Below are 71095 nucleotides of genomic sequence, written 5' to 3' on the forward strand. Positions count from 1 at the left end.
ACAAATTTGTAACCTCTTTCATATAGTTTTGATACTTACTTGGTGATGTTATAATACCCTAATAAGCTCTACTTTCTTCCTGTTGTAATAAAAAAAATTGTTATTCAAAATTGATTCCAGGTTAAGAAAAAAAAATCATTTACATGATAAATTTCATTAAACTAACGTCTCTTGCATTTAGTAAAAAAATTGATTTTCTTATATAGAGTTCCAAGTTCAAATGTTGTGAACCGAAAAAATAAACATGGGAAAACTTTCTCACCTTAAATGTTTCGTGCTTGGGTAAGATTAATTGAATCTTAAGTAGTTTTTGCTAATTGAAAGTTAAATCCTTAAAAAAATTATGAGTTTAAGATTTGAAACTATTATAATCCAACCAAACCTAGCACGAGATGAGATGAGTTAGTACTTGACATTCTTGTCCGTAAAATGATATTGAACGTAAACGGTCAAGTTTCATATGCCTAAAATGAATATAAATTTTGTATTACATCATCTATATTCATTCTATTGTTGCTTACGCTCCTGGTCATATGATATGATTCAAACAACTTGCTTAGTGCTTCTCCATAGGGATTGAGTGTCATGCGTTAGATTTCCTTAACTAAATGCATCATTTGAATCCAGCTGAATGATGATTCTATGAAAACCACTATTTCAAACAATAATTAGAGAGAACCAAATGGCAGATACTCCACATTTCATGTTTTTGTCTTGACATAAAATAATGCCATAACAACATCATTTTCGCATAAATTTATTATTTATTAATAGTATACAAAGATGTATGTGAGGTCACACCTTCGGCAGTAGAGAATTGAGATCGTAATTTAAAGATTTGTCGAACACGTTTAACACACCTACCACCCGCAACCCACCAACTTTGGACTTGTTTAGTAATGGGATTGATAACCTGCTTTATTTTTGTTGGAAAATATCAAGAATAAATTTCCCACTTTATATCATTAAGATGAATGATAAGAAAAATAAACTAAGAGAATAAGAGAAGAAGAATAATACCAAAAAAAATTTAATGTGAAAGGAAAAAATCACGAAATCAAGTCAAAAAAAATATCTTCACTATGAAATAGGATTACAATGATTTTAATCTCACTCAATATGATGATTTAAAATATTTCTCAAACACTCACCAAGTATAATGAAATATAACTCTCTTTTATTGAAGAGAATTACAAAAACTCTCTCACTCTTAAAAGCATCTCACTTGTTTGCTACAACTCATCACAAGTTTTCATTTATATAGTTAAGGGGTATAATTTCACCCGAAAGTAATAAATAGAAATAAATTAATTTTCATATTTTCAAGAATCCTTAAAAATGTTATCTCGATCTTTATAAAATGAATGTGATATCAGAGTTAAAGATGAACTTTCAAAACCTTGAAATTCCTATCTTTTATTTTTGATGCATTTAATGTTATCAAGATTTATTGAATGTGATACTTCATAATTATATAGAAGGATTTCCAGTAGTTTTATCCTTTCTACTGTATTATTTATTGAGGATTGGGGACTAAGCAAGATAGGACCTTTTTACTTTGTTGGTCTATTAATATCCAAGTTGTTCATGCTTATTTTCACACCTAACATTAGCTTATTCAAGATTCTTAATAAAATATTAGGGAAAATATCATGAAACTTTTATCAAAATTGTTTATTTGTCGTTGACGTTTTTGGAAACATCTCAATAGTGACTTGTTACTCAATCAATCTTTACTAGCACTCTCATACTTGGTTTTCGTTATTCCTGTTTTCAAACCACATACTTTGACTAATGGACTATGAATGAGGCTGCGTATAAAAATACAATTGGCGTATTCGAGATGCAAATTGTGTTATTGGCCTCTTGTCCTTTTCCAGATCAGTATTGAGAAGTTCAGGCAAGGCTTGTATTGAATCTGACTCTGACAGATACATAAAATTCACTATAAAGGATCCGTTCAGCAAACACCGCTATAATTAATGGCAATGCAATGCAAGACTAAACATCGAAGATGAGTGACACAATAAAAATAGTTGACCCAAAAAGAGCACCTATGTTCTAGTGAAGAATACGACTTTTTCTTGTTGCCACTCTTTACCAACAGCATTCAAGACGTACGTTAGGATATTCAAATCCAATGCGTCACTGAGGAACTTTTGCACTCATTTTTTCACGCAAAAACAGAGAATCATCCAGCACAGAGTCTTGCAAAAATTGATGTGAAACAAGAATGCTCTGAGCCTAAATTGGATCAATGTGCATGCTAAAATTTAGACCCATATAGTATGGGGAAGTTTTTATCCCTTAGTCGCTTTTGTCTTTTTCCTTTCCTTTTTCTAAGCAACAAACCATATTGTTTTATAATTTGGGCGAGGTCTAAATTCGTTTTATCATTGTAACAAAAACTAAAGAAATTAAAGCAAACGATTTCATAGGCTATTTGGGAGCTATGTTTTATGAGGTTAATAACAAAATAGGAATCTCTTGATTTTAAGAATGAACAATTTTTTTTTCACTATGAAAGGAGTCCTGAACATTATAATTGGATTGGGTGTTAAGGAGAGAAATAGAAAGGAGACATTTCACTCGATTGGTTCAAAAAGAAATAAGAACGAAATTGACAAATTCTGTGGGTTCATTTGGGAAATTCTTCTCCATTGTTCATGATTGGAAATGATTTTGTGTATCTTCTTTTTTTTTCTTAATTTCTTTTTAAAAAATCAAATAATTTTTTTAAAAATAATTTCTTTATTAAAATACTTTTACTTTATGATAAATACTATGAATTAAAAAGATAAATATATTCTCTTATTTTCTTATTTCTCTTCCAAGGATTGTCGAGATGGGAGAAGATTAACGTAAAGAATTTTTATTTTTTTATTAAAACAGCGAAAATATAGTGTATATATATAAAAGGCACAAATGGGTGCCCCCAATCAATTACAAAGTGGATAAAAGTCCAACAAAGATAGTATACCTCGGTTACACCATATTAACAAAGGAGAGTAAATATAGTTTAACCAAGGCCAAAAACATCACTCCTAGCCACACTCCAGTAAATATAGTTTAACGTGAAGAATTTGATTCAACTTGTGAGAGCTTCACCCCTTAAGTTAATTCACCATATAGCTCAAATCGGATTAGTTGGAGAACTTAATTACCCTGATTGCCCTTTCTTAAAAATATTGCAGAAGCACCAAATAATACCACAATGTGTCGATGTGTTTCCGAAACTAGATGATAGATGGGTAGGAATTTTTTTATTTTCTTTGATGTATTGAAAAGGCAGAAAGAAACACAAATTTTAGTATTTAATAAAGCAAAATGCACACATCCCCCAAACAAAACAAGCCTTATTCAACCCAAATTGGTTTCATATCACAGAAACCAACAGGATGCCGCCTTCCTCCTTACTGGTCCCACCCACTCGAACAAAAGTTCTACAGAAATAAAAATGGCTACAATTCTTCTACCACAAATCTGAAAAGTCTAACACCAAAAATCAAAAAAAGGAAAATTAAACAATCAAATCCGATTGATAAAACCGATTTTTGTCTTTCCCTCACTCACTTTTCAGTTGATCATCTCAATCACTTAGTACCTGTAGTGAGCAGGCTTGTATGGACCCTCAACAGGCACACTGATGTAATCAGCCTGGGACTTGCTAAGCTGGGTCAGCTTAGCTCCAAGTTTGCCCAGGTGAAGTGCAGCCACCTTCTCATCAAGGTGCTTGGGCAAAACGTAAACCTTCTTCTCGTACTTGCCGGTACTCTTCTCCTTCCACAACTCAAGCTGAGCAATGACCTGGTTGGTGAAGGAGCAGGACATCACAAAACTGGGGTGTCCAGTGGCGCATCCCAAGTTCATCAATCGACCCTCAGCCAAGACAATGATACCGGTGTTGGTCTCAGGGAAGACCCATCTGTCAGTTTGGGGCTTGATGGTGATGCGCTTCACGCCGGGGTAGTTCTCCAGCCCAAGCATGTCGATCTCATTGTCAAAGTGACCAATGTTGCAAACAATGGCATTGTTCTTCATTTTCCTCATGTGGTCAACCATGATGATGTCCTTGTTACCGGTGGTGGTGACAAAGATATCAGCCTCAGAAACAACATCCTCCAAGGTCAGAACCTGAAGGCCTTCCATGAGAGCCTGAAGGGCACAGATGGGATCAATCTCGGTCACGATGACACGAGCACCAGCCTGCTTCATTGCAGCAGCACAACCCTTGCCAACATCACCATATCCAGCCACAACAGCCACCTTTCCAGCAATCATAACATCGGTAGCCCTCATGAGACCATCAGGGAGAGAGTGACGGCACCCATACAAGTTGTCAAACTGTTACAAAACCACAGATTAAAAGGTTAAACAAACAAAACACAAGCAACAAAGCAAAATCCAATTATAATCAACTAGATCCATGACCAGCTAGTATAATGTCCTCAAAATCCAATCACCCACTTCTTACTTTCAATACCCTAATCAATAAACAACCCGTCACAAAAGACTCGGTTTGGATCAATGTTTGCAAAACCAATTTTGAATGAAAACGATTTCGAGTTAAAATTGATTTTGAAACAACATGATTTATGTTTGAACATTTTTTTATTTTAAAACCAAAAACAGTAGTAAAATTCAGTATAATTTATTTTATCCTATCCAAAAGTAGCTTCAAATCAAAATGTGCACTCAGAATCAATTCCTTATTTGTGTAATAAAACATGTGACCATTTACCTAAAGTCACGTTAGCAAGCAACTTACTAATGTTCTGACGTTTCAACACACAGATCCAAACACACTAAAATAGCACCCAATACCGATCCAGACTTCTTAGAGGACATTAGTCAAACAGTTGACAGGTTCAAAACCTCATTTCACCAATGGCACAAAACCCATCCAAAAACAACAGATCCGAACTCAATCCTACATTTTAACACAAAAAAGACACTAGATCTGGGGGAAAAAGAGACATTACCTTGCTCTTGGTGACAGAGTCATTGACATTAATAGCAGGGAAGAGAAGAGTCCCATTCGCCTGCATCTGATAGAGCCTCTTAACTCCAGTGGTGGTTTCCTCAGAAACCCCAACGAGACGCTCCTTCATCTTGCGGTACCTGGTGGGATCGGTCTTCAACCCATCTCTGATGATGGTAAGCACGATCTGAAACTCGGCGTTGTCGGTGGAGTTGGGGTCGGGGAGTTCGCCGGTCTTCTCATAGAGCTCCTCGGCCTTGACGCCTTCGTGGATGAGAAGGGTAGCGTCACCACCGTCGTCGACGATGAGGTCGGGTCCACCACCGGGGCCCCAGTCGAGGGCGCGCTCGGTGCACCACCAGTACTCCTGGAGGGTCTCACCCTTCCAGGCGAAGACGGCGGCACTGTCGCGGGCAATAGCGGCGGCGGCGTGGTCCTGGGTGGAGAAGATGTTGCAGGAGCACCAGCGGACCTCGGCGCCAAGGGCGGTGAGGGTCTCAATGAGAACGGCGGTCTGGATGGTCATGTGGAGGGAGCCGGTGATGCGGGCCCCCTTGAAGGGCTGGGAGGGGCCGAACTCGGTCCGACAGGCCATGAGGCCGGGCATCTCAACCTCGGCCAGCTCGATCTCGAGGCGGCCGAAGTCGGCCTGGGAAAGGTCCTTGACCTTGTACTCGCGACCACTCGTGGTTTTCTCCACCAACAAAGCCATGCTTTACGCGCTGAGAAATAACAGGACTAGAGAAAGAGAGTGGAGGGAGTGGTGAGGAAACAATCAGACTCTGTCTATAAATAAGGAAATGGGAGCGGGAGTTGGTGAGCTCAACTAGATCTGGGTCGACCCAGCCTTACCTCCTTCCAATTTTCACACGCATTTCATTTTTCATCCTGAATATTTCTTTTTCTTTTATATGTTTTTTAGTATTCTCCCAAAAAGATGCTAAATCATCATAAAATAAACGCCTAAATTAAATTATTATTAGGATAAATGATTCATTTTGTTTTGCAAGATGTGATGAGTTGTTAAATTAGTTCATAAAAAAATATAAAAAAAATATTTTATCGTTAAGTTATAATGTTAAAAATTAATTTAATAATAAATTATATTTTGTGAGAATCTATTTATTTGTCCTTATTATTATTTTAATTGATTGAGATTTATATATATATATATATATATATATATATATATATACTTACTTTTTGTGAGGTTAATTTTATTATGTTTTCACTCTTAAACATTGTCCTGAATATAAATTTTGCGTACGAGAAAAAACAACAATCAGCTTTACTGTACTATGAAAAATTATACTTCAAACAAGTCTCTCATAAGAATGTTTATGGTCTCATACAGATGAATATTTTCACTTCGAATACACGTAAAACTAATATGAATTCACACAAGTGATTAAAGATCTAAAACTAACTTTTGTCTTCTTTTTTTTATAGATGTGGGTTTCATTCTCTATCATGCCACTAAAACTATCATCTAATAGATTCTTTGACATCTAAGGACTAATTGAATAAATACAATTAAGTAAAATTGTCTATGATTTAGGCCTGTGGAATAATCCTTGAGTAAGCCTTTATTGACATCGCTAACAAGTAGCATGTCATTAAGGTTTCATTCGATGGTATTGATCAGGCCTCTATAAAATTTTGTACATTTTAATATGCATCAAATGAGCATACTGGTAAAGATTTCGGTGCTCAAGTTAATAGTTGGTAAAGTAAAAGCATTATATGTAAGATTTTCATGTACTTGGTAAAGCTAAGGGACTATCGGAGATTGTTGATAAGCATTTAAAAAACTCTCAACAATCTTCTATCTGCCTATAAAGTTTTCTCAAAAAGCATTTAAAAAATTTATAGGTTAATTAGAGATTTGTTAGGTAGGTTAACATACATGTAAAGATTTTTCTTTTTTTGGAAAATACATGTAAAGAGTTTTGTAAAAGTAGAACTTGTGAATACGTGATTTATAAGACAATTCATATTCCTCCCAATCAGGTAATTTTGTGCAAAAAGTCTTATTAAGTTGGTGTGTAACTGTATTTAAAATAAATTCTTCATTGATGGAGTGGGTGAAGTTCACGACATCGATCATAGACAGATTTTTTTTCTTCCATTCTAATGTTTACCGTGTGATTGTGGCCACAATCAATTTGTAAACCTGTGACAAACTTTGTCTCTTGGCCTACGACAGAAAAAAGGAAGAGCTGAATGCTGATGGTTGTTCCATAGCCACTAAAGTGAGCATTTGTAGTACCCATGTCTTTTGGCACTGTATGTGACTCAGCTAGTTGCGCTGGATGGGTTCCATTCCATTGATTTTTTTTTTTTTATGTTAAAATTTTCATTTAGTATTCTAAACTCACTTGACATTAATTTTGTCTTACAATTTTTTGTGATATCAACCAAGTTTCTCTAAATATTGTAAAACACAAAATATTTATATTCCAATCTTCAATGTTTTTATTTGACATTATAAATATTTAAAGGATAGAATCAATGTTAATCAAGTTAACATAAAAAATAAAAAATTACATAGCATTCAACATGTAGGTATCAAATCTATGTTATAAAATGTTTATTAGATAGAGAAAAATATTTGCTAAAATTTTGATAATTGTGCTATGTTTATATGTTGAATGATGGGTAAAATAAAATGACGCATAATTAAGTAACATAAGTAAAATAAAAATTAAGTTTAATTTTTATGAATTATCAATATAAAAAAATAAAATATATTCCTAACATTTCTCTTTCCTCTATTTTACATTCATTTTATTTTCTTAATTTTTTTCATTTTGATATCCTTTAATATAATAACTAATACTGTAAAAAAAATGTCATTTTTTATTCGTAAACAACCCGGTCAAAATATAGGTTTAACAATTAGTCAATTACTATATAAATAGGTTTTGTATTTGAATATGTTAGTAAAAAGTAGTTTTAATATATCTTATTCCAGTAAAATTATCAATTACTTTTAATAATAAAGTCATACAAATTTGTATAAAACTATTTTCCCCCTACGATAAAAGTTGTTTCGAAAAAAAAGTAAGTTGGAAAAATTTATTGAAGTGATGAAAACTATTTTTATGGTTATTTTTTATCACACAAATTAATTTTGGAATCTTATAATTAGAAATGGTTGAATTTATATATTGGTTAACTTTATTTTCTTATTTCGTCCACAGTAATGAATTGTTTCAAACAAAAAAAAAATCAATTAATATATATTTTATAATTTTACTATTGAAAAATACCTTTTTCAAACAAATCACTAATCACTTAAAATACAAAAATATATTTTGATGAGTGAAATATGACTGCAGAAGTCAAGTCCCAAAATTTTGATGAGTACTACTACAAGGGAGATGGGGTCATCATAGTTGCTTCTGATTTGCTATTTTCATTGGTGTATGACCTATTAACTATTAACTACGTTGTGGATTGCCAAATGAAAATATCAGTGAAGCAAAACCCTCCTCCTCCAGCGCTATGAATATGCGTGTGTCGGTGATTTACTTGTACATTTTTTGAAAATGAAAGAAAACACAAGCAAAGTGAATGTGCATGTGATCAAATAAAGGAAACAAACCAGCATACATAAATAATCAAGCTCTGGTCCCCAGTCATGGAGATTAATTTGATGAACCGACCAAAAATATTGGTACAGCATAATCACAATTATTGAGAAGATATTTTTATTTTATTTTTACCGAATCGTCGCACGACTCGGCGTGTTGCAACCGCATTAAATCTTTGTGTTGGTCTCACCCTGTCTTTTTGTGGATGATCGATCCTCTTGGATTGGTTTTTATAAAACTCAACTTCCCATCGGTGTTCTTTAGTAATTGGAGTATCTTTGGATGTTCGTTACATTTTATGATAAATTTAAATGATCCACAATCACTAACTCAATTTTGCAAAGCAGGATTCTGAATGTTTTTGTAAATCTCGTTTTGTCCTAAAAGTTCGTCTATAACAATAAAACAAACATGCACTTGGTTGTTTTTAAAATTGTCTCAAAACTCTGTTATAAAGAAATAAGACCTAAAGATATTTTTTACAAATTTTAATTCAAACATGCACTGATACATAGAGATATCCTTAGATTAATTTATTTTGTTGATAAAAAAAATGGATAAAAATTTCCATGCTTTAAATTTGTCATTGGTCCATCTGATCGACTCTATACATCAAACTTGAGTGTTATTTGCATACAAAAGGAAAACATCAGAGACATGACAGAGTAGGTTGCATTGGTGTTTAGTTGACCTGATTAAGAAGTTACACACAAAGTGCTCCTCTATCTCCTCTTCAAGGTCCTCCTACCTATAGTCTTCTTGTACCTCTTATTATATGGATTAATTAGTGTAGAATTATTTCAACTTAATTAATAATTTTGAATTTAAGTCATGAGAATGAGTATCAAAATTTTTTCACCTATAAAAATCGAATGTGCTTCAAATAAGATTGTCTCTAATAAATAATATGTGTTTAATCTATATTATTTTTATCTGAATTTATAAATAGAATTTCAGTATTTTTTAAAGATGAAATTATCATAATTAATTAAAAGATATTTATGTTAATTAAATTTCCCCAATCTTGAAAGATATTTTATATTACTTTTTTAAGGACATTTTGTATTAGCTTTGCGTTACCAGCTTGCTGCATAAGTACAGCTCAAGGCTTTGAAAAACCTATGTCGGTTGGTTCCTCTTTAAAGAAAAGAGAATAAAAATAACAAAGAAAAAAAAGTCGCCTTCCATTTCATTCGCATTCATAGTAAAAGAGTGAGCGATCCCGGGAAATGAATTAATATACGACTAAAAAGATTTGAGAATTATAATAATTAATAATTAATAATTCTTTTTCAAAAGTAAAGTACAGTACTGCAGGAAACATGAGCATGTTCATAGATTAAAATTTAAAAGAATATTATCAGTAACAAAAAAATAAAAATTAACCCATGCATCCAAGAAAGAAATACCCATGTGCTTCAGTTGTCCGCTGTCTGAGATGTGGTGACCTTTTTTCAAATGATCATAATAGTTACTTCATAATGACGACATGCATCAAACTATTTTTTCTTCAAAAAATATATTGGCACCTTTTCACTCGGATAATTGCATAAATTATTGTTTTAACTTTTATTTGGGTTTTCTATTTATAAAAAGGGAGATTTTTTTAAGAAAAAAAAAATCAAATCATAGGACTCAGATGACTCGCCCTTCTATTTTTTCATGCAAATGGCCGTTCCAACTATTATTACTAATATGTAATTATTGAAGCAAAACAATTCAATGACCAAATTAATGTTAAAAGTGAAAACAAATAGATCAACAACCTTCTCGCGTAGCTTGAGTAGATCTTAAAATTGGATATTTGCTCAATTAATACGCTTATAATATAGTAGTAGTAGCCTAGATCTAGATGCAGTTTGTCCCGCGTTGTAATTAAATAAAATATCACGGAATTATTATGAGAGCATTGGTGAGCATGACAATTTCACCGGAAAAAAAAAAGTGAGCATAATAAAGTCATAAATTAAAAACTACAGGTAGGTAATTGAGGACTTATAACTTGGAAGTTGGGACGTGCCAACCGCATATAACATACGCGATTGAAAGACTCTTTACAAATGGCTTTGGCAATGGCACCAATGCCCAATGGGAGATTTAAGTCAAGCCCAACATCAACCTCTGAAATTATGAATTATGAAATTAAAATGCTTCCTAGTAAGTGAACTAGTTGCATCTCATTTATATCATAAATTTCGAACTACGACTTTCTTGGCCATGTTAGTAAAGTTTGGGGGATTGTTCAAAATTGGTGGAGTGGTTCAGCTTAATCTCCAAATTATTTGTTCTAAGTTGTTTTGGTAGGCAGGTTTAATTTTTTCCTGATCCTGGGAAAAAAATTATTGATACCATATTAACATCTCTTGACGATGCTACGAGATTTCTCATGATTATAGAACTGAGTAGGGTGGCTTAAAAGGTTTTATTTTAAATATAATTTCACCACATTGAATTGGGTATTAGTAAACTGGTTACTGGTATGCCTGTAAAGTGGACAATGATAAATGTTTTTATAGAAGTTGGTATGGATTTTAAAATAGCTCATGTATAAAATGTGAAAAAGGAAACGTGAACTAAAATGCTAATAATAAAAGATAAAGACTAAATTAATTAAAGTTAAAGGATAAAATGCTTGTTACATCAAGTCATTTTAAAGGTGCACTATTAGAGGCTGCACAGTAAAAGTTAACACTGATATATTTTTAAAGATGTTCTTAGTTAAATAGCTTTTGACTTGATGGGGTGAAGACACAAGAGGTTGTTGTTGCGATGTGATTTTGGCTGAATATGCATGCCTGCTGAACATTGACTTCATTGTTAAATCAAAATTAATCCCATAGACCTATTGTATTATTTAAGGGGATCAATTTCATAAATCAAAATTTATTGGTTGGGGAAAAAAACAATGTTTAGTAGTTCCCAGTCATATTCAGAAACCTACAAATTAACTATCCCCCATGTTAATGAAGCAAGGTGTGGGGGAAGGAAAGAGTCAGCATCAGTGAAGTAGAGAGGGGGGTTGGTGATTTTGGTGGGAATAAATTGGCTATATTGCCCCCACCAACCTCGTTGCTACCAAATACCAACAACACTGACTCACTGAGAATTGGGAAAGAAACTTAAAACCAAGTCTTGCAGTGACGTACATGCAGTGTGTGCATCACACATTCAGGTTTCCAGTCAAATTGTAGAACAAATGAATTTCTTGCTTTAACTTAAGTTGAAGTTTAAGAAGTGAAGCTGATGCTTGTTTTTGAATGAAAAGCCTTTGATAGTTTGATGTAAGCATTTTCCAAATTTAACTCTTCCCATGCTTGACAGAGCCAATTAAGCTAACTGGTTTGATAACAAGTAAACTTCTAAATCTATGAGTATGAGTGCATGCAGCACACCTTTTAAACACAAGCCACTGTTTTGTCTTTTTTATCAACAGAAAGAGAATCCTACTAATAACACTAATCAAGATCGCTGCTCTTTTCTGTTTATTTTTCTTAATAAATTAACTTTTGTTTTGTACTCCTGTTAAACAACTGCTCTATTTGTTTCATGTGTTGCATTAAATAACATGGTTTTATTCACATCTACAAGCAAAATTTCCTAAAAACTGTGAATGATGTAGAAGCAAGTCATTTATGTTTTGAAATTCACGCATTGGAGTTTCTAACGCCCAACCAACCAAACGGTAATATGAATATCGTGTTTGGAACAAATTAGAATTTAGGACATAATTTTTCACATCAGAATAAATGTTAGGAATTTTTGCTTTTACGTTTTTCGCATTAAAATAATGTGATTTATCGGTTGTTCCTGAACAATAACCATCGATGTAATTATAAAATTCTAATTTGTCCTATCCTGGGGCGTCAACGTCCAGCCAAATGCGTAACATTTATTCTGATGTAAAAAATTATTATTATTATTATAGATAATAAAATCTTGTTCCTGAACAATAACCATCAATGTAATTATAAAATTGAATCTTAGACTCAAAACTAGTTATTAATCTGGAACAATGTTTACTCAAAACTAGTTATTAATAGTATTTTTAAGTTAATTTGAAATTTTTTTTTCGGCGTTAAACAAATACTAGATGTTTATACTACAAATATTGATTATTGATTATAAATTTATAAATGTTAAAAAAAAAAAAAAGAGAAAACAAAGAATTGAAGTTGTGGTTGGTAGTAAACCAGCACCAGGCGAACAAGTGGACACAATTTACCTACAAGTAACTAACCAACCGGAAGCACAGGCTACAACGGTCCTTTCACACCCGGTCTCAAAGCTTTTAAAAACGAACACATACGCACTCACATTTCCATTCCACCTCAACAAACACAACAACACTCTCTCTTCTCGCTCTTGGCTTTTCGCTCTTCACTCACTCTCATTCATTCATTTCCACCGTTCATGGATCCAGTAAGCGTGTGGGGTAACACGCCCTTGGCGACGGTGGATCCCGAGATCCATGACCTCATCGAGAAGGAGAAGCGCCGTCAATGCCGCGGAATCGAGCTCATCGCCTCCGAGAACTTCACCTCCTTCGCCGTCATCGAGGCCCTCGGCAGCGCTCTCACGAACAAATACTCCGAGGGCATGCCGGGCAACCGCTACTACGGCGGCAATGAATACATCGACCAGATCGAAAACCTCTGCCGCTCACGCGCCCTCCAAGCCTTCCACCTCGACGCCCAATCCTGGGGCGTCAACGTCCAGCCCTACTCCGGCTCCCCGGCCAACTTCGCCGCCTACACCGCCGTCCTCAACCCCCACGACCGCATCATGGGGCTAGATCTCCCCTCCGGCGGCCACCTCACCCACGGCTACTACACCTCCGGCGGAAAGAAGATCTCCGCCACCTCCATTTACTTCGAGAGTCTCCCTTACAAGGTAAACTCCACCACCGGCTACATCGACTACGACCGCTTGGAAGAAAAAGCCCTAGACTTCAGGCCAAAACTCATAATCTGCGGTGGCAGCGCGTACCCTCGCGATTGGGACTACAAACGTTTCAGGGAAGTCGCTGATAAGTGCGGAGCATTGCTTCTCTGCGACATGGCGCACACTAGCGGCCTTGTGGCCGCGCAGGAAGTGAACAGCCCCTTCGAGTATTGCGACATTGTGACCACCACGACTCACAAGAGCTTGCGGGGCCCACGTGCGGGGATGATCTTTTACCGGAAGGGCCCCAAGCCGCCGAAGAAGGGGCAGCCGGAGAACGCGGTTTATGATTTCGAGGACAAGATTAACTTCGCGGTGTTCCCTTCGCTGCAGGGTGGGCCCCACAACCACCAGATCGGTGCTCTCGCCGTGGCGCTGAAGCAGGCCGCGTCGCCCGGGTTTAAGGCCTACGCGAAGCAGGTTAAGGCGAACGCCGTTGCGCTTGGAAAATACTTGATGGGGAAAGGGTACAGCCTTGTCACTGGCGGAACGGAGAACCATCTTGTTTTGTGGGATCTGAGACCTCTTGGATTGACTGGTAATATATATAGGATTGGATCTCTACCTTCTGGTTTTGATTTGTTACAAATGTCTATAAATCTGACTTGTTCGTTGTGTGATTGTTTTGCAGGGAATAAGGTGGAGAAACTCTGTGATCTCTGTAACATTACTGTTAACAAGAACGCTGTTTTTGGTGATAGCAGTGCCTTGGCCCCTGGTGGAGTGCGAATTGGTAACGATCTTACTTCTCTTTTATATGCTACAATACAAATCTTGCTTTACTAACTCAATTGGAAACAAGATCTCATTTATAAGATTATAAAAATGATTTCCTTAGGCTAGGACTATATCCTCTCTCTCTCTCTCTCTTTTTCTTTTTTATCATCGCAGAACTTAGATGAATTTTCTTACGTAATTTTAGTACTGTTCTCTTATCAGAGTTCGAAAGTAAGTTATAAAATTTCTATTGAAGGCTTGCATATTTATATAAGTGAAATTTTAATTTTGGTTGGAGAACAATGTCCAAAACACCAAAGTGATTGCATCTAAGTTTTTTGGATTTTTTAATGTATTTGTATTTTGTACAAGGTATCTTAGTAAGTTGTTGTAGATTAGTATTGAAAGAGATTTCATTGAGGATGTGTTTTTTAGTGCTTTAACAAAGGAGGTATGTTAGTTCGGGCTAAAGCTTGCAGACTGCCTTTGTTAAAGAATTTCGAGTTGTTGTCGTGCAATATGATTGGCAAATCAATTATAAACTAATCTGTTATTTTGTTTTTCTGATACTTTTCCCTAGAAATGAATTATTTTGATGTATCAATTACCAAAATGGTTTTTTTGTGCCCCCGTTTCTGTATTTTTCTCTGATGTGTTAGATAAATGTGAGTGCCCCTGACTGGAGTTTCTGTGAACAGGTGCCCCTGCCATGACTTCTAGGGGTTTGGTTGAAAAAGACTTTGAGCAGATTGGTGAGTTCCTTCACCGTGCTGTGACTCTCACACTGGAGATCCAGAAGGAGCATGGCAAACTTCTCAAGGATTTCAACAAGGGTCTCGTCAACAACAAGGCTATTGAAGATCTCAAAGCTGATGTTGAGAAGTTCTCTGCCTTGTTTGACATGCCTGGCTTCCTGGTATCTGAAATGAAGTACAAGGATTAGGTTCAACCATACCACTTTCTACTAAATTGTGTCACTCAAGTTCGACACAAAGTGCAGAAATGGAGAAAAAGGAAATATGTGTCTTCCTTTCCTGGGAGTGATAGGGTTTATCGCCATGGTGTTTCAATTCAAAAGTTTGAAGTTTCTTTGTCTTTGATTTCATGTTTAATTTTGTTAGCCTGATTGATATCATATTTTTTTTCTTATTTAACAATTGAAATAATACGTGCTGCCTTTCTTTCTTTTTTTTTCCTCGCTAGCTAGTAGTATGTTTCATGATTTCATCTTCTAATATTGCTCAACAGAACATCTTAATTCTTAACAACCATGAGTTTTAGTGGAGTTAAGCAAAAGAAAAAGTTATTCTAATAAATCTATCGTCTTTCTTATGCCTCAATGTCCTATGCCTCTCCCCCCTATTTGAAAACCAAAATGCTCCATGTCTAATTGTGATAAGCTGACAATACCCGTCTGGCAAATTATGAAGTCAACATTTTTTTTTAGCTCAGCAATAACAAATAATATTAATTGCACAAGTGCTAAAATAACAATTGTTGGGCACCATAAAATCTGGTCCCTCAAAGAACAAGTGTTGCAGCAGTAAAACTGCATACACCCCACCCCACCTTTACACGAGAACCATAAGATAAAAATAAGGAAACACCAGGGCACGCATCTTTTCCTATACTCTCACCAAACTTCTTGCATAAGGGAAAAGATGCGTGACCTCTGCCCACATAAACGTAAATCCACCATAGATACAAACAAACTAAACCAAAACCTACATAACAAAACCACTGTTTGTTCACAGGTAAGAGAGGCATGTAGCTGGGTTCGTTTGCCACATCAGAAAAGACACAAATCTTTTTTTTACGCTTTGAGCCATGACCAAGTGAAGAAAAATTGGTTGGAGAACAACTGACTTTTGTAACTTTAACTCAAATTCCTCACGCTCCTCTTGGAAAGAGATTATGCATCAAGAGTTAATCGGTAGAAGCAAAAAATTAACAAGACATTCATTAATAATTATTCAGTGTGACTTTTCTACATCCAACATCTTTTTGAATTTTTTCCCAATCCCATATCTGCCTCTAGTTTCTTACTTTTGCTCACGTACTCAATGCCAATGGACTATTAAATGGATTCAATGTAAGAAAACCTGCTAAAAGCCATTAAAATGTACATAAGAATGAGCAGCTATTGCATTGTGGTTGTTGAACTAATTTACTTGATTTAAAATTTCAAACTGAAAGATCCAAAACAAGTTAAGGCATGCAATCTGAATCAGTCACTAAAGGGCTCGTTTCACCCCTCATTAGAGGCTTAGGATTTTTTTGAGTCCTAGAACACACATCTTATCTCAATAATGATTTCTATCATTGCCAGAATTACAATTAAAAACTAAAATATAATCAATTAGATTGAATTGAACTTCTACAGACCCCAAAGGCACTCGATGCATTTTCACTGTATGTGGTTTGTCTTTCTGTACTATACTGCACGCTTAGCAAAATAATCAGTAACACATGTTAAGAGAGCTTGCACTTTATTTTTATCTTGTTGACGGGTTTGTTGTCATTGAAAACACATTATATTCAGAGGAATTTGACTCAACATGTTCAACCCACCAATTATCACATTTAAACAAATTTAAATCAATCGCAAATCATATATATTCAGAATTTTACATATTAAATATTTCATATCGTAGTTCTTCACTTCGTTACTAGAAAGTCAAAACTTTATGTGTACAATATTCTTACATCATAGACTACAACATGAAGTTTTAAGTTTTAACATGTCATGTAAGAAACTTAATGTTAACAAGGCTTGAAATATGATTAGAGTAAGAAACTTCCCAGATATTATAACTAGGAGAATGGACGTGTTAGGTTTTATTTCTCCTTGGAATCATAGTAAAAGTACACCCAAAGAAAGCCACTTGTTGGTTTCTTTGTTATCAATCAATGTCAGAGATAACTCTCAAAGAAGCCCTATTTTAGAAGATATATCATACAATTTAGAATAGGCTAACAATCAATTAGAAATGCAAATGAGCTAAATTGCACCAATTACTTCAATTTCTAGTTAAGAGGGCCTTCACAACTATTGGACTCGTGACGTAATGCTTGCCATCTGACCATATCAGTTTTCCAAACGCGTAGTTATTTGTGGCCTTTCCTTGCATGGCCTTGAAGGTTAATTTAAAGCTCTTCTCTTCACCAACATTTTTGAACTTCAAGATGCTTGGCTTCACAGAAACGGTGATTCCATACGGGTTTTGAACATGAGCAATGTAAGTCCCTGGAGAACCAACATTTTTCAATGTCCTTGTAACTGTCACTGACCCAGAGAGTTTTGGGACTGTGATTGAGGGATAGTTCAGGTTGAGGAGACTAAATTTCTTGCGGCATTTATATGGACCTTCTGTGAACACTGAGATCTGTGTCTCGTTGTATCCTAAAGCACATAAGAAGTTGAGGTAATCATCAATTGTTATGTCATAAACTAGCCCGGGATCCATTGCTCTGTTTGGTTGAACATGCCCTGCCCCGTAACTGAATGGTGTCGCCTTGCCATCAGTAGCATTCAGTAGTGGCTCCACCTCATTGTCTAGTGTTGTAGCTGAAAGTAGCAGAGGACAAATCATCAATTTTTGATAGCTACTTTTACCTCACTAATCAAATTTGCTTTCTATATATGTATGGACAAAACTTAGATACAATTCCTTAGATACTATTGGTGTCGTTCTCCAATTAGAATTGGAGTTTCACCTCCCCTCATAATCTTTTAAGACATAACTTACATACTTACATATAGTTTCTTAGGTACTGTAATCGTTTTTTTTTTAAAAATTAGAATTAGAGTTTCACCTTGCACAATCTTTTAATGAAAACCTTTATTAACACTAGCAGAATTTAAGAAACTATATCTAAGTTATTTTCTATATATATCTAAGCTTTATATTTCTGGGACATTTTATTGTAGATTGGCTTGAAAAAAAAAAGGATTTGAAGCATGAGAAACCATGAAGAACATCTCACTCACCTGTGGTCATGATTGCTGATTTAATTGCAGCGGTACTCCACGTAGGATATAAGGCTCTCAACAGTCCCACAATGCCTGAAACATGAGGGCATGACATTGATGTGCCTGAGACTGAGTTAAACGGAATCCTGCGCTTGTCGAACACTTGATTGGTTGGTCCTTGGGCCTCAGTATAGGCTGCTATAACTGACACGCCTGGTGCAGTGATATCAGGCTGAATATATTGGACAAATTAAGAGTTCTTAGATATCTAACACATTACATCAAATTACAAGCCAAATAACACTGTAAGTAATCACACCTTTAGGATCTCTGGCACCATAGTATTTGGTCCTTTTGATGAAAATGCTGCCATAAATGGGGCTGGCTTAGTATCCAATTGAGTCTTTGGATGTGTAATATATGCCACTGGGAACCTAACAATACATAAATTTAAAGTAGTCAAGTTCAAGTTGAAAAACTGAGATTCATGATTATCATATTGGGATCTTTGTATTGCTAAAAAAAATACCAACTATCACAAATTATAAGTTTAATAGCAATCCATATATTCTGATTGCAAATATAGAATGGTATGTCCATATAGTATAGTGCAAACCCCAAAGTAGGCATAGCTTAAGGCATGGTATTAATTATTATTATTAATATGTGGCAGACTAGAGTGGTAGATATCTTACTTGGTTGAGTTGATGTAATTAAAGACAGCACTACCATCAGTAAAATTGATATGAGAAGCAGGAAGGACATGAGGATCCGCTATAATTTCATTCCCAGTAGTCTTGTCATTAGCAAGGACCATTCCCACAGCACCAGCTAGAAAAGCTTGCTCTCCCTTGTCCACTCTTGCATTTATTCCTCGGAGACACACCACGATCTTTCCCTTCGCCTTGTTGGGATCCAGGGTCCCATTCTGGCACAGCACCCTGCTTAGACATAAATTTTATTTACCATATATAGTGCAATGTTAATTATGTCAATCATTCAACAACTGATGACTATAACGAGTTTCATATTTTTGATACTTACGCGTCTTCAGCTCTTGCACTCGCCAATTTAGCATCTGTGGCTTTAATAATTGGATAGAACTTGTGTGCCAATTTTGTAGCTGATAAGCTTTCCCCCTTCAAATCAAGCAACCGAGATTATGGTGTCAGCTGATAGTGTTTATAAATTGCAAATCCTCGACTGGCCACATCTGTATTTGGAATACAATTTCGTACATTTGTCCAATATTTTTTTCACAATTTTCGTAACCACAACACAACTGCAACTACAATCACACTTTAAATCATGACTTTCACGTACTTTCCTGTTATTAAATAACATGGTTATGTTGAAAACAAAAGAAAAAAATATCAAATTTAATTCATGAATCTTTCAACTAATTAAAAAATGACCAATCCTAACTAGTTGCAGAAGCTATTAATTAAATTTTTAAAAAAGTATATCTTTCTCTCTTATGACTCACATAATTTATAGTCCCTATACTCAAAGTCTCACATAATTTATACTACAAAATCTTAGGTTTAATTTCGTACCTATTGTTAATGTTTCCTAATCGAAATTAGAATTTCACCCCGATAATTAAAAGTTTACATTAAAAAATTACATAAATTACCGAAATAAAACTCAAAATTTAGTCAAACAATAATGTAAGCACTAAGCAGCAACTAAGAAGCTATAAACAAAGTTTTGATAAATAGTTAAATTTATCCTCCAAAGTGATGCGGTGATAAATTAGTCTCTAAGATGATAAATACAAATTTAATCCGTAAAAAAATATGATAAATTAGTGGGCATACAAATTTAATCTGTAAAAAAATATGACAAATTAGTCGCACTTTGTACCTATTGAGTGATTAAATTTGAATATTCATCGGAACTAATTTATTATTTCAACACACTTGATGAATTTGAGTATTTATCCGTAAAGTTTAGTCATAATTTGCATACATGTGTGTGTGGGAAAGAGACAACAAACCTTGAAGGTAATATCGTTACCAAGGACAACGTAAGTGGGGAACTGTCGATCCATGGTGCTGGCAGCAACCGTAACATGCCAGGGTGCGAGATTTTCCGCAGTGGCTTCCGCGGGCCCACTGTTGCCAGCAGAGCAAACCACCACAACGCCACGCTTGGCCGCATGGAAGGATCCGATGGCAACACTATCCTTGAAAAACGTGGAGGAAGAGCCACCGAGCGAGACGGAGAGGACATCGACGCCGTCGTGGATGGCGAGGTCGAAGGCCGCCAAGATATCAGCGTCGAAGCACTCCTCGCCTCCGACGGGGGGCCAGCAGACCTTGTAGGCTGCCACACGTGCCATTGGTGAGCCACCCTTGGCTGTTCCCTGGCCCTGGCCGAAGACGCTGACACGTGCGACCATGTTCCCGCCAGCTGTGGATAGGGTGTGGGTCCCGTGGCCCTCGTTGTCACGTGGCGAGTCAAAGGAGGAGTTCAGTGGGCCCGCCACTGAGGCGTAGCCCTTGTTGAAGTACCTTGCCCCTATTAGCTTCCTGCATTCAACATCTCCACTTAACGTTTCTTTAATTTTTCAAAACAAAATCATTGAAAGATTGGTCTGGTTGGTGTGAAAACACTAGTACTATAAAAGAATAAGATAACGAAAGAAACATGTCTGCGTTCAAAGGAGTGCTTAACCCTTTCATTGTAGTATTCACCTAATAAAGAGTGCCAATTTAAAGGCATATGACTACAGAAGTTAAACAATTAGATAAGAAACATTTTATTTATATCCATTATAAATGACTCACAAAATGTTAAATAGTTTAATTCCATTCTAAGGAAGATGGTACCTGTTGCAGTGAAAAGTATGATCAATTCCGTTATCACAGATTCCTCTCCACTTTGATGGAATTGGTCCCAAACCTTGCTCACTAAAGCTCTTTGATTCAGGCCAAACACCTAGCGTTAATGCGGTGGGAGCAAAAGAGATGATGAGAGTGTGGTCAAAATAAGATAAGTATATTGTAAAATGGAGATTCTACTTCTACCCCTTCTCCCTCAATCTCATCCAAATCCAAATTGGCTTAAAGCTAGCAGCATGATGATGGTCCTGTTTTTAGTTCTCATTGCCCCCACCCACTTTTCACGCCTACAGTTTGGGGAGCATTTTGAAAATGATGCTGATGTATGCACATTTCAATTTTCTTATTGGTGACTTTATCATCACTTCCTTGGACTATCCCCACCTTGGCACCATTCTTAGCCCCACCTCACAGAATAAGCTCACCCTTTTTATTTTAGTCCTATCGTAATGAACACAAGTCATAATATATTGCTTTGTCCCAATCCAACTATGATTTATTACCAAACTTATGCCTCCAAATAAATGTATATACTAAATTTTATGACATATTTGTAAGTTTTTAATTATTTAAATGTAATGATCTATAAACCAAGAATCGTAACAAAATTCTAATGTATATAACAGACAAATGATAAGATGCCTAATTGCCCATATTGCATTTGTAAAGGTGGTCCGTTTGTGATAAAACAACTGAAAGTCGGCCACTCCATCATTTATCACCAAACATTTTCTACATTCTATTCTAACCACAAAAAGTTTTCCAATTTCTTTAGCAGTAATTACATTCACGTTTTTCGATTTTGGTGTTAATTTATTTTTTGAAACAGAATACCTTTCAGCCGAAAAAGTCAATAATTAATCCTTGAAAATATTCAAATTCATGTAAATAATTGATCTCTTTCAACATATCTTTTTCTATACACACGGATAAAAAATCAAACTTTTAATTATATGCTTAATAAACAAAATTATTTATCAATCGTATTACACCATTACACCATGTTGATTCATTTTATTTTGGTGTTAATTATGGTTTGAGTATAATTACTGATGCAAGTGTAGTTATAACTAATCACACGAGATTAATGCAATTAGTCTATTTCTTTAAGATGGTTCATGAACCTTCATACTTAGGGTGTAGAAAAGAACTAGTCTAACAACCCACAAGATTTAAATTAATAATAAACTAATGTTTTGAAATCAATTTTTTAAAATGATCAAACTCTGGAAACAGGTTGGTGGGGGGGGATAGAGATACGATAAGATAATTTTGTGTGTGTTCCACATGCGTATATAAGTCAACGATCTAGATCAAACCATTATCATAATAATAATAATCAAACCCCATTAATTCCAAGGTGTTGCTGACCACTTTGAAAAGAATAACAAGAGTTTTTAAACACAAATCAGTAAAACGTACCTGTATCCAGGTTTCCTATGATGACACCCTCACCAAATCTAGCTTTCTTCCAGATTGAGCTGGATTGGATCACCCCATTATGCTCTAGCTCCATGAAATCCCATGATCGAGTGGTGTGTAGCTTTCTCCCACGGTTCTCGAACACTGACAACACTTTGGGGTGCTCTAAAAGCAATTTGGAGAAAAGGGTAGGTACACAATGAGATAAAGGAAACACAGAGAATAGAAAACAGAGGAACTAAGCAGAGGATAAGGTTCTTAGTTCTTACTAGCTATCTCAACAGCTACTTCTTCGTCCAAAGTTGCAGCAAAACCATTGATGTGCCTTGTGTACGAGTAAAAGATGGAGTCTTTGGCTGTATTAGAACTACAAAGAAGCAAGCTCAAATCAAAGCAAGGTAAAAAATTGTACCACTTGAGATGTTATAAATTATAATTGCATTTTTTGTTCATACCTTCCTAAGAAAGATCCCAGAAAGTCATGGTGGGACTGTGTCACTTGATTGAAGTCAACTGAGGATAATTCTGGGCCGTGTGAGTGGGCTCCCAAGTACACCACATATGACTACAATTAAAATGGTGCACTGCAGGGATTAGACTAGACCACAAGGATTATTTATCTTTTTCAAGGTTGCAAATTGCAATGCCTCACCTTTTTCACTGCAAAGCTGGGTCTGTGCAATAGACAGACTAGAAGAATTTGGAGCAGAAAGTGGATGGAAGGACTTGGTGGCCTCATTGCTTTGCCTATCTAGGAAGCCCTCCTTTGCTTTTTCCTTGTTTTGAATGTAACAGAAACACAACCTTTGGTTTTATAGGGTAACAGTCCTTGTAAAACATAAAGTGACTGCACCTTTGCTCCTTAGGTTAAAATTATATTTAATGTACTTTCTTGCCATATCAGATTCATTTCACTAAGTGGTTTTAATACTTTTTTAATTTTTTACTTCAGAGCTACCTAAGGTTTTATTTACATAATTTCTTTTACATGGTATTAATCTTTTTTTGTTTTTACCAATAGTAGAATTTATAATATTATATTAGACTTAAAAATAGTAGTATTATACAGAATCACACTCTCTCAAATTAAGCACATAGGAGAAATCACCAACGTGACAGCTAATAATTGCCAAATATAATATTAACAAGGTGGTTTTATATAAACTCTGGTTGGACCCCAAAAAGAAATACCCAAATATCACTTTTGGACTATTGCGGGTTTGCGAAAAATAACAAATGCAGTGCTTATTTAATCCGTGTGAGTGTGTTTCGAGCTAATTAATTAGGGCGAGGATTGAAGAAATGGATATTTTTAGGTGATGTTTGTTTTAAGATACTGGATATATTTGGGAAAAAATTGACAAGTTAGCTTTAAGTAAAAAAATAGTTAATTTAAGTAGAAATATTTAATAAAATTAGTTATACAATTAGCTGTAAAATAAAATAAAAGAACATGTTTATGTGATTTTTATATATTTTTTATTTTTTTTTAAATATACTTTTAGTTAGCTACTGTTTTTAATTTCTGTTAATTTTGAACTTTTATCATTTTTAAGATCAAATATTTATTTTATAAAATAAAACGACAGTATAAATAATTTAATTATTAAAATAAATAGTTTAATATTAATGATAGACTTTTATTAAAATATTAATGACAATAATAATAATCTGTAAATTATTAAATCAACCCTTATTTAAAGTAGTGTTTGATAAAAATTGAGTTATTAATTATACTAAATATTTTTTATTAGCTCGCAATATAATTTTTATTTAGAATGATAATGCAAGTTTATCGAACTCTATAAATAAACTCTGGTTGGACCCCATAAGGATATTTCATTTTTGGTCTATTGCGGGTTTGTGAAAACTAACAAATGCAGTGTTTATTTATTACGCTTAAGTGCTAAAATAATTCAACCAAGCTAATTTATTAGGGCGAGGAATGAGGGAATAGAAGTTACATTTTTTTTATAGAAATAATATAAGTTAAATTTAAAGATATGTTCGACTGGAATGTAATATTTTAAAATTCAAATGATTACATAAGTGGAAATAGAAATAGAAGTTAAAAATTGGATTATAAGATAATTTCTAAATTTGTTTTATAGAAAATTAACATATTTTTCCTTTCCTTAGAGCTAAATATAAAAATGTATTTTACTGTAGTTCAACAATATTAGAAATATTTTTTAAAACTTATGCCAAAGATAAAAATAACATATTGTATAATTTAACAAATTTTATAACAAATAAACTGTGAAAAAGGTAAATCACTCGTGTCCCTTCCTATATGTCTTTCTTTAAATTTTAGTTAAAAAACAATACTTCAATATAAAAAATTAAAAAAAGTTACTAGTGTTAAAAGGGAAAAGAAATTTGAGTACTATGTTATCTTTTGATATGTATATATAAAAGGGAAAGAGACATGAGACAAGTGAATAAAACAGATAAGTTGAAGGTGTATGTTATCCTTAATAATCAGATTGGGACTTGAAGGTTAACATCAAATACTCTTCAGAAACGGCCTCGTGTAATTATTGAAAGTGTGGCAGTTTAATGTGATTATCAATTTAGCTAACAAGCAAGACAAAAGAAAGCATTATTGCAAGAAGACTATAACTCAATAAGTATATATAATGCTGTGATGAGATTCGCAATTAAAATAGTTGCCGGCCATAGTCATATTTATGCTTCCAAAAGGCCACTACTTGGATGAAAACCTCCACTTAATTTAAAGACCAATTTTCTAAAACCATGCGTTTATTTATTTATAAAACCCCTACGCGGTAAAAATAAATAAAAATTGCTAGATTTTGATTCTGCCTTCTGAAAAAGGAAGTGCACATTAGCATATTAATTAAATATTTTCTTCCTTCTATTTTATTTGATATTAAACTCACTAATAGCGTGATTGGAACCCTCCAAAAACAATATATATATATATATATATATATATATATATATATATATATATATTTGATTAAAAATGTTGAAATAATATATATATTTTTATATTTATTATTTCAAAATTAGAATACAAATAAGTTGTTACATCCAAATAAAAAATAATTATAAATAAAAGTATAAAGATGTTAATAGCATGTGAGACTCATTCTAAATTTTTAAATAGTGTAAATTTGTACAGTAATATATATAAAAATTAAACTAAAAAAATTTAATGAGATTTCCAAATGTAGTGGGACATTATAAAGTCCGCTTACTACTAGAGTGAGTTAAGAACAAAAGAAGAATATACTCTTCAAGATGCTATAATACAAAATATCCATATTCCACATTTATCCAAGTATCTTTAAGAGTTAAGGACACTAACCACAAGTATCAACATGTGTGACTAATGAGTGCGAGGATTGTGCAACAAATATATGAACATATGACAAGATGGTAGAAGCCTGGTCTCTCCTTTCTGCTGGCAGATTAAGGTGTGGCCCAGTTTTTGGTCTATTGTTGCTATTTCTTTTCTGCTTTTAGGGGCTTATCCTAGCCTTAGACTTGATATTTGTTTTTCTAAGAATTGGGCTTTGATCCCTCTTAGGCCAGTCAGTCCAAATTAGGGCTATTGCTTCATACACTTCCAGTTATTTCCTGCACAACTTTTTTATCTTATGAAATAGTCAATCCAAAATGTAAAATTATATTATGGTATATTTAACAACACTAAGTTAGTACTAATATATTTGTTAGAAAGAATTTGTTAATCCCATTAGACTTAGTATTTAACAAGCATTTTAATTTGTGTGTTGCTTAGGATAAGTGTTTCTTTTAAATTTATTATATAATTAAAATTTATAATAAATAAATACCTTTAAACATGTAAATTATATTTTAAATTCACAATAAATAACCATTGGCAAATCCGTGAAAAACAGGCTATTGAAATTTAATCAAGACATAAAGATAAAAAAGTGTTAGATTAAAAGGGTAGAAAATAAAAAAAATATAGAATATACAAATAAGGATAAGAGGAAGATAATTTGAGACAACTGAGAGATTTTCTTAACAAATTGTAGGGGCAGTGTGTGGAATGCACATTTAGAGAAGAGAATAAACAAAATATTGAGAATATCTAATTAAGAGAATGAAAAAAAAAAGAATATCACTCTCTAAGTTGTCTATTCTAATTTATATTATAGGAATAAATAAATAATAAAAAAGTCCAATTAAATTAATTCCTAATAAAATTTAGCATATCAATCAACATCATCTTGCGTTTTTTCTTGTTTTTTTTTTTCTTAATTAAATTGTATATACCTATCCATCTTTACAGATGATTGTCAGCTTTTGCGAGGTGGGTATGTAAGAGCCGTAGTTTTCGGCTTTGCCCATTTAACATACAACCTAGGCTAATAATTTATTAATTGTTAGTCTCTTTTTAAAAAAATATTATTGTTAATCATTTTAATTCAATTAACACTTATTTTTTTTCTAAGCTAATTGATTATATTCCGGTTTTATTCTTCATCTTCTTGCCCTTCCTTTTTCCTTTAATTTCCCTCGAAATCCTAAACACACTCTCTTAACTGTAAATATCACGCCCTATAAAGACAAGGATATACAATTATTTTGACATTATAGTTGGAAATAAATTTTGCTACAACAATCAAACATATAAAATACTATTAAGCAAGTATCATTATTTCCAATAAAGTATTCCCTGCAGAAATTTTGCTCCAGAGAGAATTAATCAAACAGGATGTCAAGCAGAACATACATATACAGTGTGTGGGTTCTCGGTAGGACTAAACCCCATTGGCCATTGGATGGTGAAATGCCAAAAAGTATGACTTAATTTGTTGCACTGAAAGAAAGGCATGTGCATATATGTCGTTTGGAATATATTAATTATATTATATATAGAGATGTCTATGAAGAGGACGACGTAGTTGTGAGGAGAACCATGTCTTCTTTTCAAATGGGTAGTAAAGACAATTCTCATATATGGCTCCACCGAGCAACTACCATATCTTTATTCCTTGCTAGCCCTAGCTTTTGACAAAAGCGATGCCAATAATGGTTATATGCAAAATTAGAAAGTAACCTAACCAACCCCACACTTGTAACGTATTTATTGATTAATACAACATTACGTGCGATTTTCTGTTTTACTTGTGCATGCATGACGAGAAAATAACCACCTTAGTTCAAGTTCAACTCAGACACGTACTTGTTGCTTTCATCCATATATATCTCATTGCATGCATGCTGGCTGCAACCTATACATGAGGTGTCAGTGGAGGAAATGTTATTCTTCACAACGAAAATGCCACATATATGTCATTCATTTTAATATATTTTGAGGAATAATATCCAATGTTTTGCATAAACTTAAAATTTTCTTATTTTGATTTGACTTGTGTATAAACTTTACCCCACTAATTGTGGATCATATTGCCACAGTGGATGATTAATTAAAGAACAAAATGGATCGCACTAATTTGGTTGATTTTTGGGCTGTAATTTATTCAAGTTCTCAGGATCGTTATCTCGAAGAACGAAATGCTTGACATTAATATCAATATGTTCATGCATTAGGCGAATCCCTGTGTTCTCTTCTCAAAGCTTGAGGTGGTAAACTACTGTTTTTAATGCCTGGCTATGTGCTCGTGGATAGTCTTACTTTTTTTTTATAAGCAAAATTTGATTATTGAAAATACTTAAATTGTACGCAAGTTGTGCCCAGTGCCCAATTAATTTAAGACTTTACATTACATCAAATTCTCCTATTCCAACAATAAGTAGTCCTAAAGTTGTGCTCTGTCTTTTCCATCTTTTCAATTTTATTTGCATGTTAGTTTAATTTATTTTAAAATAATATTTTTTTTGTCAATTTCATGAGAGTCTTAAAAAAAATTCTTGAAAATTATTCATTTTCAGACATGTTAGTTTAGACTGTTTTTCCTAAAGTGGCGTATATATGTTGTTTTCCAAATCTTAGCTCGATCATCTATAGCTGAATAGTACGAAAGTCCCAATGAAAAATTGCATTCATACAATAAATTTATACATCTTATACAACGCTTTTTTTTTTTTTCGTATCACATACTTATGCCATTTTCCTCCTCTTCTCTTCCTGTTTCTCTCTTATTTGTAAATAGAAGTTGTATAATTTTATTTTATAAATATAATTTCTCGGCACAAATCACATGGGTGGGACAGATAATGGGAATCATGAGAATCACCTTGTCTTTAACCACACATACCTCCCAGGACCAAATTAATCTCCTCTACCAATTAAAGCAGTCAAGTGAAGTTTCAAAATCTATTAGTTTTGCATATCTTTAAAGTATAGTTGTGAAACTTGATTTGGTCTGATTAGTTAATTTTGCATATCTTTAAAGTATAGTAGTGAAACCTGATTCAATTCGATCAATTGAGCTGGTCTGATCATGATCTAATATTTTAATTGGATTGGTTTCACTATTGAATTAATTATGCAATTGACTTAGAATGATCTATCCGATTAGGTATTGGATCCCGGTTGAACAGATCTCATTGATTTTATAAAAAAAATCATTTTGAACTCTTATTAGTATTAATTGTTATTTTAGATTTTTGGGTATGAATGAACTTTTCTTACTCAAATAATATTAATTATATACTTATATATAATACATACATATATAATTTTAAATTTTCAATATATAACAAGTCAAACCGAATCAATTAGTAACTCATCGATTAAACTATTAATTCAATACCTCGATCAGGTCGAATTCACAATTATTCTTTAAAGAGTTCATTTATAAAAGATTCAAATCTATAGTTTATTATTCTTTAAAGAGTTCATTTATAAAGGATTTAAATCTATAGTTTATTGTAGATCGGACCTTTATTAAGGGGAGAAAATGTTTATGTGTGAATTATATTAATAACTTGCTCTAGCTAGCATGCTGCAAAATCACATATTCTAATTTCACTAAATTCAACCAACTTTATAGCAAGAAAATGCTGGATATCCCGACATATATAAACTTTGGCTAAGCCATACCAAAATGACGCGTTGGTTTTTTTTTTTTTTTATCAAAACAGGAAAAAGGTTGTTTTTTATTATCAGCAAAATAAAACATATATAAATCATAGGCACAAAGGATACCTAAAACCCATACTCATGAACAGTATCATCAAATGAAAAATAAATTTATTTCTGTATTTTCTTATTTCCATATTCATTTATAAACTTATGTCTCAAAAAATAAAACGGCTATTGGCATCTCTCTGTTTTTTTTTTAAAATAAATCGTAATTCATCTCATCTAGTTGAACACTTACATTACTCCTATAATCTACTGTATATCTCAATTATAAATTTATAATAATTCTAACAAAAGAGGGACATATCAACAACCACAATCTTCTTTTGTAAAGGCAACCTATGCCAATGGGATAGGGAACTTCTTGCGCATTTCCCTTCCCGGGATCTTCGACTATTAGAAAATGACACTATATATATACACCACATGGTTGGGTCCATTATTGAAGCCCCACTTTTGCATCATCCCCTTCCCGGTTGCATGCACTTCCTTTATGCATGATAGGTGTAATTATGATCTATGAATAATATAATCCTCAGTTTTTTTCACCCGACAAGTTACTAAAACTAATTTAATTAAAATTAATGATATTAATTACAATGACAATAGGTGTCTCATAAGTCTCTTAATTATCATTATCTTTTTTTAATTATGATATTAATATGAAGTTGTCTTCATAAAAAAATGATAAATTTTATTAGAAAACCTTGAGTATATACAAGATAAATATTTTTTTAATATAATTTATTTCATATTCAATAATTAATAAAAATTTGAACCATAGATTAGTTAATTAAGAAAAATACACAATTATCATTTATGTTAATTATTGTTGGTATTATTATCTTTTTTTTTCTTCCTTCCTTATCAAGGACTCTCTTTCTTAGTGTTCTATACGTATCTTCCTTTGTCTACAACTCTATATCTGTAGTTTTGCCAATTACAAAACAGAGAGTCGTGTTTAAGCATTTGAAATATTAAAATAAAATGTTTCAAAGAATAGTATATTATTATAATTTCGTTTTGACTTATGAATAATGCTTCAAAACAGAGAGTTGTGTTTATTATTATTATTCTTTCTATTTGGAAATATCTACTAATGGATCAGAATAGAATAGATGTCCTTCGGCTTTCCGGATAAGAGAAGCTTTATTTTGAACCTAGAACTGTCTAGATGAAAAAGTTGATGATGTATCAAGTTTCTTGAGAGATTTACTTAATTTTAACAATATTTCTATGAAAATTATGTCAAAAGCTAACTTTTAATTAAGCTATATATATATATATATATATATATATATATATATATATATATATATATATATATATATATATTCACCAAAAAAATATACATATCATTTATAATATTTCGTTTTTTATTCATTACTAACTAAAAATAATTTCTACTGTTAGTCTGTTACACAAATATCGAGATATTTCATTTCATTTTCAAAAATTAAATTAAAGTAAATCATTTTAATAATTTATTCCGACATCTAAATTAAAATACACTCATTTATCTGTCATGATTTCTGTCGCAATATTTAATACGTACCGGAAACTCCTGCCAAAACTTGAATTGGAATAAAATAATTTCCATAAAGAAGAAAGTGACAAATATCCATTCCAATTCCTGTATGATGTTTTTTTTTTTTTTTTGCAATAAGGAAATTTTTAATATTCAATCCCAAAATTATGAGGTACTGTAATTTTATTTTATTCTTTTCAGGTTTATGGTAATCTATGTATTTTTTTCATTCCTTTTATATAACTGTATAAATTTAGTTTTACCATATAGCTGTTTAATTCAACATATCCATGTATTATGCGTGTAAGTTTTTTAGTAACTATCTTTCAAATGTTTACTACTATTAAAATTGCTATTTTATACTAAAAAAAGCTGTTTATTTATCACCGCCATAAATTTAAATGTATTCACTAGATCAGTAGATATGTTTGTAAAATTTAAGAAATTCACGCCTAGCTATATATATGTAACAATTTTTTTTTTTTATAAAGAATCTATGCATAAGTCACTACGGAAAAAGACATATTTAACTGATAGTTTTCTTTAATGACAATTTTAAATTATCTTTGAAGTTAATGTCGTCAAAATTTAAGAATTTCTACAATGATTTTTAAAAAAATTATTTTAGAAAAATATAATTTTAAAATGATTTTTAAATAAATAACTATCTTAAGATAATTTTAACTTAAAAATTGTCTTAAAAAAGAATCATTAGAATATATTTATTTAAAATATATTTAAAAAATTGAGAATTTTAAAATAATTTTTATTTGAAAATCATTTTAGGATGTTTTTTTTAATGAAATTTTTTGAAAAATAACCGTCTTAAAATATACATTTTTTTAAAATATATAAATACTAAGATTATTTTTTCAAAAATCATCATAAAAATCTACTTTGTAAGAAAGTTGTTCGAGTCTTAAAATGTCTTTTAAAAAAAAAATAGACTAAGATGACCCAGCCAAACCACAAGCCATCATCTTCTGACTCTAAAAAAAAAAAAAAATACTAAGTTAGCTTCCCTGAAACAAAAGATTTAAGAAAGGAAGAAAACAATGTGTTTTTTTGGTTATCATTACCTCAACTTTGTCATTGTTGCATATGGGAACGGTAAGGAGTTGTTGTTTCTTCCTTGTTTCATTGAGTGAGGTGTGACTCGACCGGCGAGTCAACTCGGTGAAGAAGTCTTCATCGTCGCTACTCTTAGTCCCGGTTGAACCGGAATGAACTAGTTAAGTTCCTATCGAGTCGAACTCGTAGGAAAACTCAGACGAGAACCCGAACGCAACGTCCAACTCAGTGTCATCCATGGCTCACTGGGTGAACAAAAGATTCTAACTTGAACTTGAAAGGAAAACTGACATGAAAATATAAATTATGGGAGGTGAGCCATGGCTTTTGTGGCTTCAGGTAATAGGCATCGTCCATGGGTTGGGCCTTGTGCCCTCGGAAATAAGCGGGTCATGGCGATCTGGATGGCAGAGTTAACTTTGTTAGAGGAGGCGGAGACAGAGGAAAGAGATGTTTAAATCACTCTTTGTCTTTGTTTCTCTCTCTCTCCCGTTGAAGACCTAGATGACATTCGACAGAGGAGAGAGGGAGAAGGAGAACATGAAGAAGACAACGAGCCAGAGGAGAGGAACGAGCGCCAACATTTCAAAGTTAAAATTATCCACATTTAAAGTCGATTTCGCGAGAATCATATTTGAAATGTTGGTAATAATTACAAAATTATTACCGCGTTTAAAATGATGATGATTTTTGGACCATCGTTGTTAAACACATGTCTTAAAATCATGTATTTTTAGCAGTGAGTTGCGCCAAAGTATATCACGTAACTTGCTCAGTCTTTTGAAAACAATCTATTTGTCTGCAACCTAAGTAGAAACCAGCTATTGTAATTAAAAGTTTAACGCTGCATGATTTGAGTTCTGTTTTGTCGGCGGGGACTAGGGACAAATATATTTTTTGTTAGTTAATTTGTATATTTATTGGTGATATGTCTGAAGTTAAGTTAATTGGCCATGCATGTGTGTGTGTGTGGTAGTGAGAAGAATTGAGAAAAAGAATGTGGTCTCCAAAGTCCAACCAATACAAATCTCTAGCTCTCCCTCCCTCTCTCTTGTATCCCTTTATATGAATCTTCTCAGACACGTTTTCGAGAGCCCCTTTTTCCTTATCATAGCCTCGCAGCAGCTGATATCTCATGTTGTTCTTGTTCCTAACAAAGTAGCATTAAAAACCATGGCATCTTCACCGGACACCAGCAAAACCATAAAGCTGATGCGTTACAACAGCTACCTCCGCAGACTCAACAGCTTCAAACTCCTTAAGACATCCTTCATCCTCCTCCTCCTCCTCTACACCCTCTCCACCCACCACCTCCTCCTCTCCTCCGCCTTCCACGGCCCCGCATGGGAGAATCAGGTCCGCCACTCCGCCCTCCCCCGCCGCCCCCACGGCATGTCGGTGCTGGTCACCGGCGCGGCGGGCTTCGTTGGCTCCCACTGCTCCCTCTCCCTGAAGAAGCGCGGCGACGGCGTCCTCGGGCTCGACAACTTCAACTCCTACTACGACCCCTCCCTAAAACGCGCACGCCAGCACCTCCTCGCCAAACACCAAATCCTCATCATCGAAGCCGACCTAAACGACGCCCCGTTGCTCGCCAAGATCTTCGACGTCGTTTCGTTCTCCCACGTCCTCCACCTCGCAGCACAAGCGGGCGTCCGCTACGCCATGCAGAACCCCCACTCCTACGTGGCATCCAACATCGCCGGATTCGTAACTCTTCTAGAAGCTTCCAAAAACGCTAACCCCCAGCCCGCCATCGTTTGGGCCTCCTCGAGTTCCGTCTATGGGCTCAATGACGAAAGCCCATTCTCCGAACTCCACCGTACGGACCAGCCTGCGAGCCTCTACGCGGCAACTAAAAAAGCAGGCGAAGCAATCGCGCACACCTATAATCATATCTATGGACTCTCCCTCACCGGATTGCGCTTCTTCACTGTTTATGGGCCCTGGGGAAGGCCCGACATGGCTTACTTTTTCTTCACTAAGTCCATTCTCCAGAGAAAGCCCATTGACGTGTACCAGACGCATGACGAGAGAGAAGTCGCGCGTGACTTCACTTACATCGACGACGTCGTCAAGGGCTGCCTCGGTGCCCTCGACACGGCGGAGAAGAGCACCGGCGGCGTCGTAGGGAAGAAGCGCGGCCCCGCGCAGCTGAGAGTTTACAATCTCGGTAACACATCGCCGGTGCCGGTGGGTAAACTTGTTTCCGTGTTGGAGACGTTGCTCGGGGTAAAGGCGAAGAAGCACGTGATCAAAATGCCTCGAAACGGCGACGTTCCGTTCACGCATGCTAACGTGAGCTTGGCGTGGAGGGACTTGGGGTACAAGCCCACCACGGATCTCGCCGCTGGTCTCAGAAAGTTCGTGCAGTGGTACGTCGGGTATTATGGTGTTCGCTTAGGGGTAGAAAAGGAAAAACACGCAGACTTGGCTTGATTCATCCTTTCCGTGCCCCTCCATTCATTTATTATAATTATATGTTTTTTTGTTGAAACTTGTGAATGGTGCTGGCGGCCCATGTGAGAATGCATAATCATGATTTGGTATTTTAATAAAATGCTAGTTGCATCCAGTATTATTATCTGTGCACCCAACACTTAAGATGAAATGACAAAAATATCTTTGATCCGTAAATCATTTAAGTTGATCTATAAGAGTCTTATGGATCAACTTAATCCGTATTGTTTCGTAAAAGGTTTACGGATCATATTGATCCGTATCAACCTTACGGATCAACTTGATTTGTACGATTTACGGACTATCCTCACACACATTCATCACAAATGCGGAAAAAGTGTAGAGATAATTTTGGTATTTTTATAAACTTGTGAATTTCAACAAGTCTGCGTGGTGTGGCACCATTCACAAGTTTCAACAAGTTTTATTAAACTTGTGAATATAAACGTGGTATATAGGTCCAAGGTAATAAAAGCAAGGACAAGAGCAAGTGTATATATGTAATCTATGTGTGAGGTGGTGGAGGGGGAGCTGAGCTGTATTAATGATGGGTGGGCTCTACTTTAAGCTTTTCCAACTTATTATTGTATTTTCAAAATTAAGTTAAATTGTGTATAGACAATAATTATATGACATAGACATGCAATTTTCTTACAATTATATTACTGCCTCACTTCTAAGACAATGATATTTTAAACCTGTGACCCACTAATTCACAAACATTTAATTGATATAAATTTTAAATAAAATATTCTCAATTTATTAACTCATTTTGTTATAAGCTAATTATCCCATTAGCCATCAATAACAATAAATTTTACTATTCATCGACTATTTTTTTTATGATAAATGTCTCTTTTAATTGCATGTGTTAATTGATCTTTTTAATTATGCTTAAGAATAGTATTTAAAAAATAGTTTAAAAAGCTAAAAAGATTATTGTTTTGAAAAAAAATAGAAAGACCATTTGTTTTAGGAAGGAGGGAGTATTATATGCAATAGTCTGTTTATCATTAAATGAATATTAATTTTTGTTACAATTTTTTATAAGTCGTGTTTTTTTTACTATTTTTTAAATGAAAAATGAATAATTTAATACATTCTCAACTTTTTTTATATTTAGTTTAGTGTAGTGAAATTAAGCACAATTTCACCTTTTTTTTAAATTGTTTAAAATTCACGACTCCGCATTATATTATAATATATTGTGTTAATATTATTAGTAAATAATTTTTTCTCATTTACTATTTGGTTGAGAGAATAAGGTTATATTATTAGCAAATGCATTATTTGACAAATTTTAATTAAGTTCCTAAATTATTTTTTTTCAATTGTTCTCTTAACTTATATTTTTTTAAATGATGTTCCTAAACTATTAGGAATAAATGTATATGTCCAAGAATCAATCTGTCATGTAACTAATTAGGAATAAATATTATTAGAATTTGATCATCATGTACTACTATAAAACAATTGATTGGATAATATCTTTAATTAAAATCATGGACTCATTATCATAAACTAGTATTGTATAAATTTAATCCAAATTAATCTTGATTATAAAAAACAAGAGACATCCAAATTCAAAAAATAATAGCATTTATTAAATAAAGATTAATAAATTTCATTTATTAAATTACACATATAGATGATATATATGTGAATATAATTCTAAAAGTTAATAACATTACTTTAAATTATCAATAAAAAATTCATAAGAAAAAAAAAATAATTTTGTTTTACTTAAAATTATCATAATAATTAATAAGTTCTTTATTATATTTTAATTTTGGACATCTTCTATCTATTTTTTAAACAAGATACCCAATATCTTAAGGTATTAGTTGAATAGTTATTAAGTAATGACTAATGAGTCTGAGTTTTATTTAAAACAATTATTTTTTCGAATTATTTTTCTGGGCGATAAATGAACTTAAACTAATCATTTACGCACAATATTAAAACAAGTAAATCTCTCGTGACATTTCTTTTTGATACACTTGAAACTGATCAAAACTAATTTCTTACCAGGGATATGAGTCCCTTTCATTCACATCAACACACATAACAGTAAGTAATTATTTTTCCAAAAACTCTAACCAGAAATAAAAAAGTAATTCCAAAATTAGGAGAAGCAATTGTAAAGAAGTATGGACTATGGAGAACAAAAAAAAAATTTGCTGATTATTGGGGGAAAAGAATGGGTTGGTGTGTTGGGAGAGTCAACAGTCTACTTAGACATGCGGTACATACACCATATATTTGAAAGAAAAAAAAGCGTAGTCAGAGGAAGCATGCGCGCATCTACCTACCCACCCTTTTCAATTATGCATGTATATATATATCTGAGCCACTTTGCCACATTCATTCCCACCCTCATACCCTTTTCTTTCGTGCCTAGCTACTCCTTAATTACTTTCATTCTTTAATTTGCTGCAAGCTATAGCTTCATTAGTTCATTCACAAAATTAATTATTACAATGGTGAGTGTTGAAGAGATCCGTCAGGCACAACGTGCAGAAGGCCCTGCCACTGTCATGGCTATTGGCACCGCCACTCCTCCCAACTGCGTGGATCAGAGTACCTATCCTGACTATTATTTCCGCATCACCAACAGCGAGCACATGACCGAGCTCAAAGAAAAATTCAAACGCATGTGTAAGATATCTCTCTCTTTTATCCTATCTTCATTTCATTATATAATATGCATGTTGCTTATTTCCAACATATACCTTTGATTTCATTAATGATATCAATGAAATTTAATTTATTATTTCAGGTGATAAGTCGATGATTAAGAAGCGATACATGTACTTAAACGAAGAGATCCTGAAGGAGAATCCCAGTGTTTGTGCATATATGGCACCTTCGTTGGATGCAAGGCAAGACATGGTGGTTATGGAGGTACCAAAGTTGGGAAAAGAGGCTGCAACTAAGGCAATCAAGGAATGGGGTCAACCCAAGTCCAAGATTACCCATCTCATCTTTTGCACCACTAGTGGTGTCGACATGCCTGGTGCTGATTATCAGCTCACTAAACTATTAGGCCTTCGTCCCTCCGTCAAGCGTTACATGATGTACCAACAAGGCTGCTTTGCCGGTGGCACGGTGCTTCGTTTGGCCAAAGACCTCGCTGAAAACAACAAGGGTGCTCGCGTGCTTGTCGTTTGTTCTGAGATCACCGCAGTCACATTCCGCGGCCCAACTGACACCCATCTTGATAGCCTTGTGGGTCAAGCCTTGTTTGGAGATGGTGCAGCCGCTGTCATTGTTGGATCAGACCCCTTACCAGTTGAAAAGCCTTTGTTTCAGCTTGTCTGGACTGCCCAGACAATCCTTCCAGACAGTGAAGGGGCTATTGATGGACACCTTCGCGAAGTTGGTCTCACTTTCCATCTCCTCAAGGATGTTCCTGGACTCATCTCCAAGAATATTGAGAAGGCCTTGGTTGAAGCCTTCCAACCCTTGGGAATCTCCGATTACAATTCTATCTTCTGGATTGCACACCCTGGTGGACCCGCAATTTTGGACCAAGTGGAGGCTAAGTTAGGCTTGAAGCCTGAAAAAATGGAAGCTACTAGGCATGTGCTCAGCGAGTATGGTAACATGTCAAGTGCATGTGTGCTATTCATCTTGGATCAAATGCGGAAGAAATCAATAGAAAATGGACTTGGCACAACCGGCGAAGGCCTTGACTGGGGTGTGCTATTTGGTTTCGGTCCTGGACTCACTGTTGAGACTGTTGTACTCCGCAGTGTCACTGTCTAATCATATATATTGAGCAAGAACACAGATCCTTCTTTTCTTCTTATGTATTATTGCTTTTTTAGTTTGAAAAATGTATTCTTTCTCTTTTGCTTTCTCACATTCTTCTTTTTTGTATACCAGTAAACACTAAACGAGAACACATCTTATTATTAATGCAATTAAGCTTATACACAATTGATCTATACTATACAGTTGCAAAGTGAATATCTTCTATTTTATTTTTACCAATTTCATCTCCAACAAAAGATTCTTCGTGATTGTGTATAAATTGGACTGTAGAACTGTTTGGAATTATGTGGTTTGTGTAAAGAGAGTTGTGCCGATTAACTTAGTCCAGTTTAGCTTAAAATTTTCTGTCTTGGGTGAGTTATTTGACTGTGATATACAACATTATATGAAACAGATCAATAAGTATCAAGTAAACCGCAGTAAAAAAAAAAGTATCAAGTAAACCTAGTAGCTAAGAAAATGCACTTCCTACGTCATCTCCGGAGGACTCTTGCTCAAAAGAGGTGGAAGTCTTGCTATGGAGATTTATACGGACGAAAATTATGTAGATTCAGTAAGGGATATGTTGGAAAACCACCTTAATTGCCGTCAGTCCTATCCTTCTTTAGTTGGGGCCTCTTTGGGGTTGCCTTAATTGAAACTTCAAGGATGATGGTTTAGTCCCACATCGAATTAAAGATGTGGTTTAAATAAAACTTGGACGATCTTCATTTAACGTCGATTTTTTGGGGTTGATTTAGTCCCTAATACTAAGAAAGTATCCTACCATTTTTTTAGCCTATTGGGCCACCCACTATTGAATTGTTATTGGACCAACCACATATTTCCTGTTATTCTTGATTATCAGTTGCCTAAATAGGAAGACTCTTGAGTCATGATTGTATTGCAAAGTAAGCAATGATACATTTTTCTACAATTAATTATCTTCAATAATATGATAGTATTGTTTTTATCATATTATATATAGTTTGTATTTGTAAACATATTATAATTTATGACTAAAACAGGTCGGTGATAAGGAACATTTTTATCAGAAAATAACTACTAATTCTAACATTGGAGCCTATACTATACCTGGTAGGTGATATGGATATCCCCCCATAAACGTGTTAATACCTACACACACGTGTTATATGTGGTGAAATAGTTAACTGATGTAAAATCAATAATCCGAAATGATGACCATACTTTTTGTCCCAACTGAGATTTAATTCTTTAAGTAATCAAGATAGAAGTGCATTTTCTTAGCTACTAGGTTTACTAGATATTTATAGTTTGTCAGATTTTAAGGGTGTGATAAGAATTACAACTTGGTTGTGACAGGTTATGCTAATGACAAATAAATGCTAATGAGATATCAAAATTATGCTTTTATGTGCAAGGTTTTAAATGGTCATTCGGTTTTAAAATGCTCATTACATAAGTAAATTGGTTGGTATTAATACATCACAAAACTCCATGACTGAAACAAACTAACAAATGTCCCTAAATTGTGACAGATTTCACAATAAACCAAGGCCCCTAAAACAGAATCAAATTGGTACAGACGTAAAAAAAAATTGACACACCATAACCAGAAACAAACTAACATACCATGATTAGAATCATATTGGTATACAATGGCCAGAGCAGCAGAGCCAAATTGGCACCCCATGAGATTGTGATAAATTTCACAGCACACCATCACCCGAACAACAAAACCTAAATGATACACAGATAGAACCAAATCATAAATTACAATAAGATAAAAACTGAAACAAATTGTGTCACAAATTTTACATATTGAATCAGAAGCACACCATAAACTACAATCTGATAAAAACTGCAATCTGATACTCAACCAGAAGCACAAGATAAACTGGAATATGATAAAAACTACCTAAAGTGATAAACTGCGTTATGATATTTCATATATTAAATCAAAAGCACACAATGAAAATGTAATACAAACTGAAACAAATTGAGTAATAGATTTCACATATTGATGCACACCATAAGCTGCAGCATGATACCAACTGAAACATAAATTCTAACCTTAGAGCCCATACTACACCTCATAGGTGGTATGGAACATTTATTTTAAAGTGTTAATACGAAGTCATGGATAAATGTTATCTATTGTGGTTAAGTAGTTAACTCTTGTAAGGCAAATAATGCGAAGAGCAGTCCAACCACTTTGTCGACTTAGATTTTGTTCATTAAGTAATCAAGGTAGGAAGTGCAATTTCTTACCTACTAGGTTTACTTGATACTTATTAATCCCTTTTTTATAATGTTTTTCTCACAGACTCACAGTTAGATAACTCAATCAACACAAAAAAAAAAAAAAAAAATTAAGCCTAAGTGGACTACGTTAATTGGCACTATTCTCTTTACACAATTAAGCCATAAACCTGCAAAGTTCTACAGTCACTTTTATAGCAAGTCACAAAGAATCTTTCAATAAAGATGAAATTGGACAAGAGATATTCACTTTGCAACTGAATATATAGATGAATTTTGTGAAAACTTAATTGCATTAATAGTAATATAACATGTTCTTATTTACTGATATAAAAAAAGAAGCATGTGAGGGAAGCAGGGAAAAAAAGGAAGAGAAAGAATACATTTTTCAAACTCAACATGAAAGAATGAATAAGAAAGAAAAGGACTTGGTCTTGCACAAGATATATGGATTAGACAGTGACACTGCGGAGCACAACAGTCTCAACGGTGAGTCCAGGGCCGAAACCAAATAGCACACCCCAGTCAAGGCCTTCACCGGTTGTGCCAAGTCCATTTTCTATTGATTTCTTCCTCATTTGATCCAAGATGAATAGCACACATGCACTTGACATGTTACCATACTCGCTGAGCACATGTCTAGTAGCTTCCATTTTTTCAGGCTTCAAGCCTAACTTAGCCTCAACTTGGTCCAAAATTGCGGGTCCACCAGGGTGTGCAATCCAGAAGATAGAATTGTAATCGGAGATTCCCAAGGGTTGGAAGGCTTCAACCAAGGCCTTCTCAATATTCTTGGAGATGAGTCCAGGAACATCCTTGAGGAGATGGAAAGTGAGACCAACTTCGCGAAGGTGTCCATCAATAGCCCCTTCACTGTCTGGAAGGATTGTCTGGGCAGTCCAGACAAGCTGAAACAAAGGCTTTTCAACTGGTAAGGGGTCTGATCCAACAATGACAGCGGCTGCACCATCTCCAAACAAGGCTTGACCCACAAGGCTATCAAGATGGGTGTCAGTTGGGCCGCGGAATGTGACTGCGGTGATCTCAGAACAAACGACAAGCACGCGAGCACCCTTGTTGTTTTCAGCGAGGTCTTTGGCCAAACGAAGCACCGTGCCACCGGCAAAGCAGCCTTGTTGGTACATCATGTAACGCTTGACGGAGGGGCGAAGGCCTAATAGTTTAGTGAGCTGATAATCAGCACCAGGCATGTCGACACCACTAGTGGTGCAAAAGATGAGATGGGTAATCTTGGACTTGGGTTGACCCCATTCCTTGATTGCCTTAGTTGCAGCCTCTTTTCCCAACTTTGGTACCTCCACAACCACCATGTCTTGCCTTGCATCCAACGAAGGTGCCATGTAAGCACAAACACTCGGATTCTCTTTCAGGATTTCTTCATTTAAGTACATGTATCGCTTCTTAATCATTGACTTATCACCTGATCGAAATAATAAATTAAATTTCATTAATATCACTAATCAAATCAAAGGAATATGTTGAAAATAAGCAATATACATATTGTATAAAGAAATGAAGAAAGGAGAGAGATATATATCTTACACATGCGCTTGAATTTTTCTTTGAGCTCGGTCATGTGCTCGCTGTTGGTGATGCGGAAATAATAGTCAGGATAGGTACTCTGATCGACACAGTTTGGAGGAGTTGCGGTGCCAATAGCCATGACAGTGGCAGGGCCCTCTGCACGTTGTGCATTACGGATCTCTTCAACACTGACCATCCTAGCTAGTTAATTTTCTGAAGCAAAGAATGAAAGTGTAGTAGCTAGGAAAGAAAAGGCTTGGATGGATGTTGCAAAGTGGTTTGGAAGGGTGGGTATATATATATGAATAGATAGACAGTTGAACTTGAAGTGGGTAGGTGAGTACTGAGTAGATGATGAGCATGTTTCCTCTAACGAATTGGCTGTGTTCTGTGTTTTCTCTCAACTATATTGTACACTGCATGACTATGTTGACTGTTGACTATCCCATTATAATGATTATATATATACCTTACAAATTTGATTAAAAACACGTTAAAATGATTCTCAAATAAATAGATTTGGATAAAAGGACATAGTCATTTGTTGACAGAGAAAGGATATAGTCATTGACATTATAAAAAGGGAGTGTATCGTATCAACATCATCAACAAAGTAGCTTTAATGTTAATAGTATTTAGTAATTCAATTTGATTTGGATTGATTCAGTTATTTCTGGCAAAACTAAAATCGACTCCAATCCAATGAACAATTTTTTTTTTCTTGAGATGCAAAGGATAGAAATATTATTAAAAGCAGCTTAGCTGCACAAGTTGTGCCCCTACTGAAAGTTATATCAGAATACAATTTTGCTGTGCATCAAAGCTATCTACCAGCAACATGTTGCATAATTACGAAAAAAATAGCTTTATCTTGCTGAACTTGGCAGAGCCTCTAAACATTTACGAATAATTCAGCCATCCGATTATAGAACATAACCACGAGAAAATAAAAGCAACCACCTATCGCTATCAGCAAACCAAATGAAGCACCAGTTGAACGCCTTGTATTCCCACCACCGAATACCAAAATTGAATAAATTTGATTTTGAGAAGAAAAAAATTGCTTATTATTATTGTTGATGTGAAATCCACAGAACCTGTCACACATAAACCCATTCCAAACACTGATGCTTCCCAAATTGCATTCGATGAAAATGCTGACCCAATCATCCTTAAAGTTTCCCAAAGGTTTTCTCGATCTCACTAAATTAAATTCAACAGGAATTAGGTTGGGTTTTAATTTTTATATCTGTCTTTATTAATCGGATAAGTGAACAAATTCGTAAAAGTAAAAGCGTAAGACGCTGTTAATTTAGTCTTGAAAGTGCTAAAATGACCAAAGGTAACTCATTTTAATCCAAAGTTTCAAAGGTCATGCGATGTAAATGACAATAATAACATACTTTCGAAATTAAAATATAATATAGTTAAATTAAATTTAAATACTAAAATAACAACATAGGAAATTTTAGGAACATTTTTTGTTTTCTTGAGAAAATAAACTTTGTTGTTATTTCATTTTAAATACAAACCTAATTATTTAACAAGAGAATCTATGTTTGATTTTCCACCGTATGTAGTTACACATAGGCTTAATTGCACTTTTTATTTTTAATTTTTTAATTTTTAGTGAATTTTATCCCTAATTTTTTAATTTGACACATTTTATTTTCAATTTTTAAGAAACTTGTGAATTTTATCCTCTATTATTTATCTATTTATAAGCACAAAAGTTGGGGTAAAATTTGTCAAAAAAAATTAAAATTAAGGATAAATTTTGTCAAAAAAATTTAAAGTTGGAATAAAATTTGGCAAAAACTAATAAGTTAGGGATAAAAAAAATATAATTATGTAACTAGTAAAGTGATGAAGGATAAAATTTGTAGGATTATTAAAAGTTGAGATAAAATGTCCAAAATTTAAAGATTAAGATAAAATTCGTCAAAAATTAAAAAATTAGAATAAAAAATATAATTAAATCTAATGTTTAGTTTATCTATAAGAAAAATTTCAAACCTGACCCCATCTTATTGCAATGCATAATGGAGTGGGTCAGTCCTTCCATAGGATCACCCTGGAGGCCACCCCCCTTTTTTTTTCCCTCTATGACCTTCACCATTGACTTTTCCTAATCATCAATTCATCACTTTCGTGGCTTCTCCTAATGAAAACGTGTTGATTAAAAAATAAACAAAAAACCAAAAATATTGGGTTGTTAAAATAAGAGAGTAGTCATCAGTCTACGTAGCCATGCGGGGCACCACATAGTTGAAACAAAGCGCAGCCACGAGTCAGAGGAAGCATGCATAGCATCTACGTACCTTAGCCTACCTACCAATATCAACTATCTATATATATCCACCTTTCCAAATCACTTTCCAACATCCACCCCCATCATCATATCATACCCTTTCTATCCTACTTGCTACTTCCCACTTCCATTCTTTTCTTAACCAGCTAGGATGGTGAGTGTTGAAGAGATTCGTAAGGCGCAACGTGCAGAAGGCCCTGCCACTGTCATGGCTATTGGCACCGCCACTCCTCCCAACTGCGTGGATCAGAGTACCTATCCTGACTATTATTTCCGCATCACCAACAGCGAGCACATGACCGAGCTCAAAGAAAAATTCAAGCGCATGTGTAAGATATATATCTCTCTCCTTTCTTCATTTCTTTATACAATATGTATATTGTTTATTTTCAACATATTCCTTTGATTTGATTAGTGATATTAATGAAATTTAATTTATTATTTCGATCAGGTGATAAGTCGATGATTAAGAAGCGATACATGTACTTAAACGAAGAGATCCTGAAAGAGAATCCGAGTGTTTGTGCTTACATGGCACCTTCGTTGGATGCAAGGCAAGACATGGTGGTTGTGGAGGTACCAAAGTTGGGAAAAGAGGCTGCAACTAAGGCAATCAAGGAATGGGGTCAACCCAAGTCCAAGATTACCCATCTCATCTTTTGCACCACTAGTGGTGTCGACATGCCTGGTGCTGATTATCAGCTCACTAAACTATTAGGCCTTCGCCCCTCCGTCAAGCGTTACATGATGTACCAACAAGGCTGCTTTGCCGGTGGCACGGTGCTTCGTTTGGCCAAAGACCTCGCTGAAAACAACAAGGGTGCTCGCGTGCTTGTCGTTTGTTCTGAGATCACCGCAGTCACATTTCGCGGCCCAACTGACACCCATCTTGATAGCCTTGTGGGTCAAGCCTTGTTTGGAGATGGTGCAGCCGCTGTCATTGTTGGATCAGACCCCTTACCAGTTGAAAAGCCTTTGTTTCAGCTTGTCTGGACTGCCCAGACAATCCTTCCAGACAGTGAAGGGGCTATTGATGGACACCTTCGCGAAGTTGGTCTCACTTTCCATCTCCTCAAGGATGTTCCTGGACTCATCTCCAAGAATATTGAGAAGGCCTTGGTTGAAGCCTTCCAACCCTTGGGAATCTCCGATTACAATTCTATCTTCTGGATTGCACACCCTGGTGGACCCGCAATTTTGGACCAAGTTGAGGCTAAGTTAGGCCTGAAGCCTGAAAAAATGGAAGCTACTAGACATGTGCTCAGCGAGTATGGTAACATGTCAAGTGCATGCGTGCTATTCATCTTGGATCAAATGAGGAAGAAATCAATAGAAAATGGACTTGGCACAACCGGTGAAGGTCTTGACTGGGGTGTGCTATTTGGTTTCGGCCCTGGACTCACCGTTGAGACTGTTGTGCTCCGCAGTGTCACTCTCTGATCATATATATTGAGCAAGAGAACAAATCTTTCTTTTTTCATATGTATTCTTGGCTGGCCGGTTTGAAAAAACGTATTGTGTTTCGATTTTTTTTCCCCTGCCCTGCAAATGCTTCTGTTTGTATACTAGTAAATAACAACTTGTTATACTATTTTTTCAATTAAGCTTACACACAAGTTATCTATATATGAAGTTGCAAAGTGAATATCTTTTGTCCAATTTTATCTTCATTGAAAGATTCTCTATGATTGATGATAAATTGAACTATAGAACTGTCTCGAACCAGGTTTACTTATGGGCTAATTGTGTAAAGAGTGTTGTGTATGAGTTATCTGGGTGTGTGAGAAAAATTATACAGAAGAATTCAATTAGTATCAAGTAATCGTGGTAGCTAATAAAATATACGTCCTACCTTGATTACTTAAAGAACGAAATCTTAGTTGACACAAAAGTATGGACAGCGTTAGAAAAAAAATATAAAAAATATTCCATATCACTTACCAGAGTACAGGCTTCAAGGTTAGAATTTGGATGATGAATGGTTTAAGAAAAGATTATAAGCTTCCAGTTTTTCAGAAGAATGGGGAAACCAACCTCGACGATATTGAAGCTGTCTTTAAAGATTCTGAAGTATGTTGAAGATAATTAGACATGATATTGATATTGATTTTCTGTGAGTTCTGGAATATTATCTCATAAAGGATTTTGCATGTGTTTTCAGGAGCACCATGTGACGGAGAAGAACGAACAGCAGTCAACAGCAATGAATGCATTTGAGTTAATTTCTATGTCCAAAGGGCTGAACCTTGAAAACTTGTTTGATACAGAGCAGGTATCAAGCTGATATCATTGAATTGGGGAGGAAAATAACAAATGACAGGGACTTGTTTCATTTAGTGAACTAAATGAAAAAGTCAATTTGATGAAAAAGGTAAACAAGTTTTATTAAGTGGAGTTGTTTCTCCTTACCCCCTCTACCAAACACACCATTAAATAAAGTTTCTTCATCTAATATCTTTTGTCCAACTTCATCTTCGTAGAAAGATTCTTTGTGATTGAATATAAATTTAACTATGTAAACCAGGTTTATTTATGGATTAATTGTGTAAAAGAGTTGTGCCGATTAACTTAGCCCACTTTGGCTTAAAATTTTCTGTTTGTTGTGAGTTATCTGAGTCAGAAAAAATATTATACAAAAGGGATCATAAGTATCAATTAAACCTAGTTAATTGATAAGAAAACACGCTTCCTTCCCTTATTGCTTAAAGAACTAAATCTCAGTTGACAGAAATAAGGACAAAATTATTAAAAAAGCAAATGTTCATATCACTGACCAGAGTATAGGCTCCAGGGTTAGAATTGGTGGTGTTATTTTATGAGATGTATGAATCGGTCCTTGACTAATTAAAATAATCGGTTATATTAGCCTTTAGAGTTATTTTCTGAAGTGAAAAGTAAGATTATTAGTTGCTATTAATTTAATTAAAAATAAATTCTGATTCTATTAGTGCATGAGATACACCATTATTTGGCAATAATTTTAAACTCGGCCTGTTGTAGTGGAAAATTCTGTAGAGGTTAGAAATGGAATTGATTATATTTTATTGTACAGAAGTTAATGTTTTCTGCATTAATAAAATAGAAAGTTTCTGATTTCTATTGATTCATAGGGTTATTTTAAATTTGCAATGTTGTTTCCAAATGCCACTAAGACACAGGATTTAGAAGGTTTTTAGGATCAGTGTAGTAAGGAGTGGTTTCAGTAGTAGGCTAGTAGCAGGACCAATTTTGTAGAATTCCCTTCTGAAAGAGACTGATTGCAGTAGTATGAATATTCAAACTAAGCTCCATTTATTCAGCTGAAGTTGACAAGAAGCAATCTTTAATTTTTGTAGTATCTTAATTAAAAAATCAGAAAAAGATTTCTAAGGAACTTAAGAACTTCTACTAGATATTTATATTTAAGTATAGGATCCGATGTCAAAAGTTACTTCTTCCCTTAGTTTGTTTTTTATCAAAAGGTTAAAATTCAGTTCATGTACCAAATACTTCTTCATCCACCCAGCTGTAATTCTCCTGCAAACCGGTAGGAATGGAAATATCATCTCTAATTTCTTGGCCTTCCCTATAGGTTCAAATTCACCTACGTGGGCCAAATCCAGAAAAGAAATTAAAGGGAGAAGGTTAAGAAAATAGTTAGAAAATGTTGAAGAACCAAGAAAGTGTAGTACCTCAGTTACCATATTTATTCTAACTTTTCCAATGATAAAAAAGTTAAATTTATTTGTACTTTGTAAGTGTGTGCCAGAAGAAGTGTCATGGCCAAATTAATTTAGGCCATCACTGTATCATGCAGGTGATCTTAGTTGTTGAAGGTCCTTGATAGGTTATATTTACAATCTCGCATAGGTAGTTCTATTTTTTTACCTTGTCAACTATAAAAGAGGAGTATATTTTTTTATCCATAGAAATCAAAGACGATATCAAGAAATTTATAACTTTCACCCACCCTATTCAACTAACTGAACTAAATTCCTCTAATAGAGGAGGAGTATATGCATGGTAGCTACAAAAGCCGTGAAAGAAGATTTATGGCTTGAAGGTCTTGTTTGTGATCTTGGTGCAAGTCCAAAGGACATGATGATGTTTTGAGATAGTCAAAGCACATTCATTTATTTTTATCAGTGTAAGGAGGTTTACAATAACTCGCACACCTTTGCTCAACCAAGTGAACTAGATCTCTTGACAAGCACAATTCATTTAACCAAGCCAGATGTATTACTGGAGGAAAAATAAACATTGATATCAGGTTACATTTCACTTGTGATGTCATAGCAGAAGGTGAACTGTTAATAAAGAAGATAACTACGTCTTATAATCTTGTAGACTAATTATAAAAGCTCTTCCATCATCAAAATTTAAACATTATTTGGACTTACGTGAAATGAATACTAAAGTCATCACTTTGATTTTATTTATGCATCGAGAGCTAACTTTTTTAAATGAAAAAAAAATTATATATTTATTATTAATTTAATTTAAAGTATATTATACGTTCAAGAGCTAAATACATATTCATCGACTTATTTTAAAATTGAAGACTTAATTACTTTTTGTCTTGCTACTTATTTATTTAATTTAATTTTTTGGTACAATTACTAATAAAGATTCAATTTGATTTCTTAATTTTAAAAGCAATGAATTTTGATTCCTTAATTTTCACAAAAGGTGTCGTTATTATTTAAAATTAACGATGGATTAAAACTGTCAGCTAATCATAATCCTCAAAACCGTGTTCAATGACCTGAAGTTAATCTGAAAGAAAGGAACCAAATTCCATCATTTTATAAAAATTAAGGAAGCAAATTGTATTTTTTATTAACAGTGGAACGAAATTACACAAATTAAATAAATAGTAATAGTAAAAAAATAATTAAACCAAATTTAAATCAATTAAACTCTCTCCCCCTTTCTCCAACAAACTTGAGCGGCTAGTCTTTTTTGTCTCCTTTTTCTTCCTTTGTTTTGTTCCCACTTGAAAATTGCAGCCCACAAAAAAAATAAAACTAACCCTTCAAATTAAACACAATACACAAAAATCCCCCGTAGCATTTTTTTTCATATACATAAAAGCTAACATGTAACTCAAAAGTACAAGTTTTAAAAGTCATCATATTTAAAGTCATCTTATTCAACCATTATATATACATGTGAATCAACTGAAACGTGATTCTTTTAACTTTTAGGATAGAGAATAATTTTGGTCTAGACATAGAAAAGAGAGACATCTTCTTCAGATCAACACATGCTAATTAGTAAACAATTATTTTTAAAAACACTAAAAAAAAAAGGTATCTTTCTCTCCAATTTTCCATTAGGAGAACCAAAGACTCAAAGTGCTCTCTTACAATTACTAGAAAATTCTAGTAACCGGAGAAGATCCTAAAATTATGAGTAACAATTGTTGAGGGAAAGGGGGAGAAACAATAATTTTTTAGACTAGATCACAAATATTTTTTTACAATAAGAAATTCTATTCAAAATGAATAAGATTATTATGATTAGTAAAACTCTTACTCTAAGTATTTAACATAGTTACAGGATTCGTTCGAAACTTCTCCTTAAACTACAACAATCTCACATCATTTAATCCACTTGTTTGGTGCTAAGAAAGTGTAATTTGTGGACTCGTTAGAAAAATAAATAAATAAATAAATAGTAAATAAAAGGGTAGGTATAACTACAACTATAAGGGAAAAGTCAAAACAGTCTACTTAGTTATGCGGTACACCACATGTTTGAAAGAAAAGCGCAGTCAGAGGAAGCATGCACGCGTCTACCTTAACGGGGAACCTACCCACCCTTTTCAGTTATGTATATATATCCAACATTCCAAGACACTTTCCACATCCATTTCCCATCATCATACACTTTTCTTTCGTAGCTAGCTACTCCTTAATTACTAATTAGTTTCATTCTTTGGTGCAAGCTAGCTTCATTAGTTGATTCATAAAATTATAACAATGGTGAGTGTTGAAGCAATCCGTAAGGCACAACGTGCAGAAGGCCCTGCCACCGTCATGGCCATCGGCACTGCCACTCCTCCAAACTGCGTCGATCAGAGTACTTATCCTGACTATTATTTCCGCATCACCAACAGTGAGCACATGACTGAGCTCAAAGAAAAGTTCAAGCGCATGTGTAAGATTTATATCTCTCTCTTTTATCCTATCTTCATTTCAGTATACTATATAATATGTATATTGTTTATTTTCAACATACACCATTTATTTGATTAATAATACATACTAATGATATTTAACTTTTTTATTTCGATCAGGTGATAAGTCGATGATTAAGAAGCTATACATGTACTTAAACGAAGAGATCCTGAAGGAGAATCCCAGTGTTTGTGCATATATGGCACCTTCGTTGGATGCAAGGCAAGACATGGTGGTTGTGGAGGTACCAAAGTTGGGAAAAGAGGCTGCAACTAAGGCAATCAAGGAATGGGGTCAACCCAAGTCCAAGATTACCCATCTCATCTTTTGCACCACTAGTGGTGTCGACATGCCTGGTGCTGATTATCAGCTCACTAAACTATTAGGCCTTCGTCCCTCCGTCAAGCGTTACATGATGTACCAACAAGGCTGCTTTGCCGGTGGCACGGTGCTTCGTTTGGCCAAAGACCTCGCTGAAAACAACAAGGGTGCTCGCGTGCTTGTCGTTTGTTCTGAGATCACCGCAGTCACATTCCGCGGCCCAACTGACACCCATCTTGATAGCCTTGTGGGTCAAGCCTTGTTTGGAGATGGTGCAGCCGCTGTCATTGTTGGATCAGACCCCTTACCAGTTGAAAAGCCTTTGTTTCAGCTTATCTGGACTGCCCAAACAATCCTTCCAGACAGTGAAGGGGCTATTGATGGCCACCTTCGCGAAGTTGGACTCACTTTCCATCTCCTCAAGGATGTTCCTGGACTCATCTCTAAGAATATTGAGAAGGCCTTGGTTGAAGCCTTCCAACCCTTGGGAATCTCCGATTACAATTCTATCTTCTGGATTGCACACCCTGGTGGACCCGCAATTTTGGACCAAGTTGAGGCTAAGTTAGGCTTGAAGCCTGAAAAAATGGAAGCTACTAGACATGTGCTCAGCGAGTATGGTAACATGTCAAGTGCATGTGTGCTATTCATCTTGGATCAAATGAGGAAGAAATCAATAGAAAATGGACTTGGCACAACCGGTGAAGGCCTTGACTGGGGTGTGCTATTTGGTTTCGGCCCTGGACTCACCGTTGAGACTGTTGTGCTCCGCAGTGTCACTGTCTAATCAGTAATTGAGTCAGTGTCTAATCAGTAATAGTATTTTCTTAAGACAGCAAATCTTTCTCTTTTCTTATGTATTCTTTGCTGTTCAGTTTGAAAAATGTATTCTTTGTCTTTTGAATTTTCCCCCTGATTTCATCAAATGCTTCTTTTTGTATACCAGTAAATAAGAACAAGTCGTGTTATTAATGCTATTAAGCTTATACATAATTGATCTATAAAGTTGCAAGTGAATAGCTTTAATCCAATTTCATCTTCAGTTTTGTGATTCAGTATAAATTGGACTATAGAACTGTCTGAAACCAGGTTCATGGCTTAATTTTATTTTTAAGGAAGGTTCTTTTGATGCCCAGCAGTTGCTAGAGAGGATTTATTTTTCAATATGTTCATGGATTAAGGGATTAAACACTGGATTTAGCTCTTCCTTTGTTCAATGGAATGCCAACCCTGTGACATTCCTAAATTCACTATAAGTTAGATTCTGTTGTGGGATATTGGTGAGGGATTTTATGTGAGCTTTGATTTTGATGGGGTTGATGATGTTTTTGGTACAGGGCAGGTTTTGGTCGAGTTATACAAACCCAGATCCGTCAGTGACCATTATGTGGGTGTGGGGAAAATATTTATGTTATGTAATTGGCATACTTTAGTTGGGGGAGAGGATATCTGGTACTGTGATACCAGGCTGCTGTTATTCCCTGTGGTACTACTGGTACCCGGGACCTTGTATCATCTCCTTGTTCTCTTTTTATATATCAATCAATTAGCAGTTTCCAAAAACAATGGTTGCTTGATCCTTGTGCATCTCATCATGTCACCTATGTTCCAAAAATTCAGCAACATAGCACTTCATTTCAAGTCACTGATCAGGTTTTAATTGGTAATGGCCAAGGTTTACCCGTAATACCCAATGGCGTTAATTTCAGCAATCAAGACTATGGTGGAACTCCAATTGTTTAAGAAAATCAATTCTTTGCGGACTGATTGAGTACAAGAGCATCAGCCATTTGCAAAATATCTTACTAATCTAGGAGAAGAGTATTTCTCTTCACAAACCCCATCAAAATGCAATACACTGTGGTATTGCATTTCCATATTGTAGGAGAATCATGCTTCTCTAACCTCCACTTGTCTAATCAATCCTCTTCCTTTTTTCCCAAATTAACAATGCGATGCCAAACTGCTATTCAAATCTGCTCCTAACTATTTTAGTTGTGCATGTTATCCATTCATGCAGCTCTATAATGCACATAAATTATTTTTCTATCTTGTGAGGAAAATATGTTAGAGACATTTAGGCCAAAACTAATATGTACTTAGCTAAAGGTATCTTCAACCTTATGCCTAGAGACTGCAAAGTGCAAACTCTCTGAATTTGGACCTGATTTTCTCTAAAACCTCACCTCTGTAGGTCCATCATTGGTGAAATTAGCTTTAGCGTGAACAAACTATGTCAATTTCTCTCTCAACCACTAGAAGATCATTGGAAGGTGGTCTAATGTATTCTTCAGTATCTGCTAGGGACCTTCATCATGGGCTGCTATTGCAACTTGTTTCAAGTCTCACTCAATTGGTCATTTGCGGATTTTATGATGCAGATGGCACTTCAGACCTAGACGGTCATCGTTCCATATGTTTGGGTCTTACATTTATTTTGGCCCAAGCATGGTTTCTTGGTAGTAAAACAAACAGCCTTCTGTTGATCACTCAAATGTAGAAGTTGAATATTGAAATCGGGCCAACACCACACATTAGAAATTCTATGGATACAGTCTCTTCTGCATGAACTTAAGCTTCCTATGACAACCCCCCATTGTTTACCGTGACAATCTTAGCATAATGTCCTTGACTCATAATCTTGTCATTCAGAGTTAAGCATATGAAGTTGAATCTCTTCTTCGTCATAGAAACGGTGCTATAAAAGATCTGTGCCCAGGTCAGATTGTGCACATTCTTACCAAAGCTTTGGAAAGTACTCGATTTTGTGAATTTCACACCAAACTTAGAGTGGTTGATCCTTTTTCTTCAACTCAACCCCCTTGAATTTGAGGGGACAATGTTAGAGTAAAGAACTTTCTAGTGCTATATTAGATATCTGAAAACTGTCAATTACTATGTTATGTCAGCTCAGATTCAATTAGTATATGATCTTGCTATAGAAATACATAACTATATCATAGTATAATGAAAAGGAGTAACAAATTATCTTACGCCCTAGTAATTTCGATTATTTTCTAAGTTTCTATTTCACTCTTGAATCAATTACATTTGACCTAGCCAGAAAATAAATTCTAAAATTGACCTTATCCTTTTTTAAAGCTCTTAATATACATGTACACTCACTTAAATGAATATTTCAATTTTTTTTTTCCTTTACTCATGAATCAGGACAACATTGAAGTATGTGAAGACCATAATAGGACCATGGATTTCAAGGATCATGATCTCATATTAATGAAGACTAACTTTAGAGTATTAGCTATTCACAATTTCACATAAAAATCATCTGCTCATAGAAATTGTTAAAGGGAAAATCAAAAGAAAAGATTACAAGAAACTAAATTGTGGCATTATTCTCTAATATAGTCTGAAATGCTTCTTGTAATCTTCCGCGCTTCATATTTTCTGTTTTGCCTTTTCTGACATTACAAGCTTATTAGAACCAGCCAATACCACTCATTCACTGACCTTCTTCTCCTTGAAATACCATAGCTTAATCTTCATTGGATTTTGAAAACTGTCTGCTTAGCTTGGGAACATAGGTGAAATATCATTGTTGTCCAGGCCTGAGTTAAAAAAAAAAAGCATGGCTGTTAAGTCCCTGAGTGACTATTATCATGTTGTGGAGTACTTGTAAAAACAGGAAGCTCTACGGGTCTATTTGCAATATCTTTGGTTTTGTGAAGAAAGGTCCCGGATAAAATTGTGACAAAGCCACAAACCTCAGTAGCAATTTGAGATGCATCTTCTGTGTCCCATTCCTGTTTCAGATAAATAAAGCAGATAATGACTTGCAATCCATTCGCAAACTACCGACGAAGATATATAGTGTTATTTAAGACTCATAATAATTTTTAAAAGAACTTCAATTTTTCTTAGATTCCAATGTATACTATTCTAAAAATGATTGTGTCTGAGATAAAACCTTGATCAACCCAAAATCTAGAAATGTTACCATTCTAGTTGGAATTTACAAATAAGAGCAATAAGGAGAAACAGTAATCTTTTATCTGATATACCTAAATTGGGTTTTGTCCTTATGCTATATATCATTTTGGCATTTTCAGATTAAATATAGTTCTTCCAAAATTTGTGGATTTGTATTGTGACTATCGAAGGCATTATGACATACAAGTACATACTGTGTGAATTAAATGTGATTTTGCTTTTTCATAAAAAAAAAGTTCCTTAAAATAATAAAATAGAGCTATAACTAATAAACTAAATAAACTTTATATGTTAGTTGTAGAAAATTACCTGGTTCTGTAGCAAGTTGCCACACTTCCTTAACAGAGTGAATAACTCTTTCATGGGGAGCATGCAACACAATAATTGTAGATCCCACCATACAAAGAGCACATCCAAGCACACCAAATATGTGCAACCTCTCTTTTATGATAAAGTGGGCTAGTATTGCACTGCATCATGATATTAGTTGTAGCTTTCTAAAATGCACGCAACATCCAACATAAAAATTTGATGGATGAAGACGTACATCCACATTTGAGTCAAACAATGCAGAAACATCCTAATAATTAATGTTATGAAATTGGCTATTTCCCCAACAATCACCACATAAATTTAAGCATACATATAGAATTAGTTAATAAAATTTTCATAAGATTGGCATATTATATAAATATGTATTAATTGAAAATATATTATTCAGAAAATAATTATTACAAATTTTAATACCTAGATAAATGCTTGCATGTAAATTAATTTTTTTTCTTAATTTATCATTATTGTTTAAAAAATAGTCTATAAGCATATTAAAAAAAACAAATACCTGCTGATAACATATATATATATATATATATATATATATATATATATATATATATATAATGATAAATATATACAGTTTATCTCTTGATTTTTTATCAACACGTTAATTTAAGTATATTAGTATGAATTATTTTAAATTTTGGCTACATATATAAAACTATGCTTCTTTTCAATTATTATTATTGCTTTACATAAAACATATTTAAAAGTAATTAAATGAAATAAATCAAATAGAATTGAAATCAATTAGTGATGTAATATATAATTTTATTAATGCATTATACATAAAACATAGTACTTTATAGTAATCAAATTTAAAATACAATAAAAGTTATGAATACATTATACATGTAAATTTATTATCAAAATTTCTATAAATTTATTATACCCGAGTTGATGGGTTTTTAAAAATTATTTACATGATTGAAATACCTTTGACATCTCATGTATTAAAAATTTTGTTTAAACTTGATGTTATTTTCATTTCAATAATTATTTTAATATATATATATATATATATATATATATATATATATATATATATATATATATATATATATATATATATATATATATATATATATATATATATATATATATATATATATATAAATCGTTGAAATAATATCATATTATTAGTTAATTGATAATTAAAATTATAGAATAAAAATTTTGATACATCAAAGACTTTAAAAAACAAAAATAAAAATCAGGTGTATATATCATGAATCCAAAAATTATTTAAGCCATATATTATTTATTCAATATTTTCCCACTTATAAAAAAAAAATTATAACAAGTAAAGCATGTTCCTTATATATCAGAGCCTGTCCCTGACTGATTCTTGATTCTCCTCATCAGAGCCAAAGCCCAACTCTCCAATACAACAACGAACAGGTACACTACGCCTTCTCCCATTTTTATTTTTTTCCTCTCTTTTCCCAATCTACCCTCCATCTTCCGTCAACCCCCCTAACAATCATTTCAACGCCTTTTCTCTCTAATCTTGCAAATCTTGGAAATTATTATTATTGAATTGGGTCCTTCCCGCACTAATTTATCGAAAATCTCCCTTCCCAGAAATTAGGTTTTAGTATTTCTTTCTTTCTTTATTTATCAGCGATTCGTGGCAATTTTTCGAAGGTAGGGTTTGATGGGTGATCGCGGTTCGGGCGCTGCGAAGCCGATTTGGATGAAGCAGGCGGAGGAGGCGAAGCTGAAGAGCGAGGCGGAGAAGGACGCGGCGGCGAAGGCGGCGTTCGAGGCCACCTTCAAGGCTTTGGAGAACAAACATGACAAGGGAGGAGGAGGAGGAGGAGGAGGGAGCGTTGCTGAATCCGACAGCGACTCCGAGGAGGAGGAGTACGAGGACCTGGCCCACAAGCCCATTGGCCCCGTGGACCCCTCCAAGTGCACCGCCGCCGGGACCGGGATCGCCGGCGGAACCGCGTGCGCTCCGTCCTCCTTTGTGGTGGTGGCCAAGGACGCCGATGAGAGGAAGGTTTCCGGTGGTGGCGCGCAAATCAAGGTTAGGGTGACGCCCGGGTTGGGTGTTGGAGGGACTGAGCAAGAAGGGATGGTGAAGGATATGGGGGATGGAACTTATACTGTGACTTATGTGGTGCCAAAGAGAGGGAATTATATGGTTAGTGTTGAGTGTAATGGGAGGCCTATCATGGGGAGTCCCTTTCCTGTGTTTTTCAGTGCAGCAGGTACTACATCATGACCAAACCCTATGCTTTACAGTTTTTGCTTGAATGTAATATATGTATTGCCTCAATGTGGTTTTGAGTTGTTCTTGGTTTGGTTAGTTAGCAGTTTCACTTTGTTGCCTTTTATATGTGTAATAATAAGCTGGTTTTACTAGGATGTAATTATGGGTAGTAATAAAACAAACAATAACGAAAGCCTTATCTCACCAGGTGAGGTTGGCTACATGGATCAAGGACACCCTGGTTACCTGTTGTGACGGATCTGTGTTTAGTATATCTAATATCAACGAGTGTTGTGTTGGCTGCCGAAGGTTTAACACGACCCTCTTCCATTACATTGGCTTGAGATTGGCTATGCATAGGCGGAGTTGTGGTGGGTAGTGACAAAAAAATAAAAAGAGAGAGAAATATTGAAGTTGAATGGATTCAATGGAAAAATCCCTCAATTTGTTGCTGAGATTCTCTTTTCACTGTTGAATTTGTGATATGCTGTGTACAATGCTGCATTTTTTTCCTTACACAGAAATTGTTGATAACCTTGTTGCTGTGTATATGCATGTCTTTTGGTTTGTAATGATCTTTGTGGAGGTCAACTTTCAATGCTTTGATTTGTTTTGTAGGTAATAGTACTGGAGGGCTGTTGGGTTTAGCTCCTGCATCTTCATTTCCAAATCTTGTTAATCAAACTATGCCCAACATGCCGAATTACTCTGGGTCAGTTTCAGGGGCATTCCCTGGATTGTTGGGAATGATTCCAGGGGTTGTTGCTGGAGCTTCTGGCGGTGCTATTTTGCCTGGAATTGGGGCCTCACTTGGGGAAGTTTGTCGTGATTACCTTAATGGGCGTTGTGCGAAAGTTGATTGTAAGTTGAATCACCCACCTCATAATTTGTTAATGACTGCCTTGGCTGCAACAACCTCAATGGGAACACTTAGCCAAGCTCCTATGGCACCTTCTGCTGCTGCAATGGCTGCAGCTCAGGCAATAGTTGCTGCTCAAGCCCTTCAAGCACATGCAGCTCAGGTGCAAGCTCAGTCTGCAAAAGATTCCACTGGTATGCTGTTATGTTAATTTTGTTTTTGTTTTAGTGGTACATTTTTTATTTCACAATTCTAATATGATGAAAGCTCTCTCTCCTTAATTTTGCACTATGTTTGATTGTGATATTCTTTTTTGTTGCTGTGTTGTACTGTTTCCTGGTTTTTTCTTCTAATTGTATTTGCTACCACAATAGGTTCACCTGAAAAGGCTAGTAAGGATGATGCATTGAAGAAAACCCTTCAAGTTAGCAATCTTAGCCCTCTTCTCACTGTGGAACAGCTAAAACAACTCTTTGGATTCTGTGGCACTGTTGTTGAATGTACAATCACTGATTCAAAGCATTTTGCTTATATAGAATACTCAAAGCCTGAAGAGGCAACTGCTGCTCTGGCATTAAACAACATAGATGTTGGGGGGCGCCCTTTAAATGTTGAAATGGCAAAATCACTTCCACCGAAACCATCTGTTGCGAATTCTTCACTTGCTTCATCATCTCTTCCTCTGATGATGCAGCAAGCTGTTGCGATGCAACAGATGCAATTCCAGCAAGCACTGCTTATGCAACAATCTATGACTGCACAGCAGGCTGCTAACCGGGCTGCAACCATGAAATCTGCCACGGAGTTAGCAGCAGCCCGAGCTGCAGAAATAAGTAAGAAATTGAATCCTGATGGAGTTGGAACTGAAGAGAAAGAGACAAAGCAGAAGTCCAGGTTTGATTACTGTTGTTAATTGTTTAGAGGATAATATATACTTTTTGTCCTGATTTTATTTCAAATTTTATTGCTTCAAGCACTTTGATTTTTGCTCTGGGCAGTTCTAGTATGTCCTAAATAGGAAGTAGGAGGCATGAACTCATAATGTTTGAATTAATGGTGCAAAAAATAGAGAGAAAACTGTCAAGTGTTTCTGTATTTCTTATTATGTTTGGGGTAATGGAAGATACAGTACTTTTACGTCGTTACAGAACAGTTGTAATTAGTTGAAACTAGCAGCAGATGTCACACTTAACCAACTATCCTAACTGGAACCAACCAGCTGGTCCTGACAGACCTAACAGCTGGCAGTCATCTGAACAATCTAAGATATAAAGTTTGGCCCCCGTGGAGGCCCACTTCTTGCGATGATTTTTTTAAAAAAATTTGTACCCGTTGTTATCATATTCTGCTCTTCTTTACAAAGTTCTCTGTCTAAACTAAAATTTAATTTCCTTTGGCAGATCGCCCTCTCCTCCTCATGGAAGATCTCGATCAAAGTCAAGATCTCCTATCAATTACCGGAGAAGGAGGAGGTCTCGCTCTTATTCACCTGCTCGTCATTCTAAGGATCACCGCTCTAGGTCACCCTTGAGGTCCCATCATTACTCAAGCTATGACAGGGAAAGGCGGTCCTTTAGAGATATTAGGGAACATAGTGATAGATACAGAAGACGAGATTTAGATAGATCACTTGATCATCATTCATCTGCTTCAAGAAGGAATAGAAGTAGGAGTGTAAGCCCTTATACAAGGAAATCATCTGTTTCTCCAAAACGTCATAGAGAAACTTCACCTCATAGAGGAAGGAAACAATCACGTGCTGATTCTGGCTCTCCAAGTCGTCGCAGGGGAAGTAGGTCTTCTCCAAAGATTGATGAAAAAAAACTAAGAAACAGAAGGCGCTCAAGGTCAAGATCATCAGATGATAGGCTTCACTCTATCAAAAATGAAGAAATCTCGCATGGAAAGTCTAAACACAGAGAGAGAAGGCGATCCAGGTCATTATCTGTGGATGAGAAGCCTCACAGAAGGAGCCGATCATCCCCAAGAAAAGTGGATGAAAGTAGATCCAGGCACAAAAAACGGTTGAGGTCAAAATCTGTGGATGATAGGCATGGTTCTCCTGAGAGATTGGATGAAAACAGAACTAGAAGATCAAGGCATAGTGATAAAAGGCACTCCAGATCAAGATCTACAGAAACTAGGGATCAAACTGATGTCAGAGAGGATGAACGTAAAAATCAAAAGTCAAAACATCGTGATACTAAAAGGAGCAGGTCAAAATCTGTTGAAGGGAAGCATCGTTTTAAAGATAAATCAGGTGAAAATAGAGATAAGAAATCAAAACGCCGTGATAGAAAGCGTTCAAGGTCAATATCATTAGAAGATAAGCATGACAAAGGAGACACTTCACCTCATATAAATTTTGATGAGAGAAACTTTGAACCGACAAAGTCCCCTGAAGGCAAGAATCACTCCAGTGATAAATATGGAAGTAGAGGTGAAAAATCAGAGCATCAAAAGAAAACCCCATCTAAATCAAAATCAGAACAATTTGATGGGAGTGGGCCCTTACGAGGAAATTACAAGGAGTATGATTCAAAAGGAAAATCACCATCTGATTCTGGATCTGCTGAAGTTAAGCATCATTTGAGTGATGGAGAAAATGCTACCAGTGAAGAAAATTCTAAACTCTTTGGAGATGTGTTTCAGGAACCAATTAGAACTGCAAAGGACTCAACAATCCTGAATGATAACGGGACACTGACTTCAGTGAATGGTAACTACAAGTCAGAAGAGTCAAGTGAAAATGCAGGAGCTGATGATAACCCAGGTATGGGAAGTCCTGTTGTCAAACATTGTCGTTAATTATGTTTAGTTAGATGTTACAAATCTGAGAATCCTCTTTGCTGCAGGATGGATATCAGTGGAAAAAGTGGGAAGTGGAAAGTATTAAGCAAACTTGGCTTGGTAATGACTAACTTGAATATAGAAAAAAAGAGTATGCACTTGTATTGTATGATTATTAATGCTTGGTTACTTTCTTTGCTTACAGGAGTGGTGGTTCTAAATGATATCAAAGAATATAGCTGAGTATAGATTTGTTATTCAATCTTGAATCAGAAGGGTGTCACTCAAGGCTACTATCATTTCTTGTCACTATAGTGTAGATTTATTTCAAGAGCGTTGCACAGATTGTGGTTTTCTGTGGTTGAAGATTTCTGCACCTGTCAATGATTAAGGGATAAAGAGCGTATTCTAATTCAGGATTCTCGTTTAGGTTTCCTGACAAGTTCTTTCCAAGGAATATACTGTTTCTTCTTAGGAGGACCACAATTCTCAGAGGATGATGCCTCCACTATTTGATTGGTCTCCAGAATATTCTGTTGCCTTATGAACATTTTCCATTGTTTATTTCTTTTGCAGGTCGGATTGGTAAAGATCTGGTGTAGAATCCCACAGCTGTTGGTGTGGTTTAAGGTTTCAAGAAGTGTCATGCTTTTGTCATGATCAACCGTGCAGTGCTTATATCATGCTTCTTTTACTGCTTGATTGATGTATGTTGGAATGTTATTTTAAGTATACTATTCTTTTTATTGAAGGTAATTTTTACTATGTTTGGGTCTTGATATTTATTTTTAAAATTTGGTGGTGTCTGAATATTATTGGTTTCTAGTTCTTCAAAAATGATAGTTCGGAGGGAGAAACCCTTTTAGCCAGTGTTCGATTATATGCATCTAAAACTTATTGGACTAAAGATAGCAATAATGTTAAATTTAACTTTCAGTGGCTATTTAAGTTTATCTCCTCCTCAGTCTTTCATATCTAGATTCTATAGTTGATGTGGCCAATTTTGTTGTATAATCTTGTTTAGTTGCAAGCATCATTATTTGATGTGGCCAACGATAGGCTCCATTGTGTTTACTCATGTTTTGTGGTATGGTGGGTATGTTAAATCCAAAACAAATGCAGGTTATTCTCATTGAAATCTGTTGGAGCTTTGAGATACAGTTATGCTGGGTTGATTTTCTCTTGTGTAATTGAAGGTATGAAGTCAGATTCTGATGCTCTATGGTTTAGAGCTTATTTGTTTTTCTTCTAGTAAGTTTTGAGAGCAATATGGGAGGCTGCTTAGCTTTGTATTATGTACGAATGCATTTGCTCTAAGTACTGTTTTCCAATATTTTTACCATCATCTGGTGTCTTATATTGTCGTGCACTTTTCCCCCCCATTTTTCCTTTTGTTTTTTTTCCTTTTTCTTTTTTCTTTTCCCCCCCAAGAAATTGTCATGGTTAGGTAAAGCTTCTATATAAAGGTCAACTGAACCTGGATGTTGCTGCTATGAGTTTCATCATGTTGCGTTTGAGCAATTGGCTGAGTTACAGTTTTTACTTAAGTAAATGCTGAAACGCAAATGATTTCAACAGGTAATTCTCTGTAAACCTATCGGGTGGTTCTTCCATTTGTGTAGGATCTTCAATTTAATTTTGTCAGTCTTGTTCATGCTTTACTTAGTTCTGTATGTTGTCCTGTTCACATTGATGTTTTTGCATTCTTTATAAATATTTGCATATTGAGTAGTTTTCAGTGTCATCTTAATGGTTGAGTTGAGTTTTTGTTGTGTTGATCTGATACGGTGTCACAACTTAAATCGTGGGTTTGAAAAATGAGCTTGTTGCTGAGAGGTGCTAAAGAAATTCTGGTTTTTTTTTCCGCTGTTGATGGGTCACAACTAAGTTTATCCCCTTGTTTTGTGCTCTTTTTTTCCGTCCCCAGCCCTGTTTTCTCTTTGCCCCTTCTCCTCCCATTGCTTCTTTATTTTTTGGTTAGGTTAAGCATTGGATATGATGATCTTATGAGCAGCTGCAAATTCTCTTCACCAGATGATTGTGTGAAGTTTGTTTTTGGAAGTTCTGTTGGTGTTTTAGTTTCCTTTTCTTCTTATCTCTTCACCACCTGATCTAGTCACCTGATGTTATTATGCCTTCTCCAGTTGGCGCTTAGGCTTTTACCATAAAGTGTTTGTTCATAGTTCGGCACGGCTTAATAAAAGAAATGGGTAGTACTATTCTAGGTTATTGTTGAGCTCTTAACATGTTGATGCGTGCCCTTCAACATATACAAATAACTAGTGGCTAATTGAGCGTTTGATGGTTTAGGCCCTTGGGGAATTTTTTTATCGAATTGGTCCTCTTTTTTCCTCGAAAATTATCCTATTTTAAGTTGTACGACCGACCTACTTAGTTGTAGGTAATCATCATCAAAAGTGAAATCACTTTGTTCGATGTATTTCTTGCTGCACAAAACCAAGGTTTTAAAATTGGTGAAAATAATATTTTGAAGTGGAAGTTTATTAAAAGTGTGTCAAATCTAATATATTCCAACTCTTAAATTGAAATTTGTTTTTCTTTTTTCGACATTCTATGATTTTTTTTTATTAGGGCACTTGTGTGCATTCCTATCTGATCTGGTCACGACTTAGAACTAAGAAATTTAAGCCGTGGGATACACATACTAGAGAAGTGATAGGTCTACACTTTAATCTTTATCAGTTATCACACTTTATAATACATAATTTCTTATTGGTTGAAATTTTTGGAAATGATAATTTTAGAGTCTTACATCGATTAATGATCTTTTCTTAATTAAAGATAGTGTTTGAAAAAAGTGTCTCAGTACTTCTTTCATAAATACACTTAATTTTTACATTTATCAAGTTCTTGCGATGATTGTTAACATCAATACAATTACAGGTGTTAATACTCCTTTCATTTCAAAATATTGATCGTTCTAGATTTTTTTTAACTGGAGTTGTTCTAGATATTTTTATCCAAACTAAGAAAATATAATAAATAGATAAAAGAAAACAGTAATTTGATAAAATCAATTTTATTATTATTTTACAAGCAAAAAAATAAGTAATGTTATGTTAAAAAATTAAAACAATAATTATTTTGAAACTTATTTTTGTTTTACACGATAATTAATGAAGAGAATTATATATATATATAAACGTCATCATTGGATAGAAACGATGTCCTTATCAAACTTAACCTACTATACCAGCCAAGTATGAAAAACAAACAATCTTGGTCCCGTTTTGTCGTCAAGTTTATTGGTGTGCTAATCTAAGTAAGCTTTTGTATTATTATTTTTCAGTGGCAGCCTTTCTAAGTAATGGAAACAATTGATGACATGCATATGTTTAAGACGAATGTCTGTAAAAATTTGTGTTTGGTGTTTTTATTTTAAAATCATTTTAGTAATAAAGTTCAGTGTAAAAATTGTTATTCGATGTGAAAGTTACTTAAAATTGGTTTAACTTGATCATTTTTTATATAAAATTAACTCCTTAACATAATACTATCGAGCATGTAAATATTTATCTAAAATTGTGTTAACTAGTATGTCGATGTGGTATTGGATAATCTAGTATGAATTCAAAGATGAAACATATGAGTATAACAAAAAAAAAGATGAAACTTATGAAGTTAAGTTGCACATGAGAAGCAACACTATAATTTATCAATTTTTATTTGCAAATTGTTAAATAGAGTTTCTTAATCAAGTAATTTTGTCATTTCACTCAATGATAATTTAATCACTACTTTGTAACATAGTTGATCTCAAATTGAATTTAAAAGTTTTTAATTTTGAGAATTTTCTTTTGACTATGACAATTAATTGCAAGTATTTATAATATTATTTTATAAACATTAAATTCATTTAAATTAAATACTTTCTATATAACTTAATAGTTTTAATCAGTATTTTTTTGTTAGTATTTCTTTTATATTCAATTTAGATTAATCTCATATTACGCTCTCTAAACTAATTTTGTTTTAAGAGTAATACAATATTTTCTCAAAATTAATTTTCTATTAAAAATCTCAATCATTGGACTTCAAATAAAAAAAATCAAATTTATTTCATATTAATAAGTTATGAATAATAAAAAATAAATTAACTTGATATGTATACAAAAGAATCAAAATTTAAAACAATTACAGAATTTTTTATAAGAACTATCAAAATCCTCTCTCTATATAGATTATAATAACGATCGTATTCGATAACATTTTAGGATCTTTTTTCAATGAGAACCATTTTTACTGTTTTTCTTATCAATGAGAGCCATTTTAGGATTTTTATTTATTAACCTGTTGTCTCTTTCAATCTATATTTTGTATTTTTATTTTTAAATTATTTTAATATTTTCTTATTCTACAATATTGAATTTTTCATTATAAATTGTATATTTGGAAATATTTATTTATTGTAAAATTTAGATACATGAAATAGATATTTATCATTTGTCTTGCATAAGCTAAAATACTAGAATGTGTGATTTTATCATCCAAATACTTTTTATGCATCATTACTATTTTATGAAATTTAATTTCTATATCCATTTTAAAGTTATTATTTTTAATTCAAAAGTAAATATAAATTAATTTTTTTCTTTGCCTTCTTAAATAAATATTAACCAACAAGTCTTGGTCTAAATAATATTATACAGATTTTAAAATTACATAATGTTTTTATAACTACCATAATAAAATTATATAATCTTACTAACAAATTAACTACAAACAATATACTCAAAAGGCGGCGGCTTTATTAGTTTACTTTAGCACTACGTTCAAAGTAAATGTGCAAATTAACAATCAAACTGTTCGCAATCAGTGAGGACATAAGAATTCGATAAAGAGATTATCCAAATTATTTGTTTGTAACACTAACGTCAAGAAGTATGAACACAACACAAGAATACAAACAATATATTGTTATAAGTTAACGTTGCTGAATCGCTGACTTGAAAATGTCCGACAGAGAGGATAAACCAAAAGATAGAGATATATAGCAAACTATAGTATATTTTAATAAAAAGATAAATATTTTTAAAGATTTCGAAGTCTCAAATTGAAATTCCATATATTCGGAAGCACCCTACAAGGCACAAAAAAACGTTTATCAAGTAGTTGATTTTTTTAGTCTCTCAAATTACTAATTTTTTTTAGTCTTTAAATAAAAATTTATATTCTCAATTTTGAAAAATATTATTTTTAGTCTTTCTCTTCAAATAAAATTTTTCATTTTTTTAGTCTTTAAATTCTAACATAAGGACTAAAAAAATATTGTTAATATATAAACTATTGTATTGTAATTTTTGTAAGATTTTTTTTACAATCTTTTTATAAAAAAAATATTGTAAAAAAATATTGCAAAAGGTATAATACAAAAATAAAATTTGAATGATAAAACTATTCAAATGAAAGAAATAAACAACTATTTCTTTCCTTTTCTCATGTAAATAAATAAATAAATAAGATTTGTTAATGAGATTTTTAAGTAAACTGGATGTTAGAGATTCAATTACTTTTTTTTCATGTTATGATTGATTATTATAGATATCTAACTTAGTGCTTTGTTTTTCAACTCATAATAATAATGGTGATTTTTTTTTTTAAGAAAATGATGAAGGTGTTTTATTGATATGTTCTTTATTGTTTGTCAGGATGCAATTTGGGTTGTTTTAATTTTTAAACCGTGTAGCAGCATGCTACTGAATAGTGATGTAGATTTTAGAAGTATATTAACCATAAGGATCATCATAATTATAAAAAATACAAGTTAACTTAAACATGTTAATAAAGTGGATCAAATGGTACTTGTCAACTGTTTTCTTTTTTAAAAAAATAGCAGGTATTTGTCAACAGTAAGAAGTATATAGTCTACATGTCAAAAAGAGTTTACATATAAAGGATTAGGTATAACAACTTTTAAGAATAATAAAAGATGTAACTTATAGAAATGGTTTTTCTATAACTATTAAAAACAACTTTTTAAATAGTTATAAAAAAGTGGACTTAATTATTATTATTTTAAGGAGAACTCTTTTTTTTACCAATTTAAGGAGGACTTAACTGATGTTAATAATGTGGGCAAATGGTATTTGTCAACTGTTTGAAATATAATCTACATGTCAAAATAAAACTACACGTTACTTATCTAAATGGTTTCTTTCCCTCTTACATAGAAATTAGTTTGGTTATTAAGGAAAAAAAAAAGAAAAAATTGTGAATTTAAAACTTTCACTAATACAAACTAACAACTAACACTTGTTGATAAAAAAAAAAAAAAACTAATCTTACCTTGAGCCCGAGATAGAAAAAAGGTACAATCTTATTTGAATGTTGTTAATCTAAAAAATGGAGATAATATAGGAGGAAAATAATACCGATGTATTGTACAGTTGATTGCACCTCAATCTATTTGTGATTTTTTTAAGTAACTTTTATATCTATATTTTTATTTATATCTGATATTAAAATTCTTCTATTACAGTTATTAAGTGATAATTTCTTTAAATTTTATTTATTTTTTATATTTTTAATTATATTGAAGTCGTGAAAAGAATTCTTGCGAATACTTAACAAATTCTGATTAAAAAAATAAATCTTAACAAGTAAAAAATGAAAGTAAGGATACATAAGGTATGACTTATTTTAATTAGAGAAGTGTTACAAAATATTTTAAATAGATATATAATTTAGTGTCTTTTTTTCATGTCAAGGGATGATATTATATTTTTCAGAAATTAGATTCTCAGAAATATTATAACTCAAAATCTTATTTCTAAGCATATTTAAAAACATATTGATATTTTTGAAAGAATTTTAAAATTTAAATAGAAATAAAAAAAAATGGTTACATGTGTGTTTAAAACAATTTTTCGAGTATCCCCATAAAAGATATCACCCCTTTCCAAGGAAATGAAAACGTAGGGAAATTATGGAGACATTTGTTTTATAGAATAAATTATATTCCTGAAAATGATATTTTTTAAGAATGTTATCCCCATAAAAAAATGTTTGATAAATACTTATCATTCTTTGTAATATTTTAAAATTTATTTTCATTCAAAAATGAAAATATTAATAAAAAAAAGGTAAAATAAGATGATCGAACTGAAAGTTATGTCAAAAAAAACTTCTATTTCATGGGAATATAGGATTTCAACACCTTCACATATAAATAGAAAAAGGAGAAATATATAAAATACATACTTTTGAAAATAATTCACGCCTAATTTTGTTTTATAATTTATATCAAACATGAAAATGTTACATTTTTAAATTCACATATAAGGAACCGATTTTATATGATTTGAAACAAACATGTTTATAGTATAAATAGAAGTTATAACTTTCTCAAAAATAATTTTCAAAACTTATAACAAAGACGAGAATTGACATTTTGATATTTACATTATGAGAAATCAACTCGAAACGGTGAAGGTTTTTAATTATTATGTTCAATTTGGGCGGTTTTAAAGCGTGTGCAATATGTTAGTGAATAGTTATGTAAATTTGAGAAATATATTTAAGTACAAGGTTCAATAACTCCTAAAAAGAAGGATAAGATTCCATAAAAACTATTAAAAACAAAGTGAGCTTAAACATGTTAATAAAGTGGGCCAGATGGTATTTGTCAACTGTTTGAAGTGTAGTCTACATGTAGAATTGGTTTTTAAGAATAATAAAAGATGTTACTTGTAGAACTGGTTTTTTTTCTATAATTATTAAAAACAACAAATTTTAATCACTATTAAAACAAACAAGTGGGCTTAAACATGTTAATAAAGTGGGCAATGGTATTTGTCAATTGTTTGAAGCAGAGACTACATGTCTAAATAAAATTACACGTAGAAGTTAGGTAAGATAACTTTTAAGAACAATAAAAGATGTTACTTACATAAATGTTTTGCCCCCTACGTATAGCTTTCACAAAAGCTAATCTTACTCGAGGTAGAGCAAGACAGTCTTGGAATGTTTTAAATCTAAAACAATATAGGGGCAAATATAATATAGAAGAAAAAAAGAAATACTACTAATGTAGTGTTGTATTTATCTGTATTTTTATTTATATCTAATATTAAAAGTCCTCTATTACAATTACTACATGATATTTTATTTATTTTTTCTATAAAAAATTATCGGAAATGTAACATGGTTAAAAAAATTATATTGAAATTAATAGATGGTGTCAATGAAAAATTTTCAAAATATTAAATTTGGCATGTGAAACCTAAATAAACAAATATATGTATTAAAAATAAAATAAAATATTTCGTAAAAATTTAAATCTGGATTATAGTTTATCAAATAGATGATTATGTAAGTTTTCCGATCCCCACTCTAAAGTTATCTTCCCAGGCATACCCTGATAGGGGAACTTTTAAAGTTCAAACCTCCCCAAGGAGGACAATTATCGAAAGAGTTTATTAATTGCAATAGTGGGCGAATGATTAATTATAATAATGCATTTAAGAATCCTCTAATCCGTAAAAATTGAATACTAGGATTTATAAAAAATTTAACATATTTTATTCAACCAACTCAGTAGACCCCGGAGTAAAACCAATGCATTTACGAATAGGACAACACTTATATGCAATATTTTTTTTAATGTATTTTTGGTATTAATATTTATTTGGAATTGAAATTTCACCTTAATAATTTATATAAAACAGATTTGTATGAAAGAGTCGACATAAGTTATCAAAGAAAATTTTCAAATTTAAATAAAAAATACAAAAAATCAAAATTGAAGCACCACATCTAAGTAAGTTTTATCCTTACGAATACTATAAAACATGCATATTTTAAAATAAAATAGAATACTTCATTTAAAAAATTTTAAAAGCTGATACTTTTATTTTTTATTTGAAATTAAGGTTTATACTTTTATTTAAAATATGATTATATATATATATATATATAACAAGTATTAAAATGTAAGCATCTCTATAAGCGAGAATTTAAATCTTGATTTGCTACACTGACTTTTCCTTTACCTAAAACATTTTTTCTGTTTTATTTTTTAGTTTTCAAAAGACTTAAATACATGTTTGGTTTGTACAATTTAATACTTTTTTATTTTGTTCATGTAAATTTTTTTGTTTTGTTTTAATTCTTACAAAATATCTGTTTGTTTTATTTATTTTTTTCCTTAAAGTGTGTTAGATAACACAATGACAAATATATTATCTAAAACAATTTAAAGATAAAAAATAAAACAAATACATTTTACAATGACTAAAATAATTTTTTTTCATAAACAAAAAAAAAATATACTAAATTATATGAACTAAAAATGTATTTAACCTTTTTTAAAATGTATAATTCATGTATAAATTATGCACTTTTTATTTTGTTGATGCACGAATAAATTATGCACTTAAAACAATATTTGGTACTTATATTTTTATTGATGATGATACACACTGACTTATGAACTATGTTATTAACTATTTAGCAAATCTCTTATTGGGATTCAGAGCTTGCTTGGTTTTAGGTTTGAAACCATCAAATTTGAGTTTAGAGTTAGTCAAATTTAATTATGATTTTGATCAATATATTTGACACTTTCCGGTTAATGTGATCTAATGGAATAAACTTAAGACTGGGTTGATGTTATTTTAAGTATTTTTGTATTAAATAAAAAATATATATTAAATTTTAATCCTAATTTGTTTTTATAATGAAAGCATTCAAACATATATCATATCACTTTAAAACTAATTTTACAGAATCAATTTTAATACTCATTCAAATAGATACTCAGTTTCTTCACTACACTACAAAATCAATTTTAATACTCATTCAAATAGATACTCAGTTTCTTCACTACACTGAGTTCCTTCACTTTAAAGAAATGCATATTTAGCCACCTTATTGTATTTTCTTAGAGGAGCAAACTTATTGTATTATAAATCAATGATAGTTGCATTTTTATATAAAAGAACAACTAAATCCCCCTTTAACCAACAACTACAGATTTTGAGAAATGTATTGATATTT

The 71095-nt window shown here is 33.5% G+C and overlaps 9 protein-coding genes and 2 long non-coding RNA genes across 17 annotated transcripts; 7 read left to right on the top strand and 4 right to left on the bottom strand.

Annotated features, from left to right (window-relative positions):
* Positions 1-3295: 3295 nt before the first annotated feature.
* Positions 3296-5861, bottom strand: LOC100786939 (adenosylhomocysteinase). Its single transcript, XM_003531169.4, has 2 exons — positions 4983-5861; positions 3296-4344 (listed from the first exon to the last, which is right to left on the bottom strand). The coding sequence occupies exons 1-2, from the start codon at positions 5691-5693 to the stop codon at positions 3598-3600; spliced, it is 1458 nt and encodes a 485-aa protein (XP_003531217.1). The 5' UTR covers positions 5694-5861; the 3' UTR covers positions 3296-3597.
* A 7036-nt stretch (positions 5862-12897) lies between these two features.
* Positions 12898-15425, top strand: SHMT (serine hydroxylmethyltransferase). Its single transcript, NM_001368762.1, has 3 exons — positions 12898-14056; positions 14150-14251; positions 14934-15425. Exons 1-3 carry the CDS (start codon positions 12988-12990, stop codon positions 15176-15178), a joined length of 1416 nt encoding a protein of 471 aa, NP_001355691.1. The 5' UTR covers positions 12898-12987; the 3' UTR covers positions 15179-15425.
* A 1830-nt stretch (positions 15426-17255) lies between these two features.
* On the bottom strand, positions 17256-23215 carry SUB1 (SUB1 homolog (S. cerevisiae)). Its single transcript, NM_001280566.1, is given in 11 exon segments — positions 17256-17803; positions 18227-18440; positions 18528-18642; positions 18904-19149; positions 19253-19347; positions 20208-20742; positions 21043-21151; positions 22477-22641; positions 22746-22843; positions 22932-23041; positions 23129-23215. Coding segments are annotated over 11 exon segments (2322 nt in total).
* On the top strand, positions 22635-23422 carry LOC121175281 (uncharacterized). Its single transcript, XR_005892537.1, has 2 exons — positions 22635-22874; positions 23067-23422. It is a non-coding gene; the product is annotated as an uncharacterized lncRNA (long non-coding RNA).
* Positions 23423-25686: 2264 nt separating this feature from the next.
* On the bottom strand, positions 25687-27308 carry LOC121175282 (uncharacterized). The gene is made up of 2 exons (XR_005892538.1): positions 27209-27308; positions 25687-26082 (listed from the first exon to the last, which is right to left on the bottom strand). It is a non-coding gene; the product is annotated as an uncharacterized lncRNA (long non-coding RNA).
* Positions 27309-32994: 5686 nt separating this feature from the next.
* Positions 32995-34701, top strand: LOC100778050 (UDP-glucuronate 4-epimerase 6). The gene has a single exon (XM_003532692.5). It carries the CDS (start codon positions 33084-33086, stop codon positions 34563-34565), a length of 1482 nt encoding a protein of 493 aa, XP_003532740.2. The 5' UTR covers positions 32995-33083; the 3' UTR covers positions 34566-34701.
* A 2268-nt stretch (positions 34702-36969) lies between these two features.
* Positions 36970-38510, top strand: CHS5 (chalcone synthase 5). Its single transcript, NM_001360359.1, has 2 exons — positions 36970-37244; positions 37366-38510. The coding sequence occupies exons 1-2, from the start codon at positions 37067-37069 to the stop codon at positions 38352-38354; spliced, it is 1167 nt and encodes a 388-aa protein (NP_001347288.1). The 5' UTR covers positions 36970-37066; the 3' UTR covers positions 38355-38510.
* A 2528-nt stretch (positions 38511-41038) lies between these two features.
* On the bottom strand, positions 41039-42327 carry CHS3 (chalcone synthase 3). The gene is made up of 2 exons (NM_001289367.1): positions 42150-42327; positions 41039-42027 (listed from the first exon to the last, which is right to left on the bottom strand). The coding sequence occupies exons 1-2, from the start codon at positions 42325-42327 to the stop codon at positions 41039-41041; spliced, it is 1167 nt and encodes a 388-aa protein (NP_001276296.1).
* Positions 42328-44511: 2184 nt separating this feature from the next.
* Positions 44512-46083, top strand: CHS1 (chalcone synthase 1). Its single transcript, NM_001350109.1, has 2 exons — positions 44512-44771; positions 44894-46083. Exons 1-2 carry the CDS (start codon positions 44594-44596, stop codon positions 45880-45882), a joined length of 1167 nt encoding a protein of 388 aa, NP_001337038.1. The 5' UTR covers positions 44512-44593; the 3' UTR covers positions 45883-46083.
* Positions 46084-50300: 4217 nt separating this feature from the next.
* CHS9 (chalcone synthase 9) lies at positions 50301-51910 on the top strand. The gene is made up of 2 exons (NM_001371377.1): positions 50301-50583; positions 50723-51910. The coding sequence occupies exons 1-2, from the start codon at positions 50406-50408 to the stop codon at positions 51709-51711; spliced, it is 1167 nt and encodes a 388-aa protein (NP_001358306.1). The 5' UTR covers positions 50301-50405; the 3' UTR covers positions 51712-51910.
* Positions 51911-56493: 4583 nt separating this feature from the next.
* LOC100790138 (uncharacterized) lies at positions 56494-63378 on the top strand. 7 transcript variants are annotated; one of them, XM_014778872.3, is made up of 9 exons: positions 56494-56612; positions 56859-57427; positions 58048-58482; positions 58663-59182; positions 59689-61061; positions 61144-61198; positions 61284-62274; positions 62510-62656; positions 63060-63378. In XM_014778872.3, the coding sequence occupies exons 2-6, from the start codon at positions 56869-56871 to the stop codon at positions 61182-61184; spliced, it is 2928 nt and encodes a 975-aa protein (XP_014634358.1). In that variant the 5' UTR covers positions 56494-56612; positions 56859-56868; the 3' UTR covers positions 61185-61198; positions 61284-62274; positions 62510-62656; positions 63060-63378. The 7 variants fall into 7 exon arrangements, with proteins under 7 accessions (XP_014634358.1, XP_014634361.1, XP_040874029.1 ...); XM_014778875.3 differs by having other exon boundaries at positions 61284-61785; positions 62201-62274; positions 62510-63378; XM_041018095.1 differs by having other exon boundaries at positions 56521-56612; positions 56863-57427.
* The last annotated feature ends 7717 nt before the right edge of the window (positions 63379-71095 follow it).

This window comes from Glycine max, chromosome 8, assembly GCF_000004515.6.
Source record: "Glycine max cultivar Williams 82 chromosome 8, Glycine_max_v4.0, whole genome shotgun sequence".
Classification (NCBI taxonomy): Eukaryota; Viridiplantae; Streptophyta; class Magnoliopsida; order Fabales; family Fabaceae; genus Glycine; species Glycine max.

Coding starts and splice junctions, on each gene's coding strand:
- LOC100786939 (XM_003531169.4), bottom strand. CDS start 5,693: ATGGCTTTGTTGGTGGAGAAAACCACGAGTGGTCGCGAGTACAAGGTC. Junction 4,345..4,982: donor ACTCTGTCACCAAGAGCAAG/GTAATGTCTCTT, acceptor GTTTTGTAACAG/TTTGACAACTTGTATGGGTG.
- SHMT (NM_001368762.1), top strand. CDS start 12,988: ATGGATCCAGTAAGCGTGTGGGGTAACACGCCCTTGGCGACGGTGGAT. Junction 14,057..14,149: donor GAGACCTCTTGGATTGACTG/GTAATATATATA, acceptor ATTGTTTTGCAG/GGAATAAGGTGGAGAAACTC. Junction 14,252..14,933: donor CCCTGGTGGAGTGCGAATTG/GTAACGATCTTA, acceptor TTCTGTGAACAG/GTGCCCCTGCCATGACTTCT.
- LOC100778050 (XM_003532692.5), top strand. CDS start 33,084: ATGTGTGTGTGTGTGGTAGTGAGAAGAATTGAGAAAAAGAATGTGGTC.
- CHS5 (NM_001360359.1), top strand. CDS start 37,067: ATGGTGAGTGTTGAAGAGATCCGTCAGGCACAACGTGCAGAAGGCCCT. Junction 37,245..37,365: donor AGAAAAATTCAAACGCATGT/GTAAGATATCTC, acceptor TTATTATTTCAG/GTGATAAGTCGATGATTAAG.
- CHS3 (NM_001289367.1), bottom strand. CDS start 42,327: ATGGTCAGTGTTGAAGAGATCCGTAATGCACAACGTGCAGAGGGCCCT. Junction 42,028..42,149: donor AGAAAAATTCAAGCGCATGT/GTAAGATATATA, acceptor TATTTCGATCAG/GTGATAAGTCAATGATTAAG.
- CHS1 (NM_001350109.1), top strand. CDS start 44,594: ATGGTGAGTGTTGAAGAGATTCGTAAGGCGCAACGTGCAGAAGGCCCT. Junction 44,772..44,893: donor AGAAAAATTCAAGCGCATGT/GTAAGATATATA, acceptor TATTTCGATCAG/GTGATAAGTCGATGATTAAG.
- CHS9 (NM_001371377.1), top strand. CDS start 50,406: ATGGTGAGTGTTGAAGCAATCCGTAAGGCACAACGTGCAGAAGGCCCT. Junction 50,584..50,722: donor AGAAAAGTTCAAGCGCATGT/GTAAGATTTATA, acceptor TATTTCGATCAG/GTGATAAGTCGATGATTAAG.
- LOC100790138 (XM_014778872.3), top strand. CDS start 56,869: ATGGGTGATCGCGGTTCGGGCGCTGCGAAGCCGATTTGGATGAAGCAG. Junction 58,483..58,662: donor GTCTGCAAAAGATTCCACTG/GTATGCTGTTAT, acceptor CTACCACAATAG/GTTCACCTGAAAAGGCTAGT. Junction 59,183..59,688: donor GAGACAAAGCAGAAGTCCAG/GTTTGATTACTG, acceptor TTCCTTTGGCAG/ATCGCCCTCTCCTCCTCATG.